The 71,745-nt window shown below is 43.9% G+C and overlaps 1 protein-coding gene and 1 long non-coding RNA gene across 4 annotated transcripts; one reads left to right on the forward strand and one right to left on the reverse strand.

Moving 5' to 3' along the window:
* Nucleotides 1-11,520: 11,520 nt before the first annotated feature.
* On the reverse strand, nt 11,521-18,689 carry LOC127479440 (uncharacterized). 2 transcript variants are annotated; one of them, XR_007907561.1, is made up of 2 exons: nt 18,519-18,689; nt 11,521-16,719 (listed from the first exon to the last, which is right to left on the reverse strand). It is a non-coding gene; the product is annotated as an uncharacterized LOC127479440 (long non-coding RNA). The 2 variants fall into 2 exon arrangements; XR_007907562.1 differs by having other exon boundaries at nt 11,521-18,372.
* Nucleotides 18,690-19,270: 581 nt separating this feature from the next.
* Nucleotides 19,271-22,874, forward strand: IRF2BPL (interferon regulatory factor 2 binding protein like). Of its 2 annotated transcripts, XM_051806354.1 has the most exons (2): nt 19,273-21,334; nt 21,556-22,874. In XM_051806354.1, exons 1-2 carry the CDS (start codon nt 19,923-19,925, stop codon nt 22,112-22,114), a joined length of 1,971 nt encoding a protein of 656 aa, XP_051662314.1. In that variant the 5' UTR covers nt 19,273-19,922; the 3' UTR covers nt 22,115-22,874. The 2 variants fall into 2 exon arrangements, with proteins under 2 accessions (XP_051662313.1, XP_051662314.1); XM_051806353.1 differs by having other exon boundaries at nt 19,271-22,874.
* The last annotated feature ends 48,871 nt before the right edge of the window (nt 22,875-71,745 follow it).

Raw genomic sequence — 71,745 nt, forward strand, 5'->3', positions numbered from 1 at the left:
GCTGAAAGACTGGGTGATGAGGGAAAATGAGGGGTGAAAAGAGTGGCTAAGAGAAATGGGGAAGATAAATGACCACTGGTAGTAGCCATTTACCCCCTATTTGAACTTTCTGAGCATACTGTGAGTTCTGTTCTAAAATAAACTCTGATGGTTTCTCAGACTTGTCTCTCCATCAAGAAGCTAGACTCACTACCTACACTGATGCTAGCTTTTGAGATGTTGCTATGTAGGTCTCTATCTGCAGCATCCATTCTGAATGGAAAGGCTCTCATGGGCCCCAGTATAGAAGTTTTGGAGGGCATGGTAGCCTTGATGAGTTGATCGAAAGCTCATTTATCTTCTACCCATCAGGAGTTTAGTGCTTGATGAAATACTTGTTCGCCACCCTGTCTGGTAGGACAGCATGACCAGGAGAGCACAAGATAGATAGCACTGATCAAAATGTAATCAATATCCTAATGCAGAAAACACAGGAATCTCATGTTCAATGGGTACGCTGTGTCATGATGTCCTTGTACTCAGCAAGGTTCTGTAGGTCAGGAAGTGAAATCTCTTCTGAATAACTTTGTCAAAGGCCTTCTCTGCCAGGCACAATTACCTAATCCCTTGGCCCCCTTCCCTCTGAGCATACTTTCTGGGAAACTGCCTTATGATCTCAGGGCAACAGTGTTCCACACCATTTGGGTACAGTGGACCCGAGGCACATCTGAGCTGGCCAGCTGATCATTAACTTTTTTATCACTGCAAAGCTGGTTGCTGGAGTCAGGAATGTTCAGGCTTTGCGAGCATATTACAGTACTTATCAACATGAGGATAAAGCCCATCATACTGCTGGGCAGGCTCCAATTGTTTTCACAGAGTGACTCCTTATCTAAAGTGGTGGAGTCGCTACTTATCCTCCTGTAGAATGTGAAGCAGTCCTCCTATTGCATGCTCATCTTCCTCTCTCTTCCAATATTTGCTGGAGAAGAGATCTGTATTTGATTGGCTCTGCTATAGGAGTAAGCTGGTGATAAATAGCAGACGTGGTCTATTCTAAACAGAATGGTCTCCCTTTGTCTAGGGTGAGGGAGAGGCCTGCAGCCCCAAACTCTGGTCATTGAGAACCATTGTGTCCCGTCCCACTGTATCCAAGTTAGTTCTTCAAAGTCTGATCCCATCCAAACCAACAACAGCAGCAGCAGAAGTTGCAGCGAGGGGCATCATGTGCATGTGTCAAAGTTGCAAAGCAGAAGCTGACGGACAGTGCTGGCTGAAGTCCTGTTTATATACTTGGGCTATGTGTGAGGCCAATGAGTCAAAGTGGGACACATGCTACAGGGATTGGTGCTCCTAGGAGGCAGAACCAGAGTGTAGCTCTTCTGCTGTTGTTCTTACCTGCTCATTCAGTGCATGCTCAGGCAGTGCAGGCACAACTTGTCTTCTCAAAAGGCCCTCGGGTGGAATAGTGTGTGCAGCCCATGTCACATGACCCAGGTATACAAAATGTCATGCCTAACAAAGATGTAAACAGAATGTGTCTTTTCCCAGTGTAGCCACTGGCAGAGAAAAATAAATTATAAGTTAAAATAGTCTCCACATGCTGTATATTCTACTATTTTTTTAATGGTGAAAATGTTATGATAAAGACTCATAATTACAGGTGGTGAGAAAGACAGTACATATGTGTGTCTCTGTGTGTTTGCTTGTGAGAGACAAACTGAGTTCTATTCAACATCTAATTACTCAAAATCTTTAATGCCATATCGAGTTGTAGGAATTTGTGTGAATTGGGCAAAAAGAAGAACACATACTAAGGTTTTAGGATGTAATCTGGCTGACACAGAATAGGTCACATTCCTTTTTCCCCCATGTCCTGTGCTAGAGGTGTTTTGCTGACAAAGGGAAGTCTTTTGAAAGAGGTCCTCCTTTATCATAGCCAAAACTAGTCACCCTTAATGCATAAAATTGAAACCCACATACATTTGTATGGAAAAACAATACAAAAGCAAAAATTACAGCAAACTGTAAAGTAAAAGTACACATTTTACAAGTCTTAAATACTCTACATTTAAATAGGAAAAGGAAGGAATTGATGTAGAGTGTTGATAAAGCTATTGGAAAAATATCATTAGTTCTTAATTTTTTAAGGTGTGTACAAAGGTTCTGAATCCATAATTTTGTGAACCTTTTTATCTTTTAAATACATCTTCTTTAGGCCCAGATTCAGCAAAACATTTAAATACAGACATGTGATTATTTATATTCTAACTGCCCAGGATTCGATTGGGTCATAGAAGAGCCAAATACTCACCAAAGACACTATTTATGGAAAGGACTTGGGAAACCATAACTTCCTGCATTGCGTAAACTTCCTGAGTCAAAAGACTAGAAACTGGGATAGGTTTGTCTCATGTTCATGCAGTATACAAGGTCTGCTAGCACACAGCAATTGGCACAGAAAGGCTGACTCGAATGGAGGCACAGCACGGGGCCATTATAAGTGCATCTCATGTAAGTGCAGGAGCTGGAGGGATGATGGAGTAGCCCTGGAAATAGGATCTGCACTGCTAGGACTCCTGGCTGGCTGCAGCACAGAGACAGCCTGGGACTGACTGGCTGTTATTATCTGAGCAGCAAGTGTTGGTTTGGCTGAAAAAAGAGCCATCCATATTCTGGAAAGTTCCCTTCCTACTATTCTATGAGCTCTGTGGAGCTTTGCCAGCAGGAGCTGTGCTGGGCAGACTGAGAAATTCCTCCTCGTTTTCTTTTGTTTAAATAGAGTAAGAATTAAAGTAGATTCGAAGTGGACCGACCTGCAAAGCTGTCAAATCCATGTGAAACCAACAACCTGGCAGGCAACTGGCCATAGTTGTGGTTATGGTAGATCCCTGATGGAAGTCAGATTGTTCATTCTTACTGTCTTGGCCAAAATCCAACATGCTTTATTATTTTCTGCTTCCTTCAAGCTCTTCCCTGCACTTTCAATAACAAGTTGAAGTTTTCTTCATCTCCTAGCCTAAGCTTGTGCACTGCTGCTTGCAGGATGCCCCAGGAGATGATAAACTGATAGGAAACAATGTGACTCAAATGTACATACCTGTGGGTATGACTTACCCCTCTGAGGTCCTGCACTGTGCTTAAATACAACTATTGTACTTTTGCTCTAGGAAAGCAGAAGGAGCTGAAGGAGATGAAAGCTGAAATGGTGTTAGTGAGTCTCCATAGAGTGGACAGAAATGGATTCTGTGCAAGCACAATTTTCTTCTGACTGAGCCTACAAAGTTGATCTAGCTCACAAAAAAAACATGCATTGCAACATTTTAAGAAGTACAGCAAAGCCCATTTCTGCATTCTTGGGTGCTTCTGTGAGGTCCAAAGGGCAAACTTGCCTCAGCATAACTCAGTTGTTTGCTTTGGAATCTCAGAGATTAAAGGTGTCTATAAGTGTCGGTAATTCTCATGGTTATTGTTAAATATTTCCTTTTATTATCTGTATAATAGCAGCTAGAGATTACATAAAAAAAGGTAAGTTCTCAAATGCACCCTCACTGTTTCCTGTCTGTGAGCACAGGAATGTTCTGTGCGTGAGGAGACTCCGACTCACATGTCCCAGGAGAGCAGCCTGACCACCAGACTGCAAGCTGTTTTGAAGGCAGGCACTCTCCACCCTTCCTATTGAAACTGTGCCATGCTGCAGAAAGTAATTTAAGTTCATTGGGCCAGAGAGAGAGAAAGGGAGTCACACAGAGCAGAGAAAGCATAAGAGAAAGCATGACTGTACTGGTTAAGGCACCCATCTGGCAGAGAGAGGCTTAGATTCCCTTCCCAGCTTTCAAGGCTGTTTCTTAAATATTTCATATAAATAGTCACTGGATAAAATGCAGAAACAGATGTTTTGGATACCATACTCAGAGGTGCTTAATTTTTCCCATGCTCTGTATAGGAAATCTGAACACAGAACAAGAGGTTCTGAACTCCCCTTTAGGAACCAGTACCTTTCACTTCAGCACTCAGGGTTGAAGTGCTGGGTAACTAATTCCCATATTGGACCTGATCTTCAGGCTGTCACCTCAAAAGTCTATTTCAGAGATACACTTCTTCCATTATATTTCCCTTCCCAGTGTATTTGGCACTGATTTTTTTTTTATTATTATTCCTTCTTACAAGTGCTCCATTATTCTTTTGGCTCTTCCAAATAGCTTTAAAATTAAAAGTTTCAAAAATCAAGTCAGACTTTAACTTGGGTACATTTTTTGTTTTGACCTGCTGCAGAATGCAGCCATTTTCCCATTACAGAAGCTTGACTACGCCTATTTTCAGATAACAAGCTAGATTGGAGTTGTTCTTCTAATCAAAAACATTTGTGATACAGTTTTATGCATTTCTCCAAAAGTCTGCCTGGATTGGAATAAACACACACCTTCCAGATGAAGTTTTGGATTATATTTGGAGAAAAACTGACTTTGGAAAATGTTTGAGGAAAATCACAGGAATCTTCCCCCCTTCTTTTTTTTAAAAAAAAAAACCAGAACATTTTCAATACGATTGGCTTTTTGGGAGTTCAGTTTCTGACTTAAACTTCTACAGTTTTGCAGTGATTTCCTTAAACCTGACTGGTTCAGCATTCTGACAGGGAGCAGTAGGAAGGAGTGCAGTTCTTCATGACCAGAGATGTCTCACTGGTGTGAAGGACGTTGGTAAGTGGGCTGTGGTGATGACACATGAGTTGCAGGACAGCAGTGAGGGCCAGAAGGGACGGACTGATTTTCAAATATAGTGTCTTATTTAAGAAATGAGGTTATATTTCTGACAAATCGAGGGATGGGTGAAATTTGTAAAAAACTATTTATAATTTGGATTGTGAAACAGTAATATTGGATTGTATGCTTAGAGGTCAGCCTCTTTCACATCTCTAAATACTTTGACAGTCCTGTTTTTAACAGAGGAAAACCAGTGTGGGCTAGTGCTGTGAGTTATCAAGTTCGTTGGTTTCACCTGCTTCCTGGTGGACAGCTGTGTGTAGACAAGAAGCCTTCTAGGTGGGATTAGTAAATGGGAACGGACCACAGACCAAGTGTTTCAATTTACAGGGATGTTTAATGGGGAATTTCAAGACAACTCCCAAACATTGGGATCTAGTTTTCTCAGGGAACTTTGGGAAAGAGCATTCAGTGCCCTTCAGAATCACCATGCCCTGATACAGCGACCTGAATGTGTGCTGCCAGCCTAGAGCAGGGTTACTCTTTGCTGGCCCAGTGCTGTGGGGTGTCTCATCACGCTCTTTTGCTTGAATTGTTTTAATGGTGGTGACAGACGTTTCATCAAATTGTAGAAACTGACCCTGGGCTGGTGTTTCAGGGAGCATTTTTGAGGTGGTGAGAAGAGCTACTAGCACAGGAAGGATTGGCTATAGAAGAGTTTTCTGTAGTGCCAGAGCAGTCTCTCTTTTGGCCAGGCTGCAGCATCTCATCTGATCTCTGGGCTTGCCAAGACAGAGAGGAAAGAATTTTTCTTCAGTAGTTCAGAAATTACACAGGTGCCAGTATGTCCTTTCCAGTCCCTGTTCTGGAAGCGACTCTTCCATCTCCAGTTACATATGAGCACTGTAACATGCTTTATTACTTTTTCAAGCTGCAGCTTATTTCCCAGGTTCATTTGTATAATTTTCCTGGATTGAACCTGGTTCCAAACATAATAGTACGCTGGCTTTAGCCCCATTCAGCATTCAGCTTGAGAAGAAATTATAGGCACGAGCAGTGAAAGAGGAGAGGATGGGGCCTTGTTTTGGTTACAAGATCTAGGCAAACCACTAGGTAGTTTTTTGAACATTTGTACAATAAAAAGTATGATAGGGAAAGGTAACTCACAACAGATGTAGTTCCAGAGGTCTGAAATCCTGTCAGAGGAAAGAATGGAAAGAAGGAGAGATATGTTTCCAGGTGCATTTCAAAGCCTCCATTATCACACATGGATGGTGAAATTTTAATTGGAGATTTGAAGATGCCTGAGGTCAGGAATAAATGGCACTAAGAATATTTTTATTTTTCACTATATACAGGGATGCAAGAGAAGCTGTACCAGGTAGACAGAGTTTTATATTATTTCATCTCAAAACAAAAGCCAAATCATGACCTGAAGAAACACAGCCACTCTGGAGGAGGAGACAATAGCTGTTTCACTGCACAATAGATTAACACCATAAAACAGGACAGAGACCAAAAACCTCTCCTTATTCTGCATAAACACAAACAGTTTAAGAACAGAATATAAATAACTAGTTTTGCATTTTAGAGATATAATAAATTTGGTACTTCTAGATTTGTGGCAAATGTCCTGGGAACATTAAAAAGGTCAGATATCCAATTGGGTCCACATCCAACAGCACAGGCACACCTTCAAGATTTTCACTGAAAGTGATGAATTTTAACAAGCCTTTCTGGATTCCAAGTTTGCCTTAGTTTTTTATCAAAGGGCTGACCAGTTTATGCTACTTATCCTGTAAACCATAATAATAACAAATGGGGAAGATAGTGAGGATATATACAGCTTTATATTTAATATGGGGAGTTTCTAGAAGGAGTCTGTAAGTAGGGACTGTTGCCCAGGCTCCAAGCTTTGGCCAAGCAGGTCTTGGCAGGCTTCAGAGAGGGTGGTGAAAAGGCAGCTTTAAGCCATCCTTGCATCATCCTGGGGCTGGTCTCCCTGACAGTGTGTTCCCTTGTGTAAACTGTAACACCAGCAGAGCTACTGAATTTTGCACTGGCTACCACTGGACCCAAGAAACTAGTCTGGTAACTAGAGATCCATGAAAACTAGGCTCGGCTCAGCCATTTTTAAACTGTATGTCTTTCACAAGGACTCAGGAAAGGAAGAGCCATTGCAGTCCTTGCAGTGGCTGCAGACCAGCTGAGGCTTTGTCGTATCTGCACTGGCTGATGCACAAGTAGCTGGCTGAGCTGCCTTGCAGACTCCATTGCGCTGATAATGTGGCAAAAAAATAGATTTCAGTGTCTGAAGGATCTGGCCCGTACATCTGTGTGTGCATGTGCAGATGTGTGTGATGTCAGTGAATGTCCCCCGCTCCCTCCAAAGGTCACTCTGACTGAAATTTTTCACTTGCTTCAGAATAAGCAACCTCGAGAATGTAATGAAGGAAATGAGGTCTGAAATTTGTTTCCTAACATCCATGAATTGCAGCACTGAGCTAAGGGGAAAGCATTCAAATTCCTCTCTGCCCTCTTGGATAGGAATCTGTTTGTAGCTCCATAATAATCAGCAGACATCAGTGTCTGCTACAACTGAGTATTTTTGGTATCTAATTGGCACTTAGATACCAATGTGAGAGAAGCTTTAGAAATAGCTAAAGCAGATAAGTATTGCTTCTTTTCCTGTGTGTATGTCTGTATCGTCTGTGTGAAGCTGTGTATTAATGTGAAAAATTCCCTGTTGATTTTAATGGGATGCATCTCTCTGCAGAGCATTTGATTCATTCAAAGCTGCAGTAATGTATAGAAGGGATAATTTTTTTCCTTGTGCCCTGAACATCTAGAACAAATTCCTGAAATATTATTTGTGCAGAAACTGTGAATGCTCCCAGCTTGCAAATGAAGTCAAACCCTTGTTAATGTTTACAGTAAAACAGCTGTTCTCAGCATCTTTCCCTGAGCCTCAGCTACTTTAGCTCTACCATACTCAGCCTTACATCATAGCAGCTGCAATAATACGAGGCTGAAAGAGGTCAGAAGCAGCCAGTCCTGCTAAACCACACCTTTGTTTAAAAGAGATTCTGGATCGTAAAATATCTCAATTGCTAAATATTTTGGCCTGACTGGACTCCAAGCATGGGCTAGGTCTTCAAAGACCTAGCTCACCAAAAGCACATAGGCACTGCAAGCACAGAGTAAAGCAGAACACAGGGTCTTTATACATTTTCCTGGGAAAGTTTCTATAGATCCCGACTGGGAAATGCTCCAAGGCTTCATAGAACTAAAGATAACAGTAATAAAAAAATGGACTAGAGCACACTGACTTTTAAAAAGAAATAGCTGAGCTATTAAAGTTGCATTACAAAGCCTTGATAATTTGTGCAGCAAGACTTTGCTAATTTTCACAAATAAAAGTAAGATCACTACAGATTACTGAATTTTAAGAATTAGCAGGTATGTAAACAACATTCTAAGAAAAGAAAAAAAATCAGCATGTAGATTTCTTTAAAGACTATAATTTCTTTGTAAATATTTATGATTGCTCAAACAATAAATGCTACTGGATATGTTTTGTAAAAATAATTAGGTGTTAGCAGAATGTAAAATAGACCATTGCCTTGCTCAGTCTTCTTTTCAGAAGAGAGAGGCCATAATTTTTCTGCTAAGTATAATATGGTCTGTTGAGCTTCTGCAGTGCCTACATTGTAGAAATACACAAATAAATAGGAGTTTAAAGTAAATTTAAGAATGTTTTAACGTTAGATGTCCTACACAGGATTTACTGAAATCTTTTCTTCTGCTGAGTAGCAGTGGGAGATATGTGGGGTTTTGGCACATAAGAGAAAATTGGATAAAATATGTCATTTTTATTTTACTGAAAATGCAAATTTGAAAATCACAGTCAGAAGAAAATAAGATTTGTACAGTTGAAAAAAGATCCAACTAAATTTATAGGTACAAGAGGTTATTTTAGTAGCATTTTCACAGTTAAAATCAAGCGTGAACATTGCAGTCACATGTCATATACTACCTGTGACACCAACAGCAACCTTGCCTAATCTTGCGATTCACAGGGCAATGTCACAGGCTGTCAGATGATGTCACTGATGTCCTAGATTATAGACTGTCACAGCTGGAATGCTTACTGCGTTTAGCAGATTCCACAGCATGTTGCCATCAAAAGGACTTAGTAAGGAATCTCAAATGTGCTTTCCAGTAGGAGAAAGAGAAAGAAGAAGTAAGCAAAAGAGGCCACACAGAAGAATTTGTAGATTTCATTGATACAGGTGCTTTTAGTTGATACAGATACTTTTAATCCAGGGGGATTAGAGATTTCATTGATACATTGGAAAGGCAGTGTATAGTGGAAATCACTGGGTCTAAATTGTAATAAATTGGACTGTAGTTTCAGTTACGACTCATAATGGTGGTGAATTACTTGCCTTGAAACAATTGTTTGAGACCCTAATGATTTCAGAGTGTAGTTGTGTGAGGCATTGACCAGAGCAGTAAAATACATACCTGTTCTTGAAGAGCAAAGAGGCTAAATGTACAAGGACTAGGCAAAGGTAATGAGGTGTAATACTCAAGCAAATTATTTAAATGTACTATAGGTACATGTGATAGCTCCATGCTTTTATCACAAAATCATGTAGTGCCTAGGGAAGAACCACTGCCCTCAAAAAAGCAAGTATATGTACCTTCATACATATATATTATGTATACATCTATAATATGTATGTATATATTTTTGTATATATAATCTAACACTGAGTGCTTTTAAAATATGCACATATCAATTACATAAACCTTTTGTAACTACACACTAGAGCTAAATATTACTTAGCTGTGTGCATTTTTCTTTGAGTTTCACTGGTTCATTGAAAGCATGATCAGTTTGTTTCTTCTGGCATAAGTTGTCACCTGAACCCCTGAATAAAAATAATGTTTCTATTCTGTCACATAAAGAGAATATATTCTAACTCTCTCGCTCTAGGTACAAATGTGTCTGTCACATTTGAAAGGCAACAGTTAAATACATGTTTCTGCTGTCAGAAATGCAGCAGTTAAACCCTAAATAATATCTATAGGATTAAAATCCAAGTACTTTACAAGAAATCTACATGCAGTTATCTTTCCACATTTCCTCTCTATCCCCTGTCATAGACTATGGAAGATAATATACGAAGAGCTCTAGTATGTATGCTTATCTCATTATCTCCATTTTCAGGTAAGTGGAGCAAACAGTTTCACCTTAGTAGATTTGTAGCAAAATAACACACATTCCTCTATGCTAAAGGAATGAAAAAAGCAGGACTAAGCCCAGAATGGGGGCAGAGGGGAGAAATGGGAGGGTTTTTAAAAGAGTTTTCTGAATAATCAGGAAATCCAGTGAGACAAACAGAATGTGTAAAGAGCCAGCCAGAAATATAAAATTACCATGACAACCATAGGCAAGAACCCAGAGAGAATCAGGTAAAGAAATTACAGTAGAATTACAGTTAACTTCACTCTTTTCCTAATTTAAAAAAATAGTAATAATCCCAAGCAGTCAGGAAAAAATATTTCCTTGGCCTAGCTCATTATGGTGCAAAGGCTTGTGAAATGCAGCCTTGTTTGTAATTTTGAAATTACTTTGCAAATATATAGAGAGCTTTTATCTCGATTTGCATATGCAGATTGTTTTAACCAGCAGGATTGGATGTCAGAAACAAAACTCAGTATCACAGATGCTTTAAGTTGTTTGAAAACATAAACTAAAAGAGAATTCAGAAAAGGTAAAAGGTATGTGTGTGTGTGTGTATAGACACATATAGTGTGTATTTCCATGTTACTTCTTAAACATTCTGCCTTGTATGTTTTTCAAATGACTACTTTCTTCATTCAAACTTTTGAGTAACCCATTCACAACCAAAAAGCTTTAAAACAACGAATACAATAAAAAATACGTGAAATCAAAGTGAAGTGAAACTAAAATAAGTAACAGTGGTGCTGTTTATTTAAAAAAGCTACAGGTTAACCATCAAGTGGTTAACCAGATTATTTGTTGAATTTGGTTTGAAATTCTGTTTATTCAGTTTTAATGATTCATTTCATATAATGCCATTCACATATACTGGAAAGATACAAGTATACAATTCTGAAAGGCAGAGACCCAGGTTTAGAGAAGGAAGGGGGAATTTGTTCATGTGGAGAGTGGCTGATTTTTTTCCTGGTTTTGAACAAAGCTCTCAGACTGCTAACACTCAAGTATATAAATAAAATTCCCCCAATACTTTATCTTTCCTGTTTTATGTCACTGTCTGAATGCTTGTTGTATTTTATATGTGCCTGTAAACATAGACACATGCCCATATCGATCTCTTTAAATGCTGCCCTGAAGTTTGCTGCATGGTGAGGGAGAGAGCAGTGATGCACTCCATTGTTCCCCACTATGATGTCATGCTCTGACTTTGCCTTGGTTAAACAGAATTCAGTTTACTGGACTGCAGCAAAATGTCTTTAGGGAATGCAAATTTATTGCTGTAGCGGAGATGGAAAGAAATAGCAAGTAAAAAAAAGACGACTTAGGGAAAATGGTATAAATTCTGGCTAAAATATTGGCTGCCTGTATTTTTTTCTACACCTCTACAGAAGTAGATGTGCACACTCATTTATACACACACACAAACTGTGCATAGCTCAAGGGTGTGTTTACTTTAATCTTGGGAACTAGGACAAGCTGAGATTCACTCTCAGGACTTGCATCGTCACTAAGATCGCTCTTAAACATGCAGTCTTACATCACACTGTTCTTTCTTTTTACTCACATTTACCACACACAGAGTCCACAAAACGGGTCTAATCCTGCTAGCTGTCCAGTGATGTTAATGATAGCTAAAGGCATTGGGCATGTTACAAGATCCCGTGGTAAATTAATTCATTTCCACCAGCATCTGAAAACTGTATGTGAGCATAGTGAAGGGAAGAAAGGGGATAGCTTTTTAATTGTGTTGGGAGATCCTGAGCTGGAAGAGAAATCTGAAGGGACTGAGTGGGGAGAAGGAGGTCTTTCCTCCTCCCTCCCTCCCTCCTGGCCTTCAAAAAAACCCAACCCTGGGGCCAGTCCTTCCCAAATAGGCACTGTTGGCAGGTATGTGTTAATCTTGTTCCCAGCACTTCGGAGGAGCCACCGACAGATGCTCACCCTGTCCTTTCAAACCAGTGCTTCCTGTCCTTCAAGAGTTAACCTTCTCTAGAACATTTATTTCACCATCTCAGGGAAGGAAAAAAAAACGGAAAAAAAAAAAACCCTGCAGAGCTGAGAGGCTGCAGATCACAAGGCCATTCTGATAGCCTCCTGTCCCCATGGCAACAGCAACGGCATTTATCAGTTCCTTATGAGAGCAGGCACAGCAAATCTGCATTGCACATGGCAGCCTTCCAGCCTTTCAAATGAAAGAGCACTTTGAACTGCTGCCAAGTGTGGAAGGAGCAGAGCTGTCAGGACTGCTTAATGCTGGCAGTTTGTACTTGGGAGCCTTTCAGTTCCCAGAATCCTTCAGCCGTGGCAGCCTGCCAGGTACTTAGCGGAAGCTAAAAACTAACCCCCAGACCATTCACTGCAGTGCACTCAAAATTTTCCACATGTACCATGTCACAAGTGCAGACTGTACAATGAAAGCAAACGCCTTCTGCTTGGGATTCTAATTTTATTAATAATCTAGGGAAAAGCAATCGGAGATTAGCTGGCTGACAGGACTACAGTATAGCCACTGTTTATAACTCAGGGTGTATATGTCAAATGTGTATTTCATCCCTTAGAAATAGAATCAGCTTGGACAACAGGGGCTGCACAGCCCTAAATCTACATGCAGTACCTGAGTGTGGGGAGATTAGTGTTAGCAGAAGGGAGAGTGTGGTTATTTACAGTGGAGATATTTTTTAGCAATCATTACCAAATGCATAGCAGTGAGACGTGAACTAGAAAACTAAGACAGTATTGCTGGCTGGTAAATATTTTCTGTCCTTAGCCTCTGCATTTTGCTGACATTGTGAGAATCTCAGAAACTGGCTGATGAATGTAGCAAAGATACATGGCTCTTGGTGGGTTTTCTTTCAATGGAGAGTCTTCATGTGAACTTTTTATTGTTTTGCATTACCCAAAGCACAAGGGCTTCTGTTGGCAGAGGAAACAAATTGGCACAGTTCTGCCTTTTTTTTTTTTTTTTAATCTGCACTGAGATCAAGGGCAAGGGCTTCATTTTCCAGCACTAGTCATAAGCCTTTAGCACAAATAGAATGAAAATTGTCTGTCACTCAGGCAGTTGGACAGGGTTCAGGAAAACTATGTCTGGCACTAATTCCAAAGGGAAGGTTTGGTTCAATCCAGCATCATCAATTTCAGTAAACTGTTTTCACTATTCTATATTCCACTGTTCAAGAGATGTTTATTATCTTTTACTAAATAATGTCTTTTGGAGAACAGAGTAATGAAAAATACCTGATATTACTTGCATACATATGTATACTCTCACATGTATGTATACATAGAAATAGATATGGAATACATGGATGTAATCTCATTTTTTTACTTTTCTGTTTTTCTGAACAATTGCTTCTTACCTTGCCTTCCCATTACAAAAACCATTTATAATGCCAAACATAAAATAGTAAAAATAGCCCAGAAGGTGAAAAAGAGAGAGAGAAATGAAAAAAACCCTGGAGCAAAGACAATCTCCACAAATTCACGAGTTTCTTCACAAAACAAGGAAATCTAGAGCCTCTTTTTCAGCTTGCAGCTATCTTTGGCTGCTGCTTGAAGATTTGACTTAATTCACCCAGGCAGTAGTGTCTAAAAGTAATACACCAAGACAGACAATTTTGGCACTTAGTCTCCCTTAGGAATTTTACCAACAGTCTTTGTAAAGAAAGTAAATGATCTTTTTTTTCCTTTTGGTTTCTCCCCATAGCTCATCTTGATATGTGCTAATAAAAGAAACTACTCTCCCTCTTCTATTCTCACCATTATCCTCTGTCCATATCATCCTTCTTTCAAAAACAATGTTAATCAGCATTTATAACGGGGTTTTGGAGAAAAAGTGCTTTTGGTCTTTTCAGATGGCCTAGTTACAGAGGAAAAGGAGGTTATGCCGTGTGAAATAAGATAGTGTCAGGGCTTTTTCCTTTTTCTTTCATTCTCTTTCCTTCCTTCCTTTCTTCTGTCTTCCTTCCTTTCTTTCTTTCTTTGTTTCTTTCCTTCTTCCTCTTTTCTTTTCTTTTCTTTTCTTTTCTTTTCTTTTCTTTTCTTTTCTTTTCTTTTCTTTTCTTTTCTTTTCTTTTCTTTTCTTTTCTTTTCTTTTCTTTTCTTTTCTTTTCTTTTCTTTTCTTTTCTTTTCTTTTCTTTTCTTTTCTTTTCTTTTCCTCCTTTTCTTTTCTCCCCTTTTCCCACCTCCCTCATATTTTGGAAAACACAGAAAAGTTTTGTTCAGTTCTCAAGTGTTATTAATCACTGGTGGAGGCCAAAAGCAGGGATATTTTTCTTGGCAGCACGTTTTGATAAACAATCTGTGTATGGGGTGAAGGGAGGGAGGAGCCTGTCTTGCTGGTAACTAAGCTAATGTTTGGCAGATTCTTAACTGTCACAAAAGTGCAAGTGGCTCTCAGTGGGAATAGCATTAAAAAATGTACCAATTTAGTTGATTCATTGTTGTTGATTGTTTACTACATCCACAGGATGTAAGATGAAAACAGGCCAGGGATAAAGTAAAAATAACAACAGCGGAAGACCAAGCCTCTACATATCCCAGCCTAAAACATGCTGCTCAGTCTCTAGTCCTTTGTGGAGTGAGCAGAATTAATTATAGGTGTCTTATTTTGCTCTGTAAGATTTGGCAAAGGTTAATGTACAGAAATCTAGGCTCCCAGGCAGGTTTTCAAACCTCAAAGACAGCTGTAGGAAAATCAGTGTGGTGTGGGTCTCAACGAGGGACCACTCACTGCTTTGTAGGGCAGAAGCAAGAGGCTGGTGTTGCAGGGGGACAGCAGAGCTGCCCTTGGCTCCACGTTCCAGCACCAATGTGGAAATGGGACCATTAAAAGTGGAGGAAATGACAGGCAACACCCACTAAGAAATGTGTCTGCAAAGGAAGGAAGGAAGGAAGGAAGGAAGAAGAGAGTTCCTAGGTGGGAAAGCAATAAGCTATGTGTGTCAGCAAGGCTCACTACCTGAAGAATGGTAGGAAAAAACCAGAATTATAATGAGATGAGAACTGAAACGATAAACAGAAACATGTAATTACACTCCTATTCTTTGCAACTGAGTGTTTTGACACTTCCTGGCAGCTCCTAGTAGAAGACAATGTTGTTTAACTTTTAATTTGACAAAATTATGCAACTTCTTCCTGAAGTGTTTGTGTTTTGATTTGCCGAATACACTCCCTTTACCATGGAGTGCTCTGTTCACTGCTAATCTCTGCATTGTTTTGAAGCCAGTCATTTGATTGTGATGGATTTTATTTTATTTGCTACTCTGAGGTAAATCCATGTAAATCACACTCTCGAGAGTGTGCTTCCCTTCTCATTCTTCTATTTTTTTCCAGCTGTAGCCACTGTTCTGACCAGTAAGGAAAGAGCAATTCCTGTAGGTGAGTGCCTGCAGAAGAACCAACTTCTGGGACTGCTGCAGTGATCAGTGCCAAAACTTTGTAAAGCGAGCAGGAAAGAGTTAAACGTATTCCCAGGCTATGAGCATTTAGAGTCAGACCAGACCATTCATTCCCAAGCTGCTGACATCATAGGCTCCTAATTATTACTGCTCGCAAATTTTGGGGCTGTCCTATATTCTGCATAATTAACACTGGACTGGTGATCGATAATCCACAGTACTCCTCTCTCATCCAGATCAACAGTAACCCCCATGTTTTGGGACCTTATGCCTGGGAATGGCACGGAGTAGATCCTGGGGTGCAGCCAGGCACCTGGGTTTTGTCACTTTGTCCTTCTTGGTGTGTTACACCCTCTGCTTCTCGTACCTGCTGGTAGCACTGGGAAAGGTGCTGGCCGGCTCCTGCATGCTGTGTTTTGTATGTTCATTTTGATTCCTTCATTTAAATCAAAGCTTCACCTGCTGTTTTAATATTACACAGACTTGTATGTGCATGTGCGTACTTCCAAATAAAGACGGTAGTAGGAATAAATAGAAAGGGATTATTGGATGGCAGTATTTATCCTAGGACTGCAAAGAAGAACTTAGTAGATTTAACTTCTGATGGTTAAAATTATATTCCTTCCCCCTTGGGACTACTGGCAGGTTGTAAACTTTGGGTAATCTCCACAGAATCCCTAATGCTGCATCCACAGTGCTGACTTGTGTTCCTGCACAAAAAGCAGTGACTGGGTAGCAATTGTTCACGGCTGCAGCTCCATGCCTCCTTGTGCTCCCCTCCATCTCATTAAACAAGCTACTGTTTGGGGGGTTCTTATGCTATTTTTTGTTTGCTCGCTTCTTTCTTTCAGTTAGCCAGATTAGACACCTGAATGGTTTCATTGTTTGGGCTTCCTCTTTGCCTCCTCCAAACCTAATATTAATTCCTGGATTATTTCAGAGCTAAATAAACACCAGATGTGTTTAGTATAAATCCATCAAGAGCGATCTGGATCACTCCTGCCCTGCCACTTGCATGGCAAAGAGGAAAGGCAGAAGGTGAGCAGGAAAGCATGCTGCTACCCTTGCAGGGACAACGCTGCCATAGATGGGAGCTTTGTTACATTGACACTGTTCAATGTATTTTTCTTTACCAGATTAGATTGATACTGACAACTCGTTCCCTGTGAAGGTGCCACGATGTGGCATTTATTTGCATCTACATTGCAGTTCTCTTCATCAATCAGCTTTGCAGAGATCACTGCTGCTGCTGGCCATATTGTTGCTATGCTGACACTTCATCCTTAAGTGCTGCTTGCGTAATGGTACAGTACGTGCCCATGACCAAAGTTTAAATCAAAGTTTAATCATTACGGAAAGACAAACATATTTCCGCGACTGTGTATCCTGCAAGTAAGAGTAAAAGCAGTTTGGTCAGGTCACAGATGTTAATCTCTCCTCTTTTTCTATTCACAAACTATAAAGGGAGTTGACAGCACCTGTAAATGGTTTTCTGAGGCTAGATTATATCTAAGGTGATTATTATTTACACCCACTATAGAGACTGCTCTTGTGAGCCAAGAAGTCTGTTCCTGTGAGGTGAGTGTTACCAAAAAAGGGCTTTCTTGCAGGAGGATTCAGTGGAGCGAGGAGACAGGGTGAGGGGCGGTTCATGCTCACACGGAGTGCCTTGTCATGTCTCGGGTTTGTATAACCCGGGGACTGAAACAGTTGGGATATGCTGCAGTTCTGCATTCCCAGACACACGGGATGAAGGGAAAGCTTCAGCTCTCTCAACCTGAGTTTTTAAAGCAGGGGCTGACCTTTTCCCACAGCCCAGTTCTGCTCTTCATATGAAGATCAATACAGGACAGTAAAAGGATAGGAAACGAGTTGACCTACCAGTATGAATCAGAGAGAACACATGCTTGTTTAATCAAGTAAAGACATATTAACATAGAAATCCTGCAGCCATTACTAAATCACTGTGGCTGGAAGCAAAGACTTTGACCAGCTTTCACGTGCCATACTTCTGTGAAGCCTCTATAATGTCCACGGTTTAGGTGTGAAATTTCTAAGTGTGAAACCCACTCTCCTTTAGCGCATCTTCTTCAGCCAATCTGCATATAGGAGACTCACAGAATTCAAAGACTTTTCTATCTCTGTTCCCTGCTTCTACAAGCTTCCCCTGAAAGTCACTTTGTCAGAACTGATTTTCTAACTGTATTTTATTTCGTCCAACCATTTCTGTAACTTCAGCGTGTGCATTTCATTAAGCCTTCCTTGTAAACTAATTCCACTCATGTACATATCAAATTCGTTTGCCAGCTTTATAGATTATAACCAAACACATATAAAATGTTTTAGATAACTAAAAATGGAAATGAGATGTATTGGCGATACGAACCGAAATATTTAAAGCAACATTTTTTTCTTGTGTGAGTTCTGAAACGCTATTAACCGAATAGAAAGTATCTTTCCTGCTCGGTGCTGCATGGCTGCTGGGCGTGCGTATGTAAGGGAGCCGTGGCACCGCGCCACAGAAACCGCGAGTCCCTTTAAAGCACAGAGGGAAACCTGTAATGGATGGGGTTTTCGGCGTTTCTAGCAACAAAGGAATCAGGAAGAGGTACTGAAAGAAAGAAACCCATCCACCACAGCCCAGCTGGGAGAGGCTCGGCGCTCCCCCGCCCCTCCGCGGGCACCGTGCGCCGGCTGCGCGCCGGCGACGCGGTGCTGGTGACCGCCCGCCGCGCAGCGCACCGGGTCCCGGCCGAACCGCGTCCCCGCAGTGAGAGTTTATTATTCTTTGGACGCGAGCAGCGATGCCGATGTTTGCAAAAACAGCCGCCGACTGCAGCGAGAGCAAAAGCGGGCTGTGCAGAGCCCCTCCTGGCCACCGCAGGCACCGGCGTGGCCGCGGGGCCGGGCGGGGAGCGGGCAACTTAGGGGATCGCGGGCGGAAGAAGGCAGGCTTCGGGGTTTTTTATTTTGTTTTCCTCCCAATGAAATGAAATCTCAGCTTATTTGCCTGAGTCGAAGTTGTTTTGAGCGATTTGCCTGTTAACAGCGTTATGCAAATGTTAGCTAGCTATTTAAAGGGGGAAATAGAAGAAGAAGAAAAAAAAAAGCCGTGTATTCTCACAGCGCCGGGGAAATCCTATGTCCCTTTGCATTAGCGAGATGAGATCACAGCAATTACTCACCTGCTTGGCCTCTCCTACACCCTTGAGCAACGTACAGCACTAGCTTTCCCAGCCCAACCCTGAACACTTGGCAAATATGGCTGATTTAAACAAATCAAAAGTGGAAGAGCTTCTGATGCAGTCACGGGCTTACAAAAACTGTGTCATTCTGTCACCAGGATCACTGAAAGAGAAACACGAAATCGGATATTAAGGCGGGATCCCCCCATTTGCCTCAGCAGCCGGAGCGCACGGGAATCCCACCGACAGCCGCGGTGGCAGGACGCCGCGCAGCCGCCACGGAAGCAAAGCGGGGCGATTCGCGGGTTTACAAAATCCCGAAAGCGAGGCATCTGAACTTAGAAAGCGCAGTCGGGCCGGGGGGGTGGGGGTGACGGGTGGAGGAAAAAAAAAAGCCCAACAAAAAAACCACCACCCCTCCCTCCCTCACCACCACTGTGCATGCGCGCCCTGGCCGCGGTGCCGCGGCGGGGGGCCGGCGGCGCGGCCGGGGAGGAGGGTGAGGGCGCGATCTGGCGTTCAAGTTTCCAAACATAGCCGGCAGCGCGGGCTGCCCGCGCCCCGCCGCGCTCCAGCTGCGGCCGCGCCGGGGAGGGGCGCGGGCAGCGCGCCCCGCATGCGCGCCCCGCGCAACAAGTGGGCTCGGCGCCGGCGGCGGGGGGAGGGGAGCGGGGCGCGGGCGCTCGGCGGTGACGCGGAGCCCCGCCCGGGTGCAGCCGAGCCGGGAGCGCGGCGCGGGGAGGGGAGGGGCGTCGCGGCGCGGGGGGAGCGCGGCGCGGCGGAGGGGGCGCGCAGCCACACGCGGCGGCGCGCAGCACCCCGCGCTCGGACTGCGAGCAGCGGCGAGGATGTGAGTGAGGAGCAGGCGGCGCCGCTCACCACGCTGCTGCCGCCGCCGCCGCTGCTGCCCCCGGGCTGCTACAGCTCCGGCGGCGCTCGGGGAAGCCGCCGCTGCCGGAACCGGACAGCTCCGTGCGGGTGCCTCTTTTTCGCTCGCGGCGGCCGATCGGCACGTACCGAACTGCGAGCTCACGAGGCAGCCGTGGCGGGTGGAAGGTGACCCCCCCATCTTCCTCCGTGCACCTCCGCCTCCTCCCGGAGGAGGAGCAGCAGCAAGCGGAGAGCTAGAGAGCGCAGGGAAACAGAAGCGGCTAGAAGGCGACCCCCACCCAGCCCCCCGGAGGAGCAGTGGAAGCGGTTCCCACCCCACCGGGGTAGCAGCGGCAGGACCAGGTAGAAGAAGCCGTCTCTGGCAGCAGGCGCGAATTAAAAGCAGGCGATCCCCCTGCTGAAAGGGGCAACAGGATCAGGTACGGAGAGCCACCCCCCCTGCAGCCCGGGGGGGAAGACTGAACCAGCCCCTACCCCGGCGGCAGTGACAGCAGCTCCCCGGCCAGCAGCACCATGTCCGCCGCGCAGGTGTCCTCGTCGCGGAGGCAGTCATGTTACCTGTGCGACCTGCCCCGCATGCCCTGGGCCATGATCTGGGACTTCACGGAGCCCGTCTGCCGGGGTTGCGTTAATTATGAGGGCGCCGACCGCATCGAGTTCGTGATCGAGACGGCCCGGCAGCTGAAGCGGGCGCACGGCTGCTTCCAGGACGGCCGCTCTCCGGGCCCCCCGCCGCCGGTCGGCGTCAAGGCAGTGACGCTCTCCGCCAAAGAAGCGGCGGCGGCGGCGGCGGCCCAGCAGCAGCTCAACCATGTGGATGCCACCTCCAAGGCAGCCTCGGCGGGGCTGACCCAGTCCAGCCTGGACCGCTACGGGCTCAGCGCCGCCGCGGCGGAGCAGCGCAGCCGCTTTGAGTACCCGCCGCCGCCGGGCAGCCTGGGCAGCAGCCACGGCGCCCGCCTGCCCAACGGGCTGGGGGGGCCCAATGGCTTCCCCAAGCCGCCTGAGGACGGGCCGCCGGAGCTGAACCGGCAGAGCCCCAACTCCTCCTCCTCCTCTTCCTCCTCCCGCCGCGGGGCGCACGGGGGGCTGGTGTCCGGCCTGCCCCCGGGGGCCGCTGGCGCCCAGATGAACGTGCCCCCCAACCTGCTGCCGCAGACCCTGCTGAACGGACCCGCCGCCTCCGGCGTGGCGCTGCCCCCGCCGCACGGGGGCCTAAGCGGCCGCGGCGGCGGGGGTCCCCCGACTCCCTCCGCCTCCTCACAAGGGGGCACCTGCGGCGGCGGCGCCGGGGGAGGCGGCGGCTCGTCCTCCGAGGCCTGCGGCAAGCGGCCGGGCTCGGTGTCCAGCAGCGACCAAGAACGGGAACTGAAGGAGAAGCAGCGCAACGCGGAGGCGCTGGCCGAGCTCAGCGAGAGCTTGCGGAACCGGGCCGAGGAGTGGGCCAGCAAGCCCAAGATCGTTCGGGACACGCTGCTCACTCTGGCCGGTTGCACCCCCTACGAGGTGCGCTTCAAGAAGGATCACGCCCTGCTGGGTCGCGTCTTTGCCTTCGACGCCGTCTCCAAGCCGGGCATGGACTATGAGCTGAAGCTCTTCATCGAGTACCCTAGCGGCTCCGGCACCGTCTTCTCCAGCGCCTCTGGGGTGGCCAAGCAGATGTACCAAGACTGCATGAAGGACTTCGGCCGCGGCCTCTCCTCAGGCTTCAAGTACCTGGAGTACGAGAAGAAGCACGGCTCCGGCGACTGGCGTCTGCTGGGGGACCTGCTGCCCGAGTCCGTGCGCTTCTTCAAGGAGCTGGTGGGCGCCGACATGCTGCCGCAGCCCTACCTGGACGCCAGCTGCCCAATGTTGCCCACGGCGCTGGTGAGTCTCCCGCGGCCGGGGGCCGGGGCCGGCGGGGCGCAGGGCACGGCCGCCGCCTCTAGGGGACCTGGCGGCGGCGGCGGCGGCGGCGGGGCGATGCGCAAGAGGAAAGCCTCTCCCGAGCCCTCGGACTCGGCCGAGGGGGCTCTGAAGCTCAGCGACGAGCAGCAGCGGCAGCAGTGGATGGCCAGCCAGAGCGAAGCGCTCAAGCTCACCATGTCGGCCGGGGGCTTCGGGGCGGTGCACGGCGGGGGCCCCCCGCCGCCGCCGCCGCCGCCCCTCGGGCCTCACTCCAACCGGACCACGCCGCCCGAGTCCGCCCCCCAGAACGGACAGTCCCCCATGGCCGCGCTCATGTCGGTGGCCGACACGCTGGGCAATGCCCACTCGCCCAAGGACGGCAGCTCAGTGCACTCCACCACGTCCACCCGCAGGAACAGCAGCAGCCCCGTGTCGCCGGCCTCGGTGCCGGGCCAGCGCCGCCTGGCCTCCCGCAACGGGGACATGAACCTGCAAGTGGCCCCTCCTCCCCCCAGTGCCCACCCCGCCATGGACCAAGTGCACCCCCAAAACATTCCGGACTCCCCCATGGCCAACAGCGGGCCCCTGTGCTGCACCATTTGCCACGAACGCTTGGAGGACACCCACTTTGTTCAGTGCCCCTCTGTGCCCAGCCACAAGTTCTGCTTCCCTTGTTCCAGAGAGAGCATCAAGGCCCAAGGAGCAACTGGCGAAGTCTACTGCCCCAGCGGAGAGAAATGCCCCCTAGTCGGTTCCAATGTGCCTTGGGCATTTATGCAGGGCGAGATCGCAACCATTTTAGCTGGGGACGTTAAAGTGAAAAAGGAGAGAGACCCTTGAGTAGGAAATCAAATCCCTTCAGACTCCTGAAGATGTAGAATTGTGAATATAACAAACTGCAAAAGTTAGTCTTATGTATAGACATTATTTTCGTCGTATGTTTCTATATTTTGAAACAAAGGTATGTACTCTTCTTCATTTGAAGGATAGAGCTGGTTTTTGTTAAACAGAATATAATATTGTTTGGTTACTACATAATACCTGTTCTCATTTCTTTGGCAGTGTGTTGGCTAGGTACAAAGTTAATAGCCCTTAGCGATTACCTGCTGCTGGTGTGTATTTTTGTAAATGTATGCACTTCTCTGAAAGAAGAAGAAAAACACAAAAAAAGACAAAAAAAATTTTTTTGCCAAGGCCAGTGTTGATGCCTAAAAAATTGCTACAAAAATGGTGACAGCTTATGTTTTACAAGCCCTGAGTGTTAGTCTTTCACTTTATTTTTTTCGTTTTTGTTTTTTTGTTTGCAAAACGGTGGGGTGGCGCTGGGGGGAGGGTTTTTTTGTTGCGAGTTTGTAAGGAAAATGTTTCAGTTTGTTTCTATTGATCTGAACGTTTTTAATCTTCATGTGTTTTTTGTTTTTGCTTTTATTGATGCACGGATGCTTTTGAACAGTAGAGCAAAATGCTGTACATGAAAAACATGCTCTGTTTGTCCTTTATACATTTCTGTAGTTAACAGAACACTGTAATGTGCCTTGGAGCTTAGTAAATTGTAATAAATTCAATTGATATTAATACTTCCCGAGTAGCAAGTTTTATTTTCCTCAGAGCTTAGGCAGCATGCGCAAGCCATGTTGCTTTTTTAAAGGTCTCCATTATACCAAAAGCCTGCAGTTCGTGGTGATAATTGTGGCACTTTTACGCATATTTTCGCTTATACGTAGTAAGATGATGATGGTGTTATCAAACTTATCTAAATCTTGGCACTGTGCCTATTTACATTTCACCTTTAATGTTGCAGTAACGGTTGCTGACTAAGCATTTTCTATTTACTGTTTCTGCATCTCATTTCCTCCTCCCTTCTCCTCCCCCCACCAGCTCTCCAGCTGCAAGCTGTTTGCAATCCAGGATGCATCCATTGCCTGCGCAATTTAATAAGGCTTGAGATTTGAAAAGAAGCCCTTTTTCCCAAAAAAACCCCACCCCAGCATCATGTGGTTAATAATTTTAGCTGATTTTAAGAGTGGTTGTCAAAGTTTGACATTAGCCATAAACTCTTGGTAAGGCAGGACTATAGCTGAGCACAGCACAAAAAAAGGTAGCATGAAATAACAGCTTCTACAGTTGGTGTTGCAGCTGGTGGGTTGCTAGCCCGTTCAGGCACTGGCTTTTCATAACTTGAGTTGGTGAACAGTTCAGGGGCTACATTGTTTTTTCAGGGGAGGAAAAGCTTCCTTAAAGCACTGAAGGGAAATGCTTTCTTTTGGGCAACCATTATATATGATCCTTTGTATAATTAACTATTTTATACGATATTGGCATTTTCTGGAGATAGGGGAGCAGCGTAATGCCTGTTAAGTGATCAACAGACAAAGTAAATACACAGGCCTCATGCTAGCTAGAAAATGCAAACAAACCTAACGTGAACTTTGTTCTTTCCAGTGAGGCAAATGGAGGAAAGGGATAAAACCCGAAACAAAACCAGCAGCACTGCAGAAATCCTTTGCAGTTTGACCAGCAGAACATAGAGCTGTTCCAAATGGAACACTGTCATAGGTTATGAGCTCTTAGTTTTATTGAATAATAAGGATTCCCAAAACCCCGTAATTGTATAAAGGGGAAAAGTCTGGATGGTATTTGGTCTCTGCTTGGTCTTAATACATTTTTTCATTTGTATTCCTGGTGAGAAGGACGGTAAAAGCCATGAGACTATATGCTTAGTGTGCCAGCAGGTCTTTGCTCTCTTGTATAGATACACACTTTGGCTATTTTTTGTGTGTGGGGAGGGAGTGGAGGTTTGTTACATTTTGAGATTCACTATTTGGCATCACTATATCTGTGATTTCAGACAATAACTTTGTGTGTGTATGTATATTTTTTTTTTCCTACCAAGTGATACATTGGTGCTTAAAAATCTATGAACATGTTCTTATGTAATGGATCAGAGGAAATAATGCAGAGAAAGAATGTTTTGAGTTAATTGTTGGATACAACTTACATGTTTTTTAGGGTATAGATTTGTACTGATCCTGTTTTCAGTTATTTTTAAGCATGCAGTTCCCACACAGCAGTTTATTTCTAAATCACGAGATAGGGGGACTAACATTGTGAGCTCATGACTGACAGAGAAAAAAATTGTACACACGGTTGAAATTGGAGTTTAAACCTAAGGAGAAGAAAAGTAATATTCATGTGTGAATTGCAACTGCCATTAAAAGAGAAGAACTACTGGCTGTTCAACATTTAATTATGTCACAGAAGCGTGAATACCCTGATTTATATAAACAGAACCACTCCTGTAATCTTGAAATCATTCATCACTAGCTGTATTTAGAAACAGATCAATTTAGTGGATTTTTTTAATTGAAGAGCATTCTTGAAAAGCTCTTACAATTTTTTGAAACATAAGCCTACTTATGAGACTCATCAATTTGATTTTTAGCAGGCAAAGGAAAGGTAAGGGGCAGTAGACATAGGTGGAAAATAAGCTTGAAGTGAATTGCAATACTGCATTTAATTAAAGTTAACCATAGCTACAGGGCATTTGTTGTATGGAGGTTTTTTGTAACCATGTGACCTTTTCTTTTACTCTAGCTCATTAAGCAGCCAGTCTGGGCATATTAGCCAGCATTTCTTTGAACCCACTCCATAGGTTTTTCTCTTTCTGGAGATGTCCACAGCTGACAAACAAGTTGTTACCTTTTTTCGAGGAGGAGGAAAAGGGAGCTGCCAAGTGAGTCTCATGTACAGAGATTCAGCTGATTTTTGTATTTTACAGTAATGCTCCCATCCCCCATATTTGCCAGTTATTTAAGGTACAGCCCAATGTTTGCCTGAATAAATTGTGTAAGTTAATTTATTTTTCCAGGTGGTCATTTGTTGTGCTCTCATTCCTTCTTGTAATGGGGAAGTATTTAAATGGTTTATTTTCCCAAGGAGGGTTGTTGTGTTTTGGTTTTTTTCCAGTTAGATTATTCTTGACATTTCTTTTAATAGCCTTGTAGCCTATTTTCTTAGAAATGGGTTAGAACATGTGTGTCACTGGATGTTTGTTTTTTAAGCATTGGCAGCTGTGTGTGAGTTGGAGATAGAAATGTTTGTGCAGTGAAGAGATGCTATGTCCATCTGGGGAAAACACTACACAGTTCCAACAGGAGCTTGAGTTTACCAATGGTAACTGGTGTAATTTAGTACAAACCTTGTTATCTTTTCTATTTGCTTAAGAATGTTGTGCATATGAGCATGCTCTCCTCCCCAAACTAGTGAGGACTAACATTGTTTTGAAACTGCAATCTTTTCAAATAGGCTGGCTGCCAGCAGAGCTTTGCAGAGCTGCAGCAGTCTCTGGAAAGAGGGTTGTCTGCTTCTTTACATGTCTTTCGAGCTGAGATTTTCTTCCCCTCAAGGGAAAGGGCTTTGTCTCGTCAGAGCTCTCAGGTTCCCAGCTTACTATGCAGTAGTTATCTTGCAGCTTCCCTTTTCTCTAGGTCTTGCCTTTTTTTTTTTTTTTTTTTTTTGTGTGTGTGCAGTCATTCTCCATTCATTGTAGAGTGGATTGTGTTGTGCATTAGCAGCCTCTTTCTCTGCCAAAGTGACACATCCTGTAGATTTGCAGCAGAGTACTAAACTGTCACTGTAGTGCTGAGTCTTGTAAGGCTATTCTTGAAGCAGAGCAGCTTCCCCCTTGGCATTCAGCCATCAGAATCCATTACAGTGTGCATTTTCTACCCAAAACGTAGCTTTATACCTACAGAGTTGTCCTTACAACCATCCCTTGGAAGACAGAGAGGGAGATAGTTATGCTCTCCTGTATAGAAATAGGCACTGCTGTTTTTATCTTCAAAGTGTCTGCAAACCATGTACCGAGCTTTTGTTGTTTCAGCCTCTGCCTTAAAACCTGTAATGCGGACTGGGAAGGGGAATGCCTCTTCTCACGGGGGTGGTACAAAAAGAACTGCACACAAGGTCTTTCCCCAGCTGTATGTCTTAAAAGAAGAATTAAGTGTGTGTGGACTGAGTGAGGCTATTACAGGGCTCCTGTGATGAGGCAGACAAACATCTCTGTCTCCATGTGTTCGCCACAGGGCAGCCCAGCCCCATGCTGCCACCCCTAACTGGGTGGCTCTGTAGGAATCCAGTTCTTCTCCCTGGGAATGGGCTTGCCTACCTCCATGAAAGAAACATGGGAGATTATATGTCATTTCAAGTTTCTGACAGCAAACCCACTGTCTTTTAGCCATTCAGGGAATTGTAGAGTGAACAGCCGATGAGAGCAGTTAGACGTGAATGGGAGGGGGAGGATGCTCATCATCATGGTCTGTCTGGCCAGTACGGTCTCTGACTGGTTGGACTGGCTGAGCTACTTGGGGCTAGGTAGGTTCGAGATTGCAAGGTCTGACTGCTGTGCTTGGCTCAATGCAATGAGCCTTGCTGGTATCAGTGTGCGTTGCTGACAGTGGCTGCAGCTACCCTGAAGTGTCCTCTCTCCCCATTCACTGACACAGCCACGCAGCCCTGCCTGTTGCCGGGCTGAGACTGCATTCCGCTCGCTGCTGTGTGCCTTGCCTTCCCGATGCGCCCTTGTAAGGTTATTTGGAGGCGGTGGGAGCAGGGGTGGAGGTGAGGAAGGTCAAGCTTCTTAGGTTTCAGCTGATTTGGCATCCGCTCACAGCCCTCCCCTGCTTGGCCATATGCACTCGCTGCTGCTTTTATTACCCTTTGCAAAGAAACCTCTAAGATGTGAACTGCTGCAAATAGCAATTTATTTTGAGGAAAACACCCCTTTCTCACACAATCAGCATTATCAGCAAGAATACTCTGTTTTTCTGTTGTCCCCAAAGAGTTCTACAATGGAGAGCTGTGCCTTTCTCTTTTGCTGGCACTGCTCCCCTGACAGTACCGAGTGTGTCAGGAGAACCGTTCCCCCAAGTCTGCTTCACTGGGCTATCTTCCTCTAATTTTTGGCCAGCGCAAAGGCTCTTTGCTTTGTTTTAGTCCTCTATGAGTGGAGGCTGAGCCTGGCAATCCCACCGCAGCACAGAGCGGCTTGGCACGGCTGCGGCATAGCAGCTTAGGCGGGGACTGAACCGAACTGAACCAAACCGGGCTGTGCCGGGGAGGGGTCAGCGGGTCGCCACAGCGTGCAATTGCCGCTGGCTTGGGCCCGACCTAGACAGCCATGTGATTGCCTGCCTGTCCGCCTGCCCTCCTGCCTGCCCGCCTCTGCGCAAGAGATGGGAACGGGGACATGAAACATGTCTGTGCAGCTTCAAGGAGCCGAGCAGAATTCCCCGCTGTCATCATCCTCCTTCCCTCCCTCCCTGCAGGCTGCCAGAGGGGAGGGCTGACTACAGCTCCGCTATTGTTCAAGTAACCTACAAATGGATTTGCATGGAGGCAGGTTGGGAGGGGCAGAGGGGTGGGATTTATTAGCAGCAGCTAAATTCGTCGGGATTACTATTAGGCTGAGAGCTTCTCAATGGGAATGATCCCTGGGTGAGCGGTGGGGTGGAGGGGAGGGACTGGAAAGCTCCTTTTCTGCAAATAGGTGAAGGGGTGGCTGGCTCCAGCCGAGCAGGAGAGGCAGGCAGGGGGACGGCGCTTCACCTCGGTTTAAACTGTAACCCTCTATTCCAAGCACGCAGCTCCTGGCAGCGCCGCTCATACCAAAGCCTTGACTCAGGGTTATCTGCATGCTGGGTAATAAGCAGCGTCACCAGAGGAATGTGCAGAGAAAGCAGCCATGCTGCTGCAAGCCTCCGCTCGCTCCTCAGGCAAACCATCGATTTAGCAGCCTGCTTCTGGGCTGCCAAACTGGCGAGGCGTGGGGGGCTTCTCCGGGGGGGAGGAGGAGAGGGGGGAGGAGGAGGAGGGGAGGAGCCCCAAGTCTTGTTTTGAAGCCAAAACAGCGTTTTGCCCTTCCATAAGTAAGTGCTTTATACGCAAAGCTGGCTGGGACTTTGCTAACCATAACTGAGAACTACTGCACCCAGGAAAGGGTGAAGTTACTCCTCAAGTTACTACATTAGTTTATCTGTTTTCCAGATGGGTAATCTCAAGTGTTTTAGCCAAAGTCTCACAGCAAATGCCTATCAGAACGAGGGAGGCCGTGGCCTTCAGTTACTGCCCCAAATGCTAGTCTCCCTTCCTCTGGAATAAAAGCATGTTGTTACAACGACCGTGCAGCTGAACTCAAAAGCATTTGTGTGACACAGGTGTTTGGGAACAACAGCGTTCAATGCGAGGCCATTTGGCTGTAGCCTGCGTCCTTCACTCACTGATAGCTCCAAGGCTGGAGGCTGTTGCCGTTCTTGCTGATGCAACATACCGAGGGCTGGGGTGAAGGAGAGTGCATACCTGTGTGTCAGAGGTAGGAGCTCCCCTTTGGCTATGATGGAAAGCAAAGCACATCCAAATCAAAGACAGGAGGGGCTCGCTTTGAATTGCTGTATTCCAGATCTATCTGAAGCAATCTTACTCTTCGCTGCACACATCATGGTAACAAGAGACAAGATCATAGTGTAGCTCAGGTTTTCCCTTGAACATGTCCAGACTGGCACACAGTTTGGGTAAGGACAACGCACTTTTGTAGGTTTAATGTGTGTAGGAGCTAGGGGCAGAATTAGGGAGGGAGTGAGAAGCCTGAATATCTGGTCTGTTACTGGAAAATGTAGGCCACTGACTTGTATATGTTTCAGGTTTATTTCATCTAGCTTGAAATGCTAGACATTTTCTCTTAGAACTCTCTTCCTCAGTGTCTATAACTGATTTCTGTAAAATAAAAAGACAAGGTACAAAACATCTGGGATTAAAACAACTGAAAGAGCTCTCGTCTTCCTGCAGCAGTAAATTTTGGAGTATTTTTTATTACTTGTTCAGTGTTGTTATGTGCTTGACTCCTTCTTACATGTAAAGATAATTCCTCCTTGAAGAACTCAGACTGCATGGATAAGAAAGGTCAGTTGGCACATTTATTGTATCCCACCTCCTTCTGTGAAAGTTTATACCATGTATCTTATCAAAAGGATGCAGCCTTTCAAGAACTGTACCTTGCTAAGTGTACATACTCATTTTTGGCAAATATTTGCTGTGGTTTCGAGTGGTTCTCTCACTCCACCCCCTGCACAGCCCCCCCCCCGCCCTTCCCCCAGTCAGCTCTTCTGTTCATCCAACTGTACTCATTCAGCTGTGCTCATTGCATCATTTCTGCTGGAGGGGAGGCAGCTTGAGGTGCAGCCATCAGGGATAGCATGAGTTGTGTGATTTGTGGCATCTAGTCACGTTGTGCTAACAAGGACCTGCGGCCTAAGATGGATTCATTAGTCAGCATCCTTGATAGAATGTCTAGTGGCTTGTGTGACAGTTAAATACCAGGAAACAATGCAGAAATTCTCATGCTCTTTTGTACCTGTCTTTCCTCATGCTAGAATGGACAACAGCATTTCTTGAGAACTGCACTGCACATGCTTAATACAAAGAGCAGCTCCTTTCAGCATTCTGCATGATTAGTTGCAGGTCTCTGCATAGATCTTCCTTGTTCTGATGGCTGGATTTTTACAGTAGTGTGTTGTACATATTTTGCAAGTTACAGCTTGAAACTTCCTCCTTCCAGAAGGTTCTGTCATTTGAAGGAACCCCACCCTGCTCTCCCTTGAAGATGTGCAATCCCAGGCTGTGTTTGAGCATGCCTGGGAAGGCAGGTGCAGCCTGGCTGGATCCTCAACATTACCTGCAAATAAACACTGTTTAAACAAATTGGACTAATAAGAACTTTAAAGGTTCAGGCAATAATCAGGACAGCTCATGCTCTGTAGTCTTCATTCTGTGCTTTTCCCACCCCGTCTTCCTCTGAGTTATAATGCAGAATATATGACATAATCACCTTGCTATGGAAATAATTTACAACATAACTCTATAGAACTGTATAACAGCAAAAGTTCTTAATAGCCCCTTTGTTGAAAACAACATCAGGTTAAAGTCACTTAAAAAAAACCCCCAGATTTCCTTCCTGCTGTTGCAAATGAGGACTTACATAAAATTAAAGATTTATTTTCTAACATATTAAGGAAAATAACTCTGCCAGCACAGAACTTGTAAATATAGTTGTATTCTTCCTCCTTTGACCAACCATCAGATATGTCCTCCAGCCTAGAAAAGATGGCAAAAGCTTAAAGCCAGTACAAGTTCTTCAAACCTTAGAACCAAAGGAGCAGATTAGAGCAAGGTCATTTCTCTGCTCAAAGCAGGCCCTTCATGCTCATATCTCAGTCTGAGTCTGTGGAACTGTAAGCTGTCACCTGCTCCACACCATTTCCTCCTCAGATGAGCTCTTTGTGCAGTTGCCTGATTCCTTCCCAGCACTGTGAGAGTCACCATATTACTTGTTAAATGCAAGCATTTAAGGCATCAGTCCTCAGCAGCACACACACGATTACCCTCAGGGTCTTGTCCAAACTAGTTCTACAGTTTGACGGCGACCTATCTCATTACCACACAGACTTCTCAATGATGTTCAGTTTCAGGGTTGTTAAGTCTTCATACTGATACACCAGCTTTCCTTGATGCTAAAAGATGTCTCAGTCTAGGTAGCTCTTTTTAGTAAGCTTCTTAAGCCTTTTTGGCTGTTGTTCCCTAAGGAATCCTGGCAATGTAGTTACTAGATTTTTCATTGGGTTAACAGTGGAGTTCCCACACAATTTAAGACCACTTGGTTTCAAGTCAACATTATACCCCTCACTCACTACTCAAGACTTTCTGTCTGCCTCATGCAGGAAGCTGCTTTGTTGAACAGAGACCTGTGGCTCAAATGGCACATGACACACATCTATATATCCTGGGCACATATCTGTACATGTTCTGGTGAACAGTCCTTTCTTATGTGCAAGTTTGCGTGCAAGTTGCACATCACTAGAGTTTCCCTGCTCTCAGGAGGACTTTGATGTAGGATGATGTAGGACTAATAGTATTTCTAAAGCTTTTTTGCAAGCTACAGGTCTGCCTTGCCTCTTGTAGCAGAATGCTGTAGCCTGTCACATGAATTCATTCCCTCCACCTCTATTTCCTCCATCAGGTTACTTGCAGAGGAGTTCCCAGAGTGGCAATCCATTTAAGCTCTAGCAGCAGACCCTGTGGAGGTCATTCCAAGGCTACCATTTTCATCTCCAAACACACAGAGGTTCCCTGTCTGTTTGACCACTATAAATGAGCACATTCTCAATGCATGTAATGCAGCCCAAATGCCATGACAGTATGCTTCTGGAGCCAGTCTCAGCCTGGCCAAAACAAGAGCCAGATAGTTCTACACTGTCTGTGCTGTGTGGCCCTCCCTCATTGTGGGGAGGTTTTCTGTAGCTACTCAATTTTAACCCTTTACACCAGCAGCACTAGGCATTCAGAGATGTGGGTGGGCATTTGAGGGTAATGTTTTAGCTCCATCAGCACTAAGCTAAGCCATCCCAAACTACCCTCTGCCAGTCTAGCAGCACTCCTCAAGCCCCATGTCAGCATACATTGCAGCAGTCTCTCCTGCTGAGGTGCAAGCTGGAGTTCCTGTTGCTTTTGTTGACTCTGCAGGAGGAGTGCCCGGTCTGCTGCTGGCTTTTCATCAACAGATAAACTGCTCTCTTTTCCCTCACAGCACAAGAGTCCATTGATATATATCTACCTATTGGTTTTGCCAGCATCTTTTATGTAGTTGCTCCTAGTGATACAGTCCATTTGCCGTCAATGTGCTTCACGGCGCACAAACTTCTGGTCTATTTTCCCCAAGGATTTCTCTGTCTCAGGATCCCAAGTCCATTCAGTCAGCAGTTTCTTCCCCCTTGAGCACATTTCTAGAGGGCCTTGTTTCCCACAGCAAGGCAAACCACACAAATTAACCCATTCAGTTTGCTCCCCTACTAATTCCTCTGGCTCCTTCTCTGCTGGGTCTGGTAACCTTACATAGCTGGTTTGCTCCAGGTCCACGGGTCCATAGAGAGGCAGGTTACATTTAGCAATTTTTTTGTAGCAAGGAGGCTTTGTATGTGGTGTAAGCATAGCAACTCCTACAAAATGCTTTTTTTCCTCTTTGGGAATTTGTGAGGTTAAATTAGATATGTGTGACAAACATGAATGATGAAAGGCTGTGAGTCATTGTTCATTTGAAAGTGTGATAGATGTTAGGATTAGAACGAAGTACGCCTTACCTGAGACGGAAGAACTACTGTTGTTTTTTACCTCCGTGGCTTGAAATATGTATCAAAGATTTCACAGAATAATTTGAGTTGGAAGGGACCCACAAGGATCATTGAGTCCAACTCTTAAGTGAATGGCCCATACAGGGATTGAACGGGAATCAAACTTGCAACCGTGGTGTTATTAACACCATGCTCTAACCAACTGAGCTATGACTTCCAATTACATTCTTGGCCTGTATGGCTTTCCAGTGCCTCCTACAAATTCTTGTGCTTACAGAGGTTGTGCTGAATTGCCTCTGTATATATTTTCTTATAGAAATGAAATTGCTGAGTGTGGAAAGGGATGGTTTCTGTCAGGAAAGATCAAGAAATGGAAGTGTACCTCTTTTGGGACATGTGTCAAGGAGATCTGGAGACCCTTAGCCTGAAATAGAGGATGAATTAAGAACAAGTGCCAGTGGCAAAGGCAAGAAAGGAAAATTATACAAGCTCTCTCCTTCAGCAGGTGAGGATGAAAAGGAGAAAGACACATTCAGAGTTTTCTGGTTTTAAATGTTTGAGAGATGCTCAGAAGCTGTTTTGATTGACAGACACATAAAAGTCAAATGATTGCGTAGTTACGAGCAGCAGAACTTTGCAGAGCAGCAGAGGCACTGGAAATAAAATAAATGATAGTTGACCAATAGTTTGTGAGGTGAAAAGTCCCTCATTATCAATTTGTCAATGCATAAGAAACAAAGAAGTTCCTGAAATGAGAGGCAACAGATAATGAGCAGCAAGGTTGTCACACGACGATGGCTCTTAAATGTGTATCTTGTCAAATACCTTGGTGGTCTTTGTTATTTTCTGTATCAACCAAAGATGTGCAACATAGCTTTTAGAAGACAAAGACACGGTCATCTTAGAAATGCTTACAATTTAAATACTAAAGAAAAAAAACCCAAGAGGGGATGTTGAAAAGTTTGAAAACGCTGTTTGAGCATAAAAAAATCAAACCAATAGGACTTAGCACACTGATGACAGATGAATGATCCAGAGAGTAGCAGGTTAAATTTATGGCATATGCAGTTGTACACGCTGTGAGGAAACCATTTTCCTAACCATATTGCCTAGTTTTACTAAAGGTACCGGAATATTTTGGTGGAAGACCTGATTGCCACTGGGTAACTTACTGGAAGCTCATGTCTGTAAAATGAGCATCTGATCAGAAAGTGAATGCCAGGATGCATGAGGAATGAAATGCTGAATGCTATGTGGAGCTTTGTACTGCCATTACAGGAACCAAAGATCTGCCCTTATCTGGAAGAGTATTGGTGACCCTATCTTAAAAATTATAATGAACTGCTTAAAGGGGTTTGGAGATAAGCCCATGAGAACAATTAGAGACATGCAAAAATGTCTCTGTACCACAGCAGAAGTGCAGTTATTGTTTATTTATTCTACAGCGAAAGCCCTTTAGTATGCATAAGACTTTGTAGACAAATAGGACAGGTCTGTGCCTGAGGAGTTTGCCTTCTAAGCAAGACAGAGCACAGCAAAGGGAAGCAAACCAGGAGAAGTGTGTTGGTACATGTGCAGAGCAATGAGGCAGTGGGAGGTAGAGAGAGCCATGGGAGAGAAGAGGTCAGGCTCAAAGGTGTCACCGGAGCCCTCCCAGGGTATGCACTTACCTTCCAGTAAGGCAGGCCTCTCTGGTGTTGCTGTGCCAAAGGAAAGCTTCTTGTTTCATTATCTATGAGGTGTGACCTGTCTGCTTACAACTTCAGTCCTATAGAAAATATCCTCCAGACTCCACAGACTCTGTTTGCACTGGCTTCTTTTTCTACATATGCAGATGCTTTTACAGCAGCTCCGTATTTGTGGGCATGGAAAAGCAGCTGCAATGCACAAAGAGCAAAAAAATTTCAATTTTAATTCAAAAGCAAATTTTGGGGATATCTGTGTTGCTATGCTCTAATATGCATGCACTCAAGATTTATTTGTACAAATTAATTTTAAGTTGAATTCTAAATGTGAAAAAGGTAGAATTGTGCATTTTCCTATAAACTTCATGCTAGGTTACCAAACACGATACAAAATTGGTATCATTTGATATGTGCAATTAGCCAACACATCAGTAGACCTAGAAACATTGATCACATATCATTTTGAGTGATGAAAATCTTGAGTATTTCCTAAGCCAGTTGCAGCTAATTCCAGAACAGAAGAAAATAATATTAATAGAATATGTTTTTTGTTGCATATTACTTGCTCAGTTCTAGCATTATGTATGCAAATCAGGTAATTTTGTACCTAATTGCCTGATTTGCATGCATAAATGTAGGTTGCACATGTGCAAATGATTTCATTCAAATTTAGTATATACCTAATATGTCGAGCGGCTGAAAACTTGAATCTATGTATCTGAACCACTCAGAATTGTCACTTAAGAAAAAAGCAAAATTTGTCACCAGTTTTGGAGGTCAGATGAAGTAGATGGGCTCCTTTGGATGATTTTGAAGATGCAGTAACCCTGGAGTTGTGAATTTTTCTTGAGAAATGAGCAATAATGTGAATGACCAAAGAGATAAGGAAATAAAAGGGATCCTGTTGTTTTAAATGCCCTAAGGAAATCACAGAAAAATGTGACACTAACCAAGTGGAAAAAGACAGAATCACTCAGAATAAAATCTGGGTTTTGAAGTCTTAGATGATTTAACAGACAGTGAAACCTAAGACGAAAAGTGTAAAATTGCAATACTAAAATCTTACGTGCATTAAAAATTCTTTCAGGTGATATCATGGCTATGAAAGGAATTGGACTGACAGTTCTTGTGAATAAAGTTAGGAGACTACAGGCAAGAGATAAAAGAGCTTTGTTTGTTCTGCCATGCCATGCATTTCACCTCTGGTCTGGAAGAGAAAGAAGATCCAGACCTGGAAGATTAGCAGAAAAAAAAAAAATCAGGCTCAAGAGCCTGTTCTGTTATGAGTCTCTGTGAGGAGCTCCCAGTACTGGGATCAGATGCATTGTCACCAGCAGTTTTCATAATAATGTGGAAGGGCAGGAAGTGTCCCTTAGGAAGGGAACTAAAATTACCAACTGCATTTTTTTACTGTGGCATCAGCTGTAGTCTAATAAACAGTGGTAGGCTGTTTTCTTCCTATTACTCAGAACTCCTCTGCAAGCTTTATTTGCATACACATGGGTGACAAATACTGCTAAAATAAGCATGTAGAAAAACTGGAAGCAATTCGGAGGCACATATGGGCTCACAGTTCCAAATTCTCATTCACACTAGTAAGAAGTGCAAGCAGGGTCAAAACAGGTATGTTATATACTTCTTCCAACGCTCCTTTGTGCTGGCAATAACTGTAAAGTATTATGAGTGTAAATTAGAATTTGGCACAAAATTCTTTTCTGTCCATCTAAGGGCTGATCTGTCATAGCCCTGCTGACATGAGTATGGTACAGATGATTTCTGACCAGTGTAGCTTTGCTAGTAAGAATTTCTAGTGTCAATGTGTTTATAATGGCAAAGACATGCTTTTCTTGGAATAGGTTATTTTACTTGAGAAAGGAGACAAGATGGAGTAAATTTTATTTTCTGTAGGAAGACACAGCAGCAGACAGGGAGGGGAAGGTAAGGAGGGTTGCAAAGCATTTTTGCGTGGTGTGACTGGAAGCTTGTGCTCTGGGTGGGAAACCATGAGAGAGCAAGGGCCACAGCTCCTTTAGTCTCCTCATCTAGTGAGCCTGTTCCTGATGCCACAAAAGCATGGCTCACCTGTATAACCATATTTGTAGTGCTTTCACAGGTTACCGACCCCAGAGAAGTGCTCCCTCATGCAGAATTGACTTTGAGCTCCTTTTTTTTGCTCACAGGCATACAAAATGGTTTTGATTTAAATGAGAATCAAACTCACCTTTTTCCTCCTGTTCTATCAGTGGGAGAGAAAGCACCACTTGACTAAAAGTGTCTTGCCTTTTTGTTTGTGCGCTAACCTCGTGAGAGCAACACATGCAGAGGTCTGTACAAAAAAAATAAACCCAAACCCTGGACTGTATTCCCAGCTCACTCTGAGAGTTTACCTAAAGCACAACTTCTGTTAGGTTGGAGAGATGCTCTGTTGTTTGACTAAATACTGTTATTTCTACTTATTTTGATTTCATCATAAAGTAAAAAGACACTTTCCATTTTCCAGTTTTTCAGTAGGAGTGAAAAGCACTGCTTGATATTTTTGGAGATTGAAGGTTTCTTGTTTTTCACAGAATGTATATAGCTTGGGTAATATTAACTTCCTCCTCTCAACAACTTCTTGTTCCTCCTCATTTTAGTGTTCGGGACTGATTCCATTCTTGATTTCTATTCTGAGTCTTTTACTTTGTGTGTTTTCTGCAACTGAGGCAATTCCTGCCTGTTGCAAGGCAGGATTTTGCGGTGGCCAGCAATCTTGTGAAGCTAAACTGAAACTGCAAGTCCATTTCAGCAACGCAGAGCATACAGAATAGGCACCATATTTCAATGGCCACCAGCCCAGGGAGAATTAGGGGAGGGGAGGGGTCAGCACATCACATACCTGGTTACCTGAACCATCTTTTTCCACAAAACCAGGCCCCTATGAAGGGGATGACCCTGTAACTGTACTAGGACAGGACAAATTCATACCAGCATCCCAGAAGAGGAATAGCATTTGCACTTGCACTGTTCATCTTTTCGTTGTTGCCTGGGAGATTACTGTAGTTTCTTGACTCAGATCTTATGTTGCTTCATATTAAATTTTTGCAGAGAGATACAGTTTTTCCTGGTTGCTTTCTCCCTCCCCCCCCCCCCCCCGCCCTTTTTCTAATCCCTGCTTGGCAGCTAAAATGGTCTAACATTTTATGTAACTGGTAAGAGAAATTATTGCCAAAGTGTGGATTGTTTCTTGAGTACATCCCTCCCCTTGGGTTAAATATAGGTTGCAGCATCCCAGTATAATGAAAAGATTGGAAAGCATTTACGCGCTGGTGTATTTTCTGCTTTGTAGTAACAGAGTAAGACATTCACAATTGTGAAAATCATACCTGCAAAGACAAGTTCAGTCAGCCTTCACCTTTACTGTATTCAGTCCATACACTAAAATGTTTCCCATTTAAACCAAATTCTCTGGTCCTTGTGTTTTATTACCTTGTGATGTGCTGTTGGCTACAGCATACTGGTTTATTATTTCACCATGTGCTCTGTGGCACTCGCATTGCTTTTGTACAGCAGGATTGCTCAGGGTACTGGACCAGGAATGTCCAATCCTTTTGATTATAAAATATGAAAGCAAATCTGTAGAGGTTTTACTGCTATGTAAAATTAGATCAGTATTGTGTCTTGTCGCCAAGATATTTGATTTTGAACACATTTGCAGTTGCCATAAACTCTGCTTTGTAACCTGAAATCATCCGTATTGCTAGGATGAAAATTTTTATATTCAGAAAGGGGTTAAAATTCAAACTGTAAAATAAAGCCTGAGAAACACTTAGCCTTGCTAATTCAAACACCATCTCCATATCTTTTCCACATATGCACATGTATGCACATGCATTCCCAATCTTGCATATACATTCACAAGCTCACACATTCACAGCCACTCGCACACAGAGAATGTGTTCTGCAGTATAGCTGGTACACAGGGTCTTTTTGAAGACAGAACAAGATGACTGTAAATTGACACTTCCACCCACTAATGAAAAAAAGCCAAGAAAACCTCAGTAGAGAATGAATTTTATAATTAATGCTGAACAATTTTCATTGACAAAGCAAAAAGAAGCAAGTGGATGGCTGATTTAAATGTTGAATGATTAATGCACAGAGAGGCGGCTGAGGAAAAAGACAAATTCAGGAGCAACTATGGAAATTTATGTATGAGAGAGTCAGCACCATATTCTGATCTCAGTTACACAGTTGTAAATCTGTTATCTTAATGGAAGTATTCAGCTTTTATATTTGCATAGCATAAGTGAAAATAGAATTTAATCCAGAATGCATTTGCGATTTTGTATTTGCATGACTGAAAGGGGAGAGATGTGTATGTTTGCATGTGATAAACTGCAAATGCATGAGACTTTTTGTATCTCTCGGTGAGAAATGTAGAGAATGAATGTGTGTGTGACTGTATACGTGCGTGCCAGTTGTGGGGCTGTCTGACAGTGAGTGGGAGGGTGAGAACGTGTTTGTTCCTAGACTCCCTGGTTGAGTGAAAATGGCTCCTGGAAATGCCGTTTCAGATTAGAGAGCAATGGCTGGAGAGGTGGAGATTTCATTACTGTCTTCTTTGTGTGATGTTTTGGAGCTGGTAATGTGAAAGCAGAGCTATATATAATCCAGTCACACATGTGGTGTCCGTGAGATTTATAGAGCCTGCTAATGCTTTGAGGTGTTTCACTGCGCAAAGCAAAATGAGAAATAATCACCCCTCAAACACCAAGGCAATGCAGACCCCACTTGACTTTTCTAATATGCCAAGCAAGAAGGAATTCTCCTTTCTACAAGACTCCTGGTTTTATTCCTAAATTTATGTGTAATGCCCATCACGACATATAGTGAGTGTTCTCTCTTGTCCTTGCCTTGAGGACTAGCACACACACCTGCCCTGGGTGTATGCGCTGGGAGAAGAGGCTGTGGAGGTCACAGGCAGCAGTTTGTTGTGTGCAAGCTTCTGAGATGCAGGGGCTGTATTTTTAGCTGCTCCAGATTCTCTCCTGGCTGGGATATGATGCTGATAAGTTTATTGCTGTAAGGATGTGCCTAGAATACCAGGCAGCCTCAGAAATTTACTGTGCCGCAGAGCCCTGACTCAGTGCTGCTCTGTGACTTTCCTGTGTTGCTTCCGTGCTGGAAAGAGAAAAAATGGTTCCTTGTGTTCCCGGCTGCTGCTGGCAGTGGAGGGACAGCTGCTGTGATTTAGCAAGAAGCCCTGTTGTGGGGAATGACAGCAGCTCTAGATCTGTCTAAATTGTAGTTTGCTCAACAAAGCTGCCCTCAGATTTCTTCTCAAATATTACTCTAAATTTTTGTCTGAACAGTAGGAACAATCACATTCTGCCTCTCATTTGTGCATTTTCGAAGCATGTCTGTAATGCCTCTGCAAGTAGTTTTTTTGCAGCTGTACACACTAAGTGCTTCCAAAATGTTAGGGACATTTCACAGGTAGTTTCTCTGTGGGGCATTTCAGGGAAGAACGTGGAGACACAGCCATGGGCACATTTCTGTACACCTGGCTAAGAGGAAAGTGGACAGCCAGCAAATTTTGCAAAGCAAAATTATATATATGAAAGATCAGCAACTGACTTCTTGAAAATCTAAATCTTGAGGACCCCAGCTTGTCCCTGATGAGTCCTGTAAAACAGAATAAACGCTTGATGAAGAAAAATGATGTGTACCATCTTTTAGAAACAAGAAATAAGTATGAGATACCCAGAAGAGCCTAAGCAGGGCACTCCCAAGTCCGTCTGCTTGAGAAACACGGTAAGACCCCGTGTATACTCTTGGGGTTTGGGTATCATACTCCTCAAGAAGTGGGCTCTCCTCCATTTTCCAACCTAAAGGATTCTATGAATCTATGATCGCTGCCCGAAGGAGGCTGGAAATAAGGAGCTGACGCCTGTCTGCTCTTGCTGGATTCCCGACCTCTGCTCGAGGCTCCCTGCTGCCCTCTTGTTGCTGGAAATGACACTGGAAATACGCAACTATTTTCACGTTGTGATGGGAGCTTGACTAATATCCTCACATTTGGGGGAAAATCGTAGACCTTACACAGGAATGTCTGTCTCATTGCTGTGGCATCCGGAATAATAAATACAGCAATCGCAACTGTAATGCCTAGCGCTTGTCTGAACTGCTGCATTCTCAGAAGCACAAATATGACTGAGGGGCAAGCTAGAGAGAGGAGATGTTTTTAGGCGGAGGCAATATATTTTTTCAGTTTTTTAGTCTTGCGAAATACAGACGAGCTTGCAGCAATACAAGCTCTCCCATCACACGCTTACTCTTCTAGTGTGCTTAGGGCGCTGCAACTACAAAAATTACTGCTTTAGTAAATGCTAGAAAATGAAGCTGAAGTGAAAAGAGTGTTTCTGAAGCAGCCCTGCTGAATGTCACACACACACAAGGCTTGAAGCAGCTCTGTGCAGGTATGGGAGATCCTGCACTTTTAATTTTGTATTATTAATTCTTTACTTTCCTTGGATCACTAGTGCTCTGACATTGTTGCCATCCACATTGTATACATGAAATCTGTTTGAAATTATTTTAGTGGTTTGCAGCTCAGTTCCTGCTTGGTTTGCTGGTTGGTTTCTCTTCTGAAAAAAATAATCAAATTGGATTCTAAATTGCTCCTTATTTGCAAAGACCAGTGGCTATGAATGAGATACAGAGAATGAACTCCACTCTGTCCAGTCATGAATGGTAGCCAGGTCAGGGCTGAGCTGCATTGGCAGGAGGCAGTGATGTGGGAAGGTTGCCCTGCCATTATCTATTCTGTAGACAAGCAGAGGATTTAATTCTCAGAGGATCTCAAGCCTATAATAAACTCTCAATGGGAATAAAAACCCTGACCCAGAAGGCAGTGGCATGTTCTACTTGTCCTCCATAGTCATGACTGTAAGTGTGGCTGTGCATCAAGGGAGCTGTGTGACAATTTTGTGGAGCCTGTGCAGCAGAAGAAACCCATTCCCCAGTGTTCTGCTGGAGTCACTGTGAGGTATATCTTTAAACTGCTAGTGAAAAACAGAAGGAAAAATCAGTGTCTCTAACACGTGATCTGCAGAAAAAATTCACATCTGCATGTCTGTTTTAAGCAAGGAATCTTTGCTGCTAAGGGAATAGCAGTGTGCATGCTTTTTCCCTCTTATGTGCTGTTTTCCATGTTCCATGAACATGCATGGAAAACCTGGCATTTTTCTTGAGTTGGCACTGCTGGGTGACCTCATACGCCTACTTGTCATTTCAGCAGTTTCAGCTTTAGTGTTCCTCCTTAGATTCATTAAGAAAATATTTAGCATCCGAAGAAAGGAAGTGCCCTGTGGCCTGCTGTGCTCCCTACAGCCAGGCCAACAAAAACAGAGCCCAGTAGTACTTTCTGAGGGTGCAAGGGTGACTCTAGGGCACTTCTGTCCCCTCGGAAACAGGAGAAATGGGTCACATCTACAAAAAGTGACCCAACCCTAGTTATGGTGACCTTCTGCATTTGAGCATGTTTAAAAGGAACCTTGCAAGGTGATGGACTTTAAAAAAATCTTATTTTTTAATAAATCATAGCATTTAGGCTGGGAGACTAAGGTAAAACTCTGCTTTCCCTTTAGTTTTGGGGGTCATAGGGTTTTTCCCTACAAGTCTCTTTTAATTCAAATGTGCACAAGCTTGTTATCAAAAAAGCTGCTAGGGACTCCTGAACCTTTTAGTACTAATGTAGTATGTGCCTGGTTTTTCATAAAGGAGAATGAAATGGAAGCTATTATCTGAAGGCAGCTTTCGTCGTAGCAGCGAGGCAGGAAGCCGCTCAAGTATAATAAGACAAAATGTGAGACAAATGTTGCCTTCTCCAAGTGAGCGTCTGACCTAGACAGCGAGAGCTTTCTGCTAAGCTGGCTGTTTACAGCCCCCGCTACGGCATCCATCTTGGGGTTTGTGGGATGCTGTTTTCATTCCTATCCCTCCATCTGATCGGTCATGAGCAGCATATATTCCTCTGCTTTCAACCCCATCCCTGAGGTATGCTGACATCTTGATTTTTACCCTCCACCTCTCCCAGCCCAGCAAGGAAGCTGGGAGAACAATTTACAGAGCATGAGTGGGCCTGGAGCCAGGGAGTCACGGTGCTGCCGTGGGGGGAAAGCTACATTTGGGAAGTCTGATTTCTCCTGTATTGACTAGGCCTGGGTGGGCAGCACCAGCTCCCCTTGACTCTGCAAAGCAAAATAACTCAGTAGTGTGAGCTCGCCTTCTCTTTCTCCCCTTTTCTTCCCCTCCTGGGAAAAAGCCAGCAAGTGCAGCAGCAGGAGCTGATTTAGGCAACTGGTGTTCTGTCCCTTCAGAAAATGGGGCTGGGAGGGGTGATGGAGGAGGGGTTGCAGAACGTGCTGCTGACCTGCTGAATTATGACTTTAATGCAGTCACTTTAATAACTTGCTGTAGCTCCAAACCACCGGATGCAATTTATGGCAAAGCAGGCGCCCAGGCATTTTTCTTTCTATGAAGACTAAGCAGATATCTGATTACCACCCCCTCCCCCCAAACGATTACCTTCTCCCGCTTGCTCTGCTAATGGAAAAATGTTATGTGTCTGTGTGCTTTTTCCCCAAGCTCTGTTTTCAGGAAATGGTGGAGAATGAGAAACTAACACAAGCACACACACATGTTTTTGCGGGAAAGTATTCATTCTTCAACCACGCAAAATTCCTCCTGCTAGTGGAATTGCTGGTTCTTTTTCTAAAACCTTACAACCTCAGCCAGAAGCAAGGCAAATTCTAGGATTGATGTGTAGGGGAAAAGAAAGACACCCTCCCCTTCATCTGATCAAAATCATCTGAGTGATTTCACTGCATAATACAAAGCCCGCTGCCCCTCAGATCTCCCTGCTGTAAGGAAGGCTTGAATACAACCCTCAAACAAACAAAAAAGCTGAACCTGCGAATGATGAATAGGCAAACCAAACTCAAGTTTTAATTTTGTATTTAATGATTGTATACAGTAGATATGTACATTAAGAAAGCAATGCACAGACAGGCAGTCAGATTCCCTGCCAGTTCTCCTACTTTAAAGACCCATTCCTTTTCCATCTCAGGGATGAATTCTCCTTCCCATTCTACTCTCTCTTTTTATGTGATTTGCATGATCATTTGCTACATATATTATGAATTACTGTTTATCTTAGTCCACATCTGCAAAGCAATTTCCCAAATAAATTTCACTGGATCAATGAACTCGGATTCTATTTTCTTTTCTAAATTGCGGAAAGAAAAATAGTAAGAAGTAGTAAATGTTTTCTTTTTAGCCAAATGGAACAAAAATCTGAGTTAAACACATGTGCCCATTTCTGAATTCTGAGGGCTCACACAGAAACCCTGTGATTCAATGTGTTTTGCATCTTATTTTTGATTCTCCTTTCCCTTTCTGGAAAAAAAAAGTGTATTTGGGACGGCAGCCCTGAAAAATGGCATGTACTACTTTGAACCCATTGAAAGGGTGTCCATACAAGGACTAGCAGATCAGTCCTTCGTGACTGTTAAATATTTATCAGCAAGGCGAATTCCTCCTAGGTTACAGCAAGTACAGTTTGGAATGATTTGCCTCTGTGCTTTCAAAAATGAGTAGCAGACTCCTGCAAAACATCCAGCTCCTCATTCAGCTAGGATAGTTTTCCTCTCAAGCTTTGAGATATCTAGATTAATATGTAGCATACACTGCAAATTTCTAAGTAAAATGGTAGTAACATATGGGAGCATTCAAGTTCCAGAGAGAAGAGTATAAATTGGGTGTTTCCTTGTTGATTCAGTCTGACATGTCTGTTTAGCTGTGTTTACAGTGACCTGCCCTCAGCTTGTACCGGGATCACATTACTTCTCCAGTACTGCAAGATGCACCTGCATGCACACACACAACCACACAGGTATTTCTTTTAGGTGTGATGAGTTGTCTTTGAGCAACTGAATTTATCTCTGCTGACTACAGATGCAACTGAAACCAGATTCCTGACTTTCTGAGGGTTAGAGTTAGGTGAAATGAAGCTTTGCTCAAGCATTCAACCACAGCTCCTTGGCTTGTGCCCTTAGCTTCCTGAATTCCCAGATGATCTTCCACCACAGCTTAGCCAGGCCTGGAACTGCTTATTTTCTCAGAAGGGATGAGGTGAAATGCAGTTAATTCAGTGAAGCCATTGGCATTTCAAAATTATATGTAAAACTATGTATTTGTACTCTTGTTTTTCAAATGATGTCATAGTTATGCTTAATTCTTAACAGGCTCAAAGTACTCTATCCCGTTCTGATCATTTTAAAAAATCCCGTTCAAATGTTTATAAAGCCATAAAGAAAGCCACCCATACAGCGGTCAGTAAGTCAGTAGTACATGCACAGATGGAAAGCAGATGCTTTCGCCCGCTCTTGCTGCCCCCGGGGCAGTGCCCAGCCCAGGTACCGCTCCCGCGGGAGCACGGCAACCTCCGGGCCCGAGAGCCCGCTTTGGCTCCGGCCGACAAGCCTGTGCCCTGGCCGTGCTGTGGAGCCGCTTCGTGCTGCCGGCTTGCTCAGGGTGGCTGTGCAAGAGCTGAGGCTGAGCCAAAAAATTCGGGGAGTAGCCACGCAATTGTGAGGAGATTATTAATGGCGGCGGCGTGTGACTGCAGGTACTCGGTGACACTGGAGCTCATTCTGGAGGCTCTGCTGATTCTGCTATGTTTTCTTTTTTGAACCTGGCCTTTGATTAAAAATGCCTCGCTTCCAGCTCACATTGCCATTTAAATGGCTCTGTAAAGCCCTCTCGCGGTTCCCAGCTCACATCAGAAGCAGGGCTGGAAGTGTTTCACTGCAGAATAAACATATGGGCTGTAAATCCTGTGATTCAGAAGATTCGCCTGCAGTATTCCTCTCCGCTGTTGCCATAGGTAACCGGGCTCTGCAAAACACCATTTACCCTGGAATGCAAGGAGACACGGAGCTCAGCAAGGGCACTCCGGTTAACCCTTTCCTAGCAAAAAAAAAAAAAAAAATCCCTCTGATAATCCCAGCAGAAACTGCTCCTCGCTCTCATGCTTGTAGGTTCACATACAAGAAATCTGCATCACGTAAATTGAGGCAAACTACCGAAATGCTCGCACAGCCCCAGCCATGTGCACAGGCACTCTGCGGGAATGGCGGGTTTCTTCTCGTGCCCACAGCCGGGCAGACACCGCCAGGGTGCCCTGTTTTCGGCACTGCTGACTCAGCGGGGCTGTGTGGTCACAGCCTCTGCCATGAGACCCCGGGATGGGTTAAACTGGCACCACACACGGGAACTGAAGGGCACCTGAGTCAGACTGACCTGGTCTGCAGTCCGAATCACAGGTTTGTGGGGTGGTACTTGTCAAATTATTTAAGTCAGAACCTTAGAAAGGAAGACTTTCGAGCTCACAGCCACCATGGAACTTTTTTTTTTTTTTTTTTTTTTGGTAGCTGACGGGGGATCCCTAAGGTTTACAAGGTTTTGCCAATGCCATCTAATGGAGACCTATGAAGTCAGACACCGAGTGCAAATTTAACACTGTTTTTTTTTCTACCTCACACTATTTTGCAGCCAAGATACTCTTAGCACCTCCTCATGGTCTTCTACTCCATTCCCTGAGGCAATGAATATGGACAATCGATAGTTATCTGCAGTTTAGGAGAACAGGAGCAGAAAGTGGCCCCCACATTTTTTTTTTTTTAACTTTTTTACTCCTCTAATTATGACCTACTTGTGGGCTAATGTGGATCCCAGCAGAACAGGAGCCAAAGTGAGGTCCTATGTCAGAACAGTGTTTGTTGCCACAGTCCCAGCAGCAATGCTGCCCAGAGAGCACATGTTCTGCCTTTGCCCTTTTTTCCCATGTCGAGCTGAGGATGATGTGTGTGTGAAAAGTAAATTCATAGCCCTGTGTTCAGGCAGGGGTTAATTTATACTGCAGAGGAATTGCAGGTGAGACTGAAGATCTCTCTCACTTCTCAGTTTCACAAATCCTGTTACAAAAACTCGAAATATGTTGTACTTCAAACCTGTCTTCTTCCGCATACTTCCCTGTGCAGTTCAGTGCATGCACACACACACACTACCAAATTATTCTTTCTTTTATGACACAGTATTGCTCTAGGGTTATCTGCAGATAGGTAAAAATGCAAAATTCCTTCTCTGAAGTGTTAACTATGTTGGTTACTTTTACATCAAAAGTCTGATGGGAATACAGAGAAGTCAGGAAACGTGGATAAGTCTGAAATTGCATTCATAAAAGATCATGCAGTGGTTGGGAATCACAGCCCATGCATGGACAAGCCTGTATTGAGACTGCTGTAATCCCTGGGCAGAGCAGGGGGGAGTGACGGAGAGGTCAGTGTGCTTTGTGGGATTCTCTGGCATTACTGGAGCAAGGAGAGTTAGCCCTTCTCTGTTATTTGAACAGTGAGCAAGTATTTTTTTAAGGATCTTTTTTATGTTGCTAGAATAAAAAGGAACAGGCAAGAGAAAATGACCCTAAATCATTAGGGGATTGCTGTCTGTGGAAAAGTGCAAACACAGAATGAAATTGTTTTCCTGCAAAATCCTTTTTTTTCATGGCTTGTTTCCATGCCACCACAGAGAAGAATGGTGAAGAAAAGGGCTCATGTACAAGGAAAGAGTCTTTTAAAGATTCCCAAGAGCTACTGAATGGGTGTTGCTGGTTCACATTCTCCAAATTGCTGTTACATCAGTCTGGATGGTGGAGATAAACTGTCAGAGAGCCTAAAAGCCATGGAGCAGTGGATGGAAGCACAGTGATGTTTTTGTAGGCTCTGACTTTTTGGATTTATAGGATTTATTTTGCATACTCCAAAGTATTGGCATTGCCAAAGCCTCTCTCCAGATCTAATACTTGATCCCTTGTTGTGCTGAGTTCCCTGGGAACTGTTGACATTGTGGGGCACCTGCTGAGGTGTTGGGGACGGGTTGTGTGGGTGGGGAAAGGGGAGCATGAGGTGAGAAACAGGGGTGTCTGCAGGGCAGAGTGATAACTGGCCTGATTGAGCATCAGCCAATACCTGAAGGTCTGAAAACCACTGGAAACGCTGAAGATGCAGAGGCTGGAGCCTGTTCCTTTTTCTGGTTCTGTCTTGAATCAAGGGTATTTAAATGTCAAGTTTTTATGTAGTTCCTAAATTTACTTAGGTTTGGGTGTTTATAGCAGAAGGTTTGTGTCCTTGTGCACTCCTATCTGTATTTGAATGATGATAAATGCCAAGGCTTTCTTTTGGGGCTTATGTTTTTCCACAGCCAAGGTGACACACTCCCATTAAGTTTAACCTTCTCCCCCAAGAGTTGATAGAATTTATTTCTTTTGGAAGGGAAATATCAGAGCCTTAGCAGGCCCAGAGCAATTTTCTTTGAAGGCTGCATTGGCTGGGACTGCAGATACAGTGACAAAGAGGAGATTGTGGCAGAGCAGTGCTAGATGGAAGCTCAGGCAGGAAAGGGTTACTGTCTGCACAGCTCTCAGTGTCTGGAGCTCCAGGCAAAACCCAGAGAGAGACAATGATGTCAGCACTACCTCCAGGCCCAGGGCCCCTTGCCTGACAATGTGGGCAATCCAACACATTCCCATCTGCCACAACAAGAGCATTCATGCTCCTGTTTCCTGACCTCTTTGGATTAAAGCATGTGGAGTTAAATATACATCCAGCTCCATGCTCATGCACTTGCATTGCACCAGAAATAGACTTATGGGAAACTGGCTGCAGCTTTTGCCACCCGACACTCGGGATCTGTCTCAACGTTGTCATCGAGAAAAGCACATGCTGGTCTGGTCGGGAGATTGTACAGTCATGTACACATAGCTAAAATACAGTTCGCTTTTGTGCCTTGCGATACTGCATGTAATCAGCGCGCAGTCACAAAGGGGGGAGGGAGGGGGGAAGGGGAGCTTAAATAGAAAATGAAGATTAGTCAGAGCCAGTGATTTCAGCGTTTTAACAATCTGAAACTTGCTGAGTTTTTTAGTACTGCATAAAAAGTTCTGACAACAGAGGCAGACCTTGGCTGAGCTGGGTGTCTGCACTCCAGGCTGGTGGAAGAGGGAGAGCGTGCGGCAGCCTTTGCATGCTGCCATGGTGGGCTGGCAGGCACAGGGAGTGCAGCTCTGACAAAGAGAAGCTTTTTGTTTGCTTTACAGTGAAGCTGGTCTGGTAGTGCAAATTTCTAGTAATTAGAAGCATTTTATTGCTGCTTTTATTCACGATATGTGTGTGTGTGTGGGTCTGTTGCATGCACATGGGTGTCGTGTTGTTTCTTTCTCATGTCTGTGGGTGCTGTGTATCTGTGGCTCTATGCCCATATGTATCTGTGTGCCTCCATATTTATCTGTCATTCTGTGTCTGCATTGCTCACTCTTTTTCCTTTTAAGTACATGAGTTGCATTTTTTTTCTGTGCACAGATTGTTTTTTCTTTACTATACACTAAGGGGAAGAGAAATGTAGGGATAGCTTGCATTTTGTTTATGTCGTTCTCAAGAAAGTGCTTCACCATTCAGAAATGTGAATGAAGAAGAAAATGAGACTTTCTTTTCCTTTCTCTCTCTTTTGTCTACAGTCTTCTGTCTTATCTTCCCAGGTATTTATTTTCTTTTCTCTCCCTTTTCCCCATCAAACTGCAAACTTTTGCTCCCATAACAAACGTTTTAAATGTAATCTATCCTGACTGCACAGTCAGTCCCCTTTTCATAGCGTGTTTTTTGTACAGTTTTCTCTTCCTTTTTTTTTTTTTTTTTTAACTCATAGTGGGCCTCAACATAGCAAATTCCTGGGGACAGTTTGGTTTAGTGTCTCTCCCCTTCGTTTATCTTCTGCCTATAGCACTCAGAATCTCAGAGAGCACAACACAGGGAAGCAGAACAAAAACAAACTCCACAAAAGCTGCAGTTCCCCAGTGGCTCAAAGGGGTCTTGGAAGAAGGTTTAGCTGATAAAATCCTTATTGGGTGCTTGGAGGGGTGAGGCCAAATGGTTAATGTAGGATAAAAACTGCAAACCTCTTAATTCTCTTAATGTTTAGCTTAACCTTGCCTTGACTCTGAAGAGATGGCAGTAAGTAAGGATGAGCCTGTATTAGAAATAGGATTCTCTCTTTCTGCCTAGCCTTGGCTGTGCCAGTTCCAGTATTACAATGCATCAGTGCTACAAAATTCTCTGTCAGTTTTTGCTGGTGGAGGTTTGGAACTGTCTCATTTCTCAATTAGTGTAATCAAGGCCATGACCCTGGCATCTTTCCCAAGAGTTTCCTTCCCCCTGTGAAAAAGAGAATACTGAAAACCAGTCAGAAAAAGTGGAGCCAGACTGCAGCAAGCATTGGATTTCACTGGTGGTACAGTAAGGAAGCTGCCTCTAGTGTCAACCATTCTGAAGGAGGCATACAGACAAGTTAAAGTGGTAATATGCATAATGTCTGTCATCCAGATATTTCAGAGCATATAATAAGTTGTGATTAAATCATTAAACTAAAAAACTTCAAAAGAGTCTGGCTATGCAGACTGAAGATCTAAATACAAGACATCTTCAGTCCTCTTTCCACCTAGGTACCTGATTCGCCACTGCTATAAGACAGTCATCTCCCACAGATCTTTGATTTTCCCATCAGTACCACCAGGAGTTAATAATACTTAAACAGAGCAGTGCCTCTTACAGAGTTGTTTTGAAGGAAATGGAGATTTATTGAAGGAGTCTTTGTGTGAACTTGCCTGCCAGTTTGAAGTTCTTCAGGAGCAAAGTGGAGGAAGCATGAGATCAGAATGGAAGACATGAAGGTCTGCAAGCACCAGGGGAAAGACAGTGTTAAAAACAGGAGCTGCATAGTTTTTGGGGACCCTAAATTAGGCTGTGGAACCTAGGAAGAGTGAGGTTTGCAGTTCTGGACTGAGACACATGCAAAGCTTATGAACCATTCTTGGTGCCTGATGGATCTCTGCTTTTGTTAGCTGTCCCAACTTCACAAAATCAGGTAAATAGATGAGAACTGAATCTCTGTGTCCTGACACCCGATGTCTTGCCATGAGTACAAGACCAGGCACCAAATATGTGAAGAATATTTCCCCAGGTTCTCCTGTTTTGATTAGGACCATTATTTTGATGTTCAATTTTAATTTTTCCATAGAAATCAAACAGTTTCTCTGTTTACAGCTACACATACATCTAATATGTCTCTCTTAAGCCAGATATGAGCAGCCTTGTGAGAAGTGCTCAGCAGCTGGCTTGGAGCAGGGCAGAGGAAGAGAGGAAGCCTGCAAGTCACATCCTCCTGACCACCTTCCTCTTCATTGATCATACTGCCCAAAAGAGCCATTTGAGAAGATTTGAGAATGTATGGAGCAAGTGCTCCATTTAATTTACAATCAAGATAAACAAGGGTGTCAGCTGAAGCAGAGCTGCTGAGGTGTTCCATGTAATTCAGTGCCAGGCAGTAGTGGCTGCTGCTTAGGAGATGGATTTATTAAGATTATTAGTAAGTGTTATTTGGAGGTGACTGAAATCGCTGGGTGGAATCTAGAGGATTAGCTTTCCAAAGATAGCAAATGCAAAAAAAAAAGCAACCCTAAACAAACAAGCCACTAGAGCCACCAGTACCAGTTGTGTTTATTTAATAAAGTCTCTGCACAGGATTAGCTCACAAGCATTTGCTTGTTTTTGTGGCTGGAGATATGGGGGATGGGAAGGAGGAACCATCTTAGCATGTAATTCCCCAAGTAAAAACAAAGCTGCAGCACAGCATCTGGCCCAGTTCACAGAGTAAGTGACAACTCACTGTGAGCAGGGGAGGCAGAGGAGGAATCACCTCTTCCTGGATTGCACCGGATTTAGGCAGCCTATTGTGCAGCAACTCTGATACAGAAATATCCTGCGAGGAAGGCTCTGCTCAGGAACCGTCACGTCCCCGGGTAAAGGGCGCGAGAGCTTTAGGCCAGGGCATCACGCTGATCCGGGCCTGAGGAGTGGCCTAGGGGAGAGACAGCAGCAATCAAAATAGTCATCTTCTATTCTCTAGCAAGGCTCTATGGACCTCAAAGTGCTTGTAGACATGAATTCACCAAATATCACCCCCACAAGCCAAACCCTGTGGGATGGAGGCTGGTGTTGCTAACCCCAGATGGCAAATCGGAGGCAGAGCGAGCTGTCCAAATTCCTACAGAGAGCAGGCCAGATGGGAACAGAGGGAGGGTAGCAACAGGGGAAGACAAAATCAGGAGAAAAAAGCCATCCCTTGGAGAAAACTGAGGGGGGAAGGGGCATTAAAGACCACTATAGCCCATATTTTAATGCTATTAATGTTCTTAGACAAGTCCTTCCAAAATGCTGGTGGTTGGTGGTGTAGAACAAGTGAGTCAGTTCTGCAGTGTAGCTTGGCTGTCCCACTTCAGTGCTGTCGCCCACAAGTAGAGCCACATGGAGCTCCCCACTGTCCCTTCAGCCTTCCCCAGCATTGCACCCGAAGAATTATCCTGTGTTGCTTTTTTGTGATTCGTTGGGGCCCCATTGGGAAATGTCAGGAGAGACTGAGGGATTCTCTGTTCAAGCCAAGGTACTGAAAAGGAGACCAGTGCCCAGTGAAATGGATTGTTTTCTTTCATGAGAAGCTGCTTACTTGTCTCCTAAATTCACAGGAGTTGCACTGGCTCCTCTTCCCTGCTTCAGAGAAGTCCTTATGCAAAGCTGGGCCTGGTTTGCTATTGCCTGTGCTTCTCAAGACCTTCCTAGACACCATGACAATAGTAGCAGAACTCCTGGATTCTGCAAACCTTTAATTTTATACAGTTACAGAATAGAATGGGACCTATGAACACAATTTAGCAATCTCATTCCTCAAGGGTGGGGGTGGGAGGACAGGGATGGGGCCAGGGAGGGGGCAATGCACTACTTAATGCTCTTGGGATAAGCTATCACAAGTGGGAAAAAGAGGGAAAGGTGGCAGCTCACTCAAGTGGAAGAAAAAGGGTGGAAACCCAGTTATGCAGTTTTATGCTGAGGGGACAGAATTGTCTGGTAACCTGTGTACTTAATCCCATGCCAAGACTGAAGGATATGTCAGTAGTAACTAAAATGGAAGCACAGTGGGAGATATAGAGCCCTAGGTCCAAACTACCCAGCTTTTACAGGAGATGTCTTTGGGGCTAGAATTTGTATTACTGAAATCCTTAATTTCTACCAAAGAGAAGGTAGAGAATGTTGGACTAGGAGGCAGAATAAAAGGGAAGAAAAAAGAGGGAGAAGGGGAACGAGACTGTAGCATTTTAGGATCATGTTTTCATCTCTTTCTACTGGGTTCCAAATTTTTTTATAAAAATCAAAATTTTCACATGAGAACCTGATGGTTGAAGAAACTATTTTCTTTCATAGATAAAATGAAAGTACCCCCATTAAAATAAAAAAAGGCAGTTTTCCCTTAGTCCTAGCCTAGTCCCTAGACTGACTGCTGGAAGATCTCACTCCTCCAGACAGAGATGCTGTGGCATGTCTTACTGCCAGACTATGTGAACCCATCCAAGGTAAAGGGTCTTGCCTCTGTGTCTGACTGATTTGCAACCTCTCTAGGAAAAAAATCAAACCTCTTTAGTAAGACTCATTTGCCTGCTTTAATTTACATCAGACAACCCAACACACCATGACTGGTGGCATCAAAGGTGGTTTAGGACCACTTCTGTCCTTGAACCTAGTACATACATAGTGTGCCCTAGCCAAGACTAAGGGTCTCTGGGATAAATATCCACGTTTATGAGACTGTGGCCATGAGTCCAATTTAACATTATGAAGTAATTTTCTGTGACAGTTCAGTTCCCAACTTCATCACTCTCATCTTTCTCTCTATCTAATATATTTTAGTGTTTGGTATTATGCCTAATATGGAGAGATTCCAGTGAACTGGATGAGGCATTTAATAAAGGAAATGTCTGGACAGTGAGAAGTTTTTTATCTCTGAAAAGTCTTCCAGTGATTGTTGGAGTATCCTATTTTAAAATGGCTTAGAAGGGCCATATTTGTGTGATTTGTCCTCAATAGAAATTAGAGCCTCTCAGTATTTTTACACGGTGGAATGATTATTTTTTTGAGTTATTCATTATGGACTTCTGAACCTCTCAGGAGTCCACGAGCTCTTTACAAGCCATATAAAAGGATGCAGACTCACTAGCAGAGCAGAGAAATTCCCAGGAGGAGAGAGATTTGTAACTAAACTGAGATGGACAGAAAGAGATGGAGAAAATAAACTTCAGAAAGCCTGAAATAAAAGCAAATTCTTTAACAGTTAACAATGATCTAGACTCCTGCCAGTCAGGAACAGAGCAGGCTATACTGAGGATGTTTAGGAAAAAAAGCACAGGACTAGCCTGCAAAGTTTCATTTCATATCTGGTTTGGCAGCAGGAGAAAGATAGGAGGTTTGTTTTCTAGGGCTTTCTCAAAACAATGACCCTGAAAGAAACATGAGTGTTATCTTCTGAGGACCCACTCATGTTACTGACATGTGGAATAATCTCCAAAAGAATAATTTCTTCAAAATAATCTCTTTACAATAAACAGGGCATTTAGGTCAAAGTGAAAAAAGCAAAATCACTATTTCTGAGAATTTACAAAAAAAAGAATTAAAAGAAAATGCACAGATAGAAGTTGTACATACTGTAAATGCCCGGGCCTCTTAGTAAACACTTTTGGGGTTCCCAGACTGGTTAGGAAAACATTGCGTAGCAAAGCTCTTTCTCACAAAGAAACAATTAGATAAATGCCACCTACTGATTGCAAAACTGGCTAAAACTTACTGTGATCCACACATCTTACAGGATCTGGCTTATTTTCCCACCTGGAAACAAAGTCAGATAGAGCTGCATATTAAATGGAATGCAACAGAGCCAAAGCTGGCTAAATAATGGAAATTTATTTGTGAATATTTATTCAGTGAAAATATTACCAAAATTCACAATATTATTGATACTGAATTATTTAATTGTCTCCAGATGAAACTCCAACAGAATCCCTGTCTGTACTGTTCTGCCAACAAGTATTATGCATGCACAGCACTCCCTCCGCAGTGGCTGCAGAAATGCTCTCTGCTTGCCAGTCTCCAAGAAAGGGTTTGACTCTGCTGCTGTCAGCTGAGTCAAAGTTTCACAGTACTGATAGAACTACTCTGTCAGGGATGGACTGAGTCAGGCCTGTGGGCGTGCTCTGGACAGGGATACATCACACCAGTATGCCCATGGAGAAGCCCCATGTACAAATAAATGGGTGCATATGAGATACCAGTTAGTGCGTGGCAGCATTTCTCCCTCCATGTACATATGTGCTCTGTAGAAGTGTGCATGGGCTCATGCAGCTGTGGGACAAATACAAGTTTTTGGCAGCTGTGCAGTGGGGTAGATGTGCCTGTGCTATATGGGCTGTCTCCATGAACAGTCTGGGGCAAAGGGAATTCCATAGAGCTCTGTCTTCTCTCCTGCTCTCCTTTTTCTGTCTCTCATTTTCAGGTAACCTTTCCTGCAAACCAAGTCCTTACGTGGTGTGGGATGCCAAGCCAGGGTGTGGGATGTCCCTTGCACTCCATGCTGCTGCATGGAGTGGCTGTAGGTGTCTGTCCTCCTGCCTGCAGCATTGGCCCAAGGACGCCTGTGCCTCTTCCCATGTCATCTGCAGTTCACCAGCAGCAGTTTCTCCCTTTGGCCAGAGGACTTTTGCCTGGGCTTATGCCCAGATCTGCTGTTCAAGCAAAGGGCAGGTTTAGGGATGTTTGTTCCAGACAGCCTAGTTAGTTGATCTCACTTGTTTTTATCCCATGCAATACACATATTTCAGGTCAGCTCTTTCTCCTCTCTTTCTTCTCTGTCCTGCCCTGCTGGTGTACATGCTATTTCCAGATCACGTCACACATCCCCTCCTCTTTCTCCTACCACTATTGAGCCTGTTCTTTCCATTAGGGTTTAATGAGAGGCCCACTAGCTGTGGCAATCCCAGCCCTCCAGTCACTGCTGCAGCCAAGGTCAAGCCTGGGGCAGGAATTGTCCACAAATACAGACACCAGAGTGAAGGGAAGGAAAGAACAATAAGAGACATTTACTTCCCCAAGCACTTAGGTGCTTGAGAGAAACTGTCCCCACAGACTGCTGAGTCAGCAGCAGCTGACAAATTAGTCAACAGGATGACTGGGCCTCAGCTCCTGGCAATTAGCATGGACAAAGCTTTGTGTGTGCCTGTGTGTTTTCCTATTAGCTTCGGCTTGCACGCCTGTGAAGGGAGGAGGGACTGGGAAAGGAAACGGCTTGCTTTGCCTTCACAAACACATGGAATTTGCATTCCCAAGGTTGCATAGCAGTCATTTGGCTTCCTGTTTCAGCATCTTTGCAGGCTGTAGCCATTAAGAATAAAGTATACTGAGAGCCTTTTAGAAGGGAGGTGCATCAACACAGCTTGAGGAAGGGCGAGCCCTGAATTGCAGTAGCAGAGGCACATCAGATTGGGAGGGGTGTAGTTTAGCTGATCAGTGTGGCTGACAAAACTGGGTGCTGGCAGGGTCAAGGAGTGTTGGCAATGGTCAGGCAGAGAGGTTTACTGGTGAGAATGGCATTGCTAGTATATTCAGTATTGAAGTAAGAAAGATGTCACAGATCCAGAGTGAGAGCTTTGGCAGAGCTCAGGGTGATGAAATGATAAATAGAGACAGAGGGGGATAAAGACTGGACTAAAAGAGGATTCTGTAGGTCAGGAGTTCAGTGTCTTGTCAAAGCGATTTGGGAAGCCAGGGGCTAAAAGGTGGAGCTGCAGGTCAGGATTAAGCTGAACCTAGGAGCTGAGTTCTGTCACCATTTGGCAGAGGTCACTGCTTCCAAAGCAGGCTGCAGCGGTCACGGCCCATGCTGTGAACAATGACATATCCTGGATTCAGCTCTAGTGGAACTACAAACACACTTTGTTGTTAAAATCCTGTGCTTCTCCTCTTGTCTTCCCATCTCTGAGGCCAGGACACCAGTGCTCTCAAACAGAGTGTGAATTGAACGTCCTCAGAGGACCCAGGAAGAAAAGTCAAGTACATCTGCTTTTTTAGACACCTTCATCCACTGCATATCCATGTCCTTAGTAGGTCAGACACTACCATGTTATCATCCTCATTCATGATAAACTGGTCAGTCTGATTTAGCCAAAGTTTAGTGGTGCCCACAGCTCTGAAAGGCCTTGCTGTGACCCCTGAAAGTTTAGTGGGCTTTGTTCTGGGTGCTCGGAGACCCATCTCTGCTTTACAGGCTTTCACAAAAGTTGAGCTCAACTGAGAGCAGCAGTAGCATTCAAGCTCTCAGTCCTCCTGTTTGCAAGGGTGGGGGTGAGACACAGAGTCTTTGTATCCAAGGCACCACTACATGCTCCTTTGCTAAGCATAATTGGAATCCCTGGACTTCAAATCCTGTTGCTGAGAGCCTAGCAACAAGTGAATGTATCTACTTAAGCTTTTAAGGAAGGACTAGGTTAGTGGAGGTGAAAGTAGGTCAGAATGTTTTATTTTCTGAGTTTGTTGGGTTTCTTTCTAGGAACTGTAATGCTCTGCTTGTAAGTAGTCTCTGTATGCGGAGACTAGCAGTGCCATATCCATTTACACTCCTTTATGCCGCACTAAACATGAGACAGTTCATTCCCTTCTGCTGATGGACAAGCTGCCTCACACTATTTCATGTTTACCAAAGGAGAGGAGTGTGCACCAAGGTGCTTCCTGTGGAGCAGCTGACATTCAGCAGCTTGCTGTTCCTGTGATGACCTCTCCTCGTCTTTGACCCCTGTAATTTTCTGCTTGGTTGTAGGCTGATTTAGGGCAGATTTTTACTGATCTCTTAGCTGCTGAACAGCGTTTTCAGAAAATACCAGCTGGCATCTATCTACATCATTGTGTGCCTAAACAGCTTTTGAGTCTGGGTCTCCATTCCTCCATGCTTCAATTCTTCATCCAGTTGAAAAGTCTAACTGTAGTTTGGGCTTGGGTCCGGGTTGTACACATGAATGTGGCTGTGGAGGAACTGTGGCCATCCAGGTGCTCCTGTTCTCTTGTCAAGGAGTGTGGCTGGGGCCTTCCTTCTGCCCATTCTGACACAGCAGTGGTTAGACAGCACTTTAGTTTATGCCTGACTATTGCTGCTCTGCCTGAGCATCTAAACTTCAACGTGTGAATTTTGTCATCCTGTCAACCAACAAGGAGTAAATCCATTTCATCCAGGACTCAAACCTCTACAGATGCAAAGAAATAGTGAGTCCTAATTGATTGGGTTTGGACTTCTGCAGTAACAAGAAACTTCACATAGGCTTTGCTGCTGTGGTCTTACACCTTGTAGAAAAAACCACAGCTATCTAATCCATGTAATGCACATAATTTATCAGATATGAATCCCATAAGGAACCATGAACAAAGATCAGCTGAATTGTCTCTCTGTTAACCTTGCTAGTGAATGTCAGAAGGTGGTAAATCTCTTCATTACAAGTGATAAAGTTCAGGGTAGCTTCATGGCGAATTCAGGCCCTCAGTTTTGGTTCCATCATTTTGCAGCACTTACCTTCTGTAATTCTATATGTCAAACACACTTGATAAAAAAATGCAGACTTGTCCACACGAGGTACATGTGCAACTGCAGCAAGATCCATGCTGACTGCAGCATTTACAAGAACAACGGAAGGGACACCTCATCAGGGTATCGTAAGGAAAGATATAGTAAGGACAAGGTAGTGCCCAAGCGTTACGGGGAGGACACAAGGGTGTCTGAGATACTGTAACTTTGAGAGTCAGCCACTCATTCCATTCAATTTCATTCCAAAGGAGCTATGCTTCCTGCAGCAAACAAACTAGGGATGGATACAGTGCTGGGGTGCAGGAGTATTTTAGTAACACAGAGTTACAACAGATTGTTATTAGCAGTAATTCTCATTCCAGAAGCACACTCCTAAAGCAGCTACTTTCAGGAAACTGCCTGAAAATAACACTCCCTGTCTGGCTGATAGCCACTGTCTCTCCTCTGCTCTTTAAAGTAGGTATTTTTCTGATGGAAGGAGCTCAGTTAATTTTGGCATTGAAAAGATACACGCAGGACAGGGCAAGTTTCTTTAACATGGCCTTGACATTATTCCTCCTACCCTTCTGGAAGTAATGTGCCCGAGGAATGCAATGGCCTCTTTTCTGAGCTGGCAAGCAGTGCCATTTGCAGTGTTGATATTTGTCCCTTTGGGATTTGGGCTGAGATTTTTCCATCCCTCCCTTGCCCAGTTCATTTTGTTCAGGCTGCCAAAAAGCTGTCAAATGGTATTTTTGCAATTATCAATCTAGACTGGGCTGGACCTGGTGACATGGAGGCGAAAGGATCTGGAGTTTTTTCCTGTCCTGCTAAACTAGCCAGTATCTCCTTGTGCTTATTCAGTGGGTTAGCTCTGATAATGCCAGTATGAATATTTTGCTGCCATTTAGCTAATAGCTAAATTTCCTGTTTAAAAGTCATGTAAAGGGAAATAGGGGAAAGAGAACTGCTGTGGAGGAGACAAAGGCACAATTCAGGGGTTGGTTTAAGGTGTGCTTGTGCCGTAGGTCGATTGCTTTTTAACAGCATGTCTGACATAATGTTGTCAAACTGCATTGAGCATATATCCCTGAAAAGATATTTTTACAAACCAAATCCTTGAGATTATCATCATTTCTCCTAGCTGTTCTTCAGTCTCAGATACCACATGCAGATCAGATGCAACTCAAAAAGAATGAAAGACCTATAGTATCTCAATAATATAATAGAATGGCCCCCCATAACATCAATGGTAAAAATAATTAAGTCTTTCTACTTCCCTAGTGTGTTCCAACTGAGGGTCTCAAAGCATTTTACAAGCATTAATTAATTAAACTTTCATCTTCTCCCTGAGGCTTTTTATTGTGCTGGAGGTGGTTCAGTCCAGTTGGGTAGATGTGGCTGTTGAAATCACGGCTGATTCTTAAACCAGTGGTTAAAAACTGCCTCTGGAAATCTTCAGTTCTTACAGCTGCTGCCCTTTCATCCTGCAACTGTGCTTTCCTATCGCAGTTTGGCGGATGGTTTCTCTTCTTCTGGCCCATGCAGGCTCTGATCTGTAAGCCCCATCTCCTAGCTCTGCCCTGGCACAATCCCCAGGAGCTAAACTGACCCACGACTAGCCCCAGAATTACTGAAGTGTTTAAGTAGCTTAAAGATTGAGTTGTGTAATCCTCCCTCCCACTTAGACCAGGGGATGTGGACTAGAATGAAGTTAAAAAAGAGGTAAGGATCACTAAGTGCAAATATTTGAGATGTAACTCTTTAGGTAAGCATTTTAATTTTAAATATGCCACGTGTTTACAAATAAAAACCAGAAATTGTTCATCCCATTGTTGAAATCCAGTCATTCTTGGGGCTGAATGTGACAATTATTTAACAGTACAGAGTAGCGCTTTCATCATCTCTTACGGAAGGAATCAGATTATATCAGCTGAAACTGGAGACAAGTGGGAGAAGGTAGAAATGAACTACCCAGACTGAGAGGTAGTCACTGGTATTCAGCTCCCATCTTAAAGGGAATATATCAGAGAATCTGTAATAATAATTATAATCATAATTAATATGTTGTCTTACTTGACTTTTTAAAAAGTGATAATAAAAATAATAAAATTAATAAACAACTATGCAAAGTATGCAGAAAGCCTTGGGGGTTTTCTTGGTGAGAGAAACTGTTGAAATACTTTTGCATTGATATTTATGTAACATCTTTTGTCCTGGGGATTCCAAACTGTATCACCAACTGCAGCAATGAAAAGCTTGTGAATATGACAAGCCATATGTTGTTTTGTTAACAATATAATTTTGGAAATCATCTTTAGCATTTCTAATTAGAAATATGTAAAGATTTGCTTTCATTAATTTGAGCTCAATAGCATGCATTCCTCACCTAGAAACCAAAGCAACCACCACATTATAAATATGTTGGCATATAGAATAGTGGGGTGAATTAATAATTTAATAATGTGTACTGCTAACTGTGTATTACATGTTCTTGAGCAATCAGGGGGCTTTACAAAGGTTGGTGGCAATAAAGAAAGATATTTTCAGTTAATTAGAAATGCATACCTTGTTCCCAAGATACACAATTATCCATTAATTGAATTCAACAGTTTCCTTGTGTTTAGTGTGTTTTAATGCCCATGTTTTACAGGTAAAGTAATAGAAGAGATACATTAAACCCTACACAGTCAGTGGCAAGGCAGGGGCAAATTAAAGTCTCTTGATTCTCTCTCTCAACATGGAAAACATTGTTTCTCTCAGTTTTGCTGGGCAAGCAACACAGGACTGGAAGAAGGGCTTTTCTAGGATGACCTTCTGGGTCATCCTCTCCTGTCTTCTGCCATCAGGGGCAACCTGTCACAGCTTTTGTCACTGTGAAAAAGAAAGAATGAGTCACACTTCTCTGCTGGACACCATACTGCTCATTGATACAGTTCAGGTTGCCTTTCTCAAAAAAGGCAATGATGGTATCTTAAGGGAGTTTGCAGTGGGAAAAGGCTTGTCTGGTTTGTTTCTGGGATTAGAGAAGAATGGCAGCCTTCCAATTTCAGGTGCTGGGAAATGAAAATAAAGGTGCTGCTGAGTAGGGTTTTTCTCATAGATTTGGCTTCAGCTCTGCACTGCCCCAGCCATGTCAAGCAGTACTTTCTTAAAACTAGAAGACTCCCTTTAAGACCCAAGAGAAAATGAATTCAGGAAGCATCTTGTAGGAGCATCCTGGAGACTACCTTTTAAACCAATGCCCGATTTAGCTAGGTTGGTCACAGGATTAGAAGGTAGGATTAGATCATTCCATTCATCCCCTTATTCCCCACAGGATAGTATTCCTGGCAAATCTTAGTTGAACTGTTCCTGAGGCTTTGTGATGAGAGACTCCATGTCCTTCTCTTAGGTCCTCTCTAAGCCTGTTCACCGTAAAGTTCATCATCTCCCTCACTGTGATTATTGGGCCATTTTGTCCCCTCTCCGTGCTCCGTGCGAGCTAGTCCCGCCTGAAGAGGTAACTAACTGAGCTATCTGTTTGCAAGTCCCTGTATGTATTCGGCTCAGTTTTCCTCACCTTTATATCACGTGCACAGGTGTCAGCAGGGCCATTAGGGAAGAGTTCAGGGAACATAGTGGGAATGTCCTCACTGATAGCTGGGAAGTCTCAGCTTGGCTGAACTCCTGTTTTCTCTGTGACTGTACAGTGCTCAGAAGGCTGATGACAGAATGGAAGTAGCCACATCTGTAGCCAGTTTTATTCTTTCTCATTTTATTATCAAGAGGAGGGGAATTTATAAAAATTGTGAGGATCTCACCCACTTCCCCTCCCCACTGCAGAGTTGCTGGTTTATTTTTGTTTTATACTGTAAATAGTTACAGAAACAAAGCTCCCCAGACCTTGAAGTGAATCCCAGCATGTAGCACCACACATGGCAGACCTATGTGATCATGCTTCTCATCACTATTGCCTCTATACTCCAAACCTGGCTAGTATCCTTTGACTCCTGTCTTAAGGTCTTTCTCTAAAGTTTGAAAGCATGAAAGGAGCAGAAGTTGGATGGCAGGGGCAGACAGGAAGATGGTGTAGAAGATAGCAGGAGGGATGGGGAAATAGATGAGTAACAGCAGAAAGGTCATAGGAACACTGATGAAGCTGAGAAAAGCATATGCAATCATAGAAGCACTCTCCTATGGAATTGGATCACAATTCATTATATCTGCATACTGACATTTCTCATCTGCCAGCTTACAGCTGTGAAATCTGCTGGCAAGGTGTGCATCATTGTCTTTAGTAGTACCTGCATTTGAAAAACATCAAGCCTTCTAATGATACTAAATCCTTTGTCAGTAAACTCAGACTGTAAGAAATCTCAGACTAGAGGGGAAAACGAGACATTGAAATCTGAGTTTGGTTCAATTCACTGGACTGGCAGGAAGGTTGATGATGATCTCATTTGCTGAACACTTCAGGAGGTCTGGTATACTGAATAGGCAGGGATCTGAGGAAAGGGAAATGAGAGTCAAAGACTGGATTGCTGCACATGCATTTCTCACCTCTGCTGGCCTCTGCAATCTTTATACTTAAATGTAGGTTTTTCAAATACTATTTGTAATGTGTTTAAATTAGTAATACTACTTTCCCCAGACACATTAGAATCACCTGCCTCTGCTTTGTGTTTCTTATTCCTTCTTAATTCTCCTACAAGCTGGTGAAACTGTTCCTCACACAAGTCATGGGTTAGGACAATCAAAACTTTTGTTTTATTTCCTTAGTTAGATCTTACCAAAGATCAGATGTTATGTCATGGTGCTTTGTAATCTTCTTTGCTTCATCCCTATATGCTGTTCTGAATCAGACCTGGATGGATACCTAAAGGAGTGACAGAGCTCACTGTGAGTGTGTTCAAAGTGGAGGCTGTTGAGAGCTGCGTCTCTGTCTGTTGGGTCTAAGGAGAATTTCCTATCTGATATACTTCACTGAAATAGTCTGGAGGACATAATCGGGCACTAATCTCTCCTTCTCCCACTCCCTGGTTGGAGAGTCTATGGGAACTAATAGGTCTTTTCCTGCCTATCACGTGTGGTTCACAAAACTTTCAGTGGCTGATGTGCTGCCAAGAGGCAGAGGGGTTATTTTGGGGCAGATTCCTTTTCATTTGTTTTGTTTTCCTCTTTCTATAGCAGTGTAGCAATCCCGTCCTGGCTGGCAGCAGAGATCCCCTGAGGGAAGGGAGAGGAGCCGCCTCTGAAGACAGTCAGAATTCTTCATGGCTGCTTGTCCTCTCTTTGACTGCGGCATCAGCTGGGGGCTGGGGGAGGAGAAGTGCCTCAGGCTTATTCAGAGTTGACCCATGGTTATTTTTATCTCCTTAATGCTCTTGCCAAGCCCCCTGCCCCTCTTCCCTCTTCCTACCCCCGGTTCATTTATCTCCTCTTGGCAAATGGCACTTCATGAGCTACTCAGTCACAGGTTAGAAAGCACTGAAAAAAGTCAAAGGGCAGGCAATGGAGGTACTCCTCCTAGAGAGGCACTTCAAAGGTCAGGAAATGCCTGAGCTGTGGGGAGGAGCCCCTCCTAGTCTAGCTCTGCTTATTAAGCAGTCTTGCCAACCCATGCAAACAGGGTGATGGGGCTCAGATCTTAAAAACCATGTGAAAGAGGCAGAGGAGGAAAGAGGAGGCAGTAAAGGAAGAGTAGGAAAAGAGATGGGGAGATACAATAAAGAGAGTTGTGGTAAACAAGGGGGACTAAGTGAGGTGAAGGACGATGATATGCACTGTTTGAGCATGATTGAGAAAAAGAGGACACAGAAATTAAGAGCAATTTTACTTCCCTCAGGTTGAAAGCCTGGAAGATCTCTTGTCAAAGGGCCATGGGCTTCCTCTTCCCCTGCAAGAGTCTCTAAACATCAAAGCCAGGCCCATGCTCTGCAGACATCAGGAGAAGACACTTAGGAAGCTCTGCTTAAAGGACACACCTCTTACCTTGCCATCGAATAGGAGTTGCCAGTGAAGGGTGAACAGCTGGCAAACAGGAAGGTGCTGGGTCCTGGAGAAAGTCAGGTCTTCGTCTTTAGGGAGAGAATCGAGGCCTTTTCTGTGCTTTGCAGAGCTGTCAGCAGCCCACCCTTGCTTCTGGCTGGTAAAGCATCAGGTGAGGTCTGAAGGACCTTGGTCAAAACAGGTGTGCAGGATCCAAAACTCACCTGCACCTGGTGTGGTAGAAAGCATACCAGAAAGCAAGGCAATAAAAAAAGTACTAACTCCTGAGGTGCTTGTCTGTGGAGGACCTGAGCACAGGCCACTCTGATGGGTCACAGCATCTCTGCCTGCATGTGTTGTTATGTCTGTCCATCCATTATGGTGCAGGATTTGAGCTTTGCAAACACCACAGGGCTTTTTCTCACCCTGCCCTGGGAGGCAGGGTTATAGTGTACTACTCTCCTCTGCTCTCAGCAGCTGGGAAATGGCTCCAGCAAGAGGCAGGGCAAGCCTTTCCCCATGTCCATCCTATGGTGGGATGAACAAGCTGCTCCCTTTCCCTTCTCTTGGTAGGGACCTGAAAGGAGAAACTACGAGGCTCTTTTGGCTACTGTAGCCGGGTCCAGTGTCATGCAGATGCCAGGGCAGAAATAACTTGCTCAAAATAACATGGCTCCCCCTGCACTGTTTCTCGCCCCACCCCCACGTAGCCCACTCTTCACAGTAGCTTCTTCTTAGTTTTCCAAAGTCCCAGCTGTGTGTCCTTGTCTCAGACAGGGGAAGCAGGTTGCCGGGATACAGTCCCTTTGATGAGCAGTGCAGTCCCCTGGAAATCAGGCTGCAGTCCCTCCCCTCCTCTTTCACAGCACTGCTGTTCAGTGTGGAAGATGGATTTGGGTCCCTAGAGGGCTTCTAGATGCAAAAAATGGCAGGGAGGGGGAGGAAGACAAAACTTCACAAACGTTAGCCTTCCCTCCACACCCCAAAGAAATAGCCAGGAAACTATTCTACCTGTTGCTGGAGGCCAGCATGAAGCTGGTCCTAACCCAATAAAAGAGGATCCCACACCTGAACTGAGCCAAGAAGCCACTCAGAAATTGCATCACGAGCAACAGAGACTAGGACTAATTCATATTGTCCAGCAAGAGCAAGCCCAAATGAGCCTACCCAGATGTCAGGATAATCATTGCTCTGAAAATGAAGTTGCACAGAATGGGGCAGGGTTGGAAGGGGGTAAAACAATTTCCCTTCCTCTTGGCGTATGAAGGGATAAAACAATTCCCATTCCTCTTAGTGTGTCTTTTTTCACAGTTTTGTGATTGCACAGCTTCCTTGGCACTAGACAGTTTCCTCTGGCTGATGCTGCTAGAAAGATCGGCTAATGTGGGAAAGCCCCATTATGTGCTTACAGGTGTCTAAACTGTAAAGACCACAAGAAAATGTTCATGTTGTTTCAAAAGGCTTTAATCAGGAAGAATATGAGAAAGATGAAAGAGCATTTACTATCAATATCAGAAAAAAAGTCCCATTCAAAACAGTCCTTTTTGCTTGCTTTATTCCCTAATTTTCTCAATGCAAAAAGCCACACCTGTTTTATCTCTAAATAAGAAGTATATATACTGAAAATCCTTACAAAGGATGATTTCTCAGCAACATTATGGAGTCTCCACAAAGCAAAATTATGTAATTGAAAACTACTGCCTGTATTACTGAAATAATTCTCCTACTCAAACCATCTGTTTTCAATGGTTTGTCTTCGCCTTCCCCATAAGCCTCTGACATCGGCCAATTTCAGAGAAAAGGTAACAGAATAATTGAACTTAACTGCTTGGTTCCAGCAGGAAAATTCCTGCTCCATAAGTCCAGTATACTAGGTGGCTTTTGTAGCAAACACTAAAATACAAGAGACGAAATGTAAATATACTTTTATGCTTTTAATATACAAATATCTTTCAGGACCAGAAGGAGGAAAAAACCCCCTAAACTAAGACTCTTTTACGGGGGTTGCCCTGCCAGAAGCACTCAGCCCCCTTGTCTTTAGAGACAGGGCATCAGCAGAAGTGCCTCTGCTGACTATGGCACTACTTGGTGGGAGGTAGGTAGCTCTCAGTTACACTGGTTTCACTCAGGGCTCTAACGAACCAAAGGAACCTTTCACATTCCCCAAGAAAAGCAGTGGCCACCCACTGCAGTTTGGCAAGCACTGGTAATTCCCAGTGAGAAAGTCTATTCAGCTGGCAGTCATCTGCATTCAGCAGTAGTTTCAGTTTCTTAGTGCACTTAAGAGTACATCCCCTGATGCAGTGCTTTAGAGCATGTTGAGCATGATGTAAATCATAGATGACAGTAGGAATTTCTGCTCCGAGAGGAACGATTGCAACCTTTTAGCCATATTGAAATAGAAAAATGCAGTCTTGGACACTGGTACGTATGGTAATCTAAAATCACTCTGGCTTTGATACTTCCTGGTGGGGTGAACTGTGAAAGCAGGCCCCAGCAATCCTTGATTGCTTTCTTCAACCCATCATCAGCACCACAGTCATCTCTTGATGTAATGTTGGAGAGTTACAGTCAGGCAATTGTGGGGTTAAGGCATTCAGCTGCATCACATGCAAGTTAAAAAGACTAACCACAAAGCTGGGATTCATCCCTGTATACAGAATGCCACAATGTGTGCCTTCTTGCTGGCCCTTCTGTTAATCCCATATGAATATCAAGTAATGAAAGTAGCAAGACAGAAGTGCATAGCGCCCAGCAAGTGCCCTGGAGCAACTAATATGCTCCTAAGATAAGTGTGGGAGCTTCTCAGGGCAAACATGCTAAGGGTAGGGCAGGGAAAGGAGAAAGAAAAAATAGTACAGATCTCTGGCAGTGGCAAAGACTATATACAGAATTGCAGAAATCAGGATTAATCAGTGCATTACAGGACAATACTGATGGGACTTTTTAACAATGATGGCTCCTCTGCTCCATTTTCTTCTGCATAAGACACACTAAAATCAAGAGACCAGATATAGATGTCACTGAGAATTGGGATCTGACTGAGGAGGGAAGAAGGAAAAAGGGAGAGAGGAGTCTAATCACAGGGTGTTTTTTCACTTTTTTTTTCTTCATTCCCATTTCAAAGACAGAAAAAAAGAGAAAGACACACATAGAGAAAAAGAGCATGAATCATTTAACATGAATTTTGCTTGAGTGAGGACTGACATAAGTGTGTGAAACAGGAAGGAAATGTATGAATAATGCAGAGCAAGACTCCATGCAGACAGAAGACTGTTATTGTGTCCCTGTTTACAGCTACTGAAAGCACAATCAAATAGATATGGAAAGAGTGCAAAAAGCCTGCATGGTCATCTCATGTTGAAAAGGTGTTAAAATGCATTGTGGATCGCAAAATACCACCTCTCAATCACTGCACTGAATTTGCTCATCTGCTCACACCAAGACAAAGGAGAGGAGTTGGTGTTGAATGATTTCTCTGCAGGTTAGGCTTGATTTAAGCTGTGCCCAAGCTGCAGTGGCTGCTGTGGTAGATTAGGGCAGAAACATGGGGGAGAACATATGTTGAGCAGCTTTGCCATGCAGCCTTTACCATGCACTCCTGGGAGAAGGGTTTGCAGAACTACAGAATATAGGTATTTTTATGAAGGTGACCCCTGAAAGAATTCATACCTGCCCTTCTGCTTATTTAAAGCATTTATTCCTTTCATGGGAGAAAGTATGGCTAGGAACTAGCACACTCTCCCAGGATGTTTGGGACAGCTGGTTTCCATTTGTGGTCCTGCCACTGTCTGGTTTTGGCTAAATATCATAATTTTTGTGCCACTGGTGAAGCAGTTTGAATTTTTGTAACAAAAAGCAGCATGTAAGAGCTGGATATTAATTCAGATTCTTCTAAGAAGCCCATCATCATACCGTGTGGTCTCTTGCATTCTGTAATTAAGGCACACTTCTGCCCTAAGGAGGGTATTCTTATTCCTCCCCTTGCTTTATACCACTTCTGGATGGAATTTGCAATAATTTCTGAGGTAGCCTATTGGATCCCCTTCACATGTCTGGTCCTTTTCCAAATTACAGTCCAGGAGTTCATCTGAGTAGTGATGGGGGACTCTGGCTGTATTGCCAGAAGAAAAAAGGGTGATGTACTGAATGACTCTCTCTCTAATTTATTGTTGTATTAGACTAGGAAGAGATATAATATAACGTTGCACAGGTTTATAGAGGTGACTGGAGGATGTTCATATTTTTTGACAATATAGAGAAGCTTAGCTGGAAGTCTAAGGAAGGGCATCTTAAAGAAAGATCGCAGGGAGAAACAGAAGGGAGGTAAGGGGCAAATCCAGGACACTAGGGCATAAAGCAAGAGAGATTCAGAAACACTGATGTTAAATTTTGGATTGAAAAGAAACAGAAAAAGGGAAGACAATAGTGTCTTTGAGGACAAGCATATAGGAGGCATGAGAACCTTGGAAGAGAAGGACACACTTTGTGGAATTATCCTGTTCATAATAGAAATATCCTGTGTGCAAGTAGGCATTCTCACATTCAGTCTGTCTACCTAGCTATCCCAGTATCATATCAAAGGGCAGACTATGAAAAGCCCTATTGCACAGAGACACACACCGTTTTAAGTACAGCACTATAAGCAACCAGGATGGAGAAGCAGTGATGCTGATGCAATGCAGTGGTGAAAATAAACATGCCTGCTACTTCAGGGATGGAAAAGGCACATTCCATCTTCTGCCTCCTAGAAATCTGCTGCAGCCTTTCACCAGCCAAAAGAAAGCAGCTAGCTTGAGTCAAAACCAGTCTACTTTTGTCTCCTCACCTCACACTTGCCCATTTCCCCTTTGTGCCAGGGAAAAAGGAGAGGTCAGCAGGGATTGTCATGTTTTCAATACATTGTATTTCTATGATGATATTAAAATGCCCTCTATTTGCTTTTTTATCTTTTCACCTTGAGATGGGAGCTGCAGGTGCTTGTATGCTGTGCAGCTATTGCACATAATGAAAAGTGACAGGGCAGTTCAATCTCTGGGGTCCTTTCAGTCCATAGGCTTCCCGCTGAGAAACCTAACAAGGTGGGCACTTTGGTTGATATTTTTTCTTAAGTTGTTCTGACACATCTCCTCTGGGAATTGTACTGATGCCCCCTAACTTGTATCATGCAACTCCCCTGGTTGCATCAACTAGCATTTACTTCTGGTCACTGATAATCTGAGCTCTTATCAAATCAGTAGCCTAAGTATGAAAGGCTCCCTGCTATGGTGTCCATGGCATGGCAAAGAGTCCTAGGGAGGTAGATCTTTAATAGGTGATTAAAGGACAAGTCACACTCTTTTCATCTGGGCTTTGAGCTGTTTTAAAGGCACATGATATGAAGGGTGGTGATTAATGTCTTGGAGACAAAGCCAACAAGCCTGAGATAGCCTGATGTAACTTAAGTAGCAGCCCTAAAATGCAGTGAGATCAGCTATTTCTGCAGACTGTGTGATGCTGCAAAGAAAAATCATGCCAGCAGCAGACCTGGTGTAGAAGTAGCTTGGGGTTTTGTGCATCTTCCCTTTTCTTCATAGGAATATACCCACCACCTCCTGCTTCATTGTGCTCTGAGGAGCACTTCCTTCTCAGACATTCAGATAAGCTGCCACAGTGTTGTGTTCCTGGAATATATCATACCCTCTTCTCTGCTCCTACAATTAATGTACAGTTCATATTAGCTCCCTATAAAGCATGATAAGGAATAGCAAATCAAGCTTTTGTAAATGAGGGAGCCCACCAAATCTACCCTTGCATAAATGAAGAACTGCCTTGAGACTGTCTCCTGTAAAGGAAGATGTATTACACTGAATCCAGGGGCTTCCACACACTTAAAGTCAAATCGCATCTTTGCCTTTCATAAATGGAAAAGCATAGACAGATTTCTAAGTCAGGAAGGTCTACCATGCAGAGTCCACAATGCCTCCGTACTGAACCTGCCCTTGTCTTTCCAGTCCTTCTGTTGAGCTGAACTGTGTGCATCCCTGTGTTAGCTGGTGAACCAGATGGTGTCCAAGCCTTACATATATGAAGGCCATGCTGAATCATCTCCACATACATGGAGAGACATTCTGTCAACTTGCTGTAAAAGCAAATGAACCTTATTTAGTCCAACATACTACCCGCCTTAATGAAGGCTGAGATATTGATCTCCCTGGTAAATCAAGGTGAGATCTATAGATCCCTCCCAATAAATGATGGTGGATGTATTGATTCTCTTCTTCCCACCCCCCCCATAAGTGAAAGCAAGACATATTAGTTCCTCCCCATTAAATGAAAGCGAGCTGTATTAAGGCGACCCCCATAAATAAAGGGTGGGCCATGCTGACTTAGACTTAACCACATAAATGGAGGTGAAATGTATCGATTCTATCTTCTGTAATTGAAGGAGCATTGTATTATGGTGCTCCTTCCAACATAAATGACAGAAAAGCATATTGATCCCATCATTCTTGAGTGAAAGGTGAGTTTTGTTAAATATCCCCAAAATGAGGAAGGAATGCCATGCAGAATTTAGCACGGTATTCAGAAATTTAGTTTGATCTGTTATTTACACATTAAGGCTTTTACTGTATTTGGGTGGAAGGGATGTGTTACTGCTTAAAAGCTCTGGGCTCAAAATGAACCGATAAAGAACCACGGTTTCAGTGAAGGGATGTGATGCCCAAGTAGAAGGCTTCCTGAGTCCCAGTCCTTGTACTCTTGTAGACCATCTGCATTTAGGCAAGTTTCCTGGCGTTTTTGTGTCTTGTCTATCTAGTAAGGATAATGATCTTCTAATTTTAGATGGTCGAATAAATTTGTTCATGACATGTCTACAATGTTCTACTGGTTAACAGGCCCAAGTAAGTTCTGGAGACAACAGTGGCAGTGGATGAACCATTATACGGCAAAATTCTTTTAAAATAAGGTGTACTATATATGCCCTGTGCCTTACGAGGAGCTAGGTCTGTACACTGCAGATAAATAATTAGCAGCAGCTGCCTGGAGCCTGTGGTAATTTTTGCTGTTTAATTATTCCTGCTCCTTCCTACTCCTCTCTACTAACAGGACTGTTTTCAAATGGCTTTGGCTGATGGGAAAGATACCAAAGTTACCTCACCTCAAAGCCATGCACTAATTCAGGAATTCAGTCTTTCAGACTGTGACTGTTGCAAGTGAGGCAGCCGGGACAGTGCCCATCTGGAAAGCAAAACATTCAGATTCAATTGCACCCCTCCAGGAGATCATGTTTTAGCCCAGCAGCCTGACAGTGCCCAGGACAGTGCAGGGACAGCTGCTGATGGTGTAAAAGAGAGGTGCCAACTCTTTGCTTCCCCAAGGAAATACACTTATTTTCCCCACAGTACTCCATTGCACAGCTGCTGTCTTTTGTTACCTGTTATGAACATCATAATCCTTAGGGAAGCTACAGAAGACAAATGAAGAGGACAGAACCAGCGGAGCCTTGCAGAGAGGCCTGTCTATGTCTTTCTTCCCAATTTGTCCTAACAGTAGCAATGAGATAGAAAAAAAGAAAAACAAAGAAAAAAACAAACAACAAAGTGAATGCAGGCACACATAGATGATATGAGGAAGTTAAAGACAAAGCCCTTAAACATGTCACAAAATAAATCATACCATTGTCAACTTTTTGCCCAATGTCACAGAAGAGAAACACACCTCGGGTACTATGTCTTGTGATGAACAGGCAGAGTTCTGGTGCCTTATGGTTTGTTGCCATGCATCTTCATGGAAAACCCCCCTGATATATGGGGGGGCTACACATGCAGAGAGGGGGATATGAGTTGGACATGTGTTATTATTCTGTGGATCTGTAGCAGTACACATCTGAGAGGGACTCAAGCATTTTAACATTGGCCATATCCAAGCTGCAACCATGAGTAATGCAAGCTTTGATCTGTTCTTTAGGATGAAATACAAAATGGTATATTTTACCACGTGTTTCTTAACACATAATTTATCTTACAGAGAGCAAGATGTGATAGTTTTTACATG

Source organism: Manacus candei, unplaced genomic scaffold (assembly GCF_025592945.1).
Source record: "Manacus candei isolate 608988 ecotype Guabito, Panama unplaced genomic scaffold, ASM2559294v1 h1tg000067l, whole genome shotgun sequence".
In the NCBI taxonomy this organism is placed as follows: domain Eukaryota; kingdom Metazoa; phylum Chordata; class Aves; order Passeriformes; family Pipridae; genus Manacus; species Manacus candei.

What these genes read in the sequence shown, in the direction of transcription:
- IRF2BPL (XM_051806353.1), top strand. Translation starts at nt 19,923, where the DNA reads ATGTCCGCCGCGCAGGTGTCCTCGTCGCGGAGGCAGTCATGTTACCTG.